General features: G+C 49.6%; 2 protein-coding genes, 1 long non-coding RNA gene and 1 pseudogene across 5 annotated transcripts; 2 read left to right on the top strand and 2 right to left on the bottom strand.

The window, feature by feature from the left end:
• The first annotated feature begins 11,104 nt into the window (after nucleotides 1-11,104).
• LOC113243706 (patr class I histocompatibility antigen, A-2 alpha chain) lies at nucleotides 11,105-32,983 on the top strand. 2 transcript variants are annotated; one of them, XR_008956653.1, is made up of 8 exons: nucleotides 12,058-12,195; nucleotides 12,448-12,717; nucleotides 12,916-13,191; nucleotides 18,902-19,177; nucleotides 19,302-19,409; nucleotides 19,838-19,870; nucleotides 20,998-23,406; nucleotides 23,747-32,983. XR_008956653.1 is itself a non-coding variant. In XM_048225645.2 (7 exons), the coding sequence occupies exons 1-5, from the start codon at nucleotides 12,123-12,125 to the stop codon at nucleotides 19,400-19,402; spliced, it is 996 nt and encodes a 331-aa protein (XP_048081602.1). In that variant the 5' UTR covers nucleotides 11,105-12,122; the 3' UTR covers nucleotides 19,403-19,409; nucleotides 19,838-19,870; nucleotides 20,206-20,647. The 2 variants fall into 2 exon arrangements, 1 of the variants encoding a protein (XP_048081602.1); XM_048225645.2 differs by lacking the exons at nucleotides 20,998-23,406; nucleotides 23,747-32,983 and adding an exon at nucleotides 20,206-20,647 and having other exon boundaries at nucleotides 11,105-12,195.
• On the bottom strand, nucleotides 27,407-28,605 carry LOC113243705 (twinfilin-1-like; annotated as a pseudogene).
• Nucleotides 32,984-38,582: 5,599 nt separating the features above from the next.
• Nucleotides 38,583-45,562, bottom strand: LOC123000236 (patr class I histocompatibility antigen, A-126 alpha chain). Its single transcript, XM_048225649.2, has 8 exons — nucleotides 41,930-45,562; nucleotides 41,379-41,648; nucleotides 40,905-41,180; nucleotides 40,028-40,303; nucleotides 39,793-39,906; nucleotides 39,319-39,351; nucleotides 39,134-39,181; nucleotides 38,583-39,006 (listed from the first exon to the last, which is right to left on the bottom strand). The coding sequence occupies exons 1-8, from the start codon at nucleotides 42,000-42,002 to the stop codon at nucleotides 39,002-39,004; spliced, it is 1,095 nt and encodes a 364-aa protein (XP_048081606.1). The 5' UTR covers nucleotides 42,003-45,562; the 3' UTR covers nucleotides 38,583-39,001.
• Nucleotides 42,014-49,438, top strand: LOC125283563 (uncharacterized). Of its 2 annotated transcripts, XR_007191464.2 has the most exons (3): nucleotides 42,014-42,361; nucleotides 48,055-48,251; nucleotides 48,367-49,438. It is a non-coding gene; the product is annotated as an uncharacterized LOC125283563 (long non-coding RNA). The 2 variants fall into 2 exon arrangements; XR_008956652.1 differs by having other exon boundaries at nucleotides 48,055-49,438.
• Nucleotides 49,439-57,487: the final 8,049 nt, after the last annotated feature.

The raw sequence follows: 57,487 nt of genomic DNA, 5'->3' as shown, positions 1-57,487 counted from the left end.
GCCAAAGGTAGATGCTTAACTGACTGAGCCACCCAGGTGCCCCATGAGAGAACCGTCTTGAATGTTCTGGACCAGATGGGCCTCCAGATGACTACAGCCCTGACCATGTCACATGGAGCAGAAGAGCTGCCTGCCGAGGCCAGTCAATGCATACAATGAGAGCTAATAAAAGGGTAGCTTTATTTGGGGATTGTTAACCAGCAATCGATAACAGGAACACATACTATATAATACCATAATAATGCTGTTGTTATGTTTTTATTTATTGTCTGTCTTTCCCATCAGACTGTAAGCATCAGGAGAGCAGGGTTTTGTCTGTTTTGATTAAATGATTACCAGGCCTAGAATCATGCCTGGCACAGAGGCATTCACTAAATATTTGTGAATAAATGAATACACGCTGTGACCAGATTCCTAAAAGTGGGTCTGAGCCTGAAAGAGCTTGGTGGTGTTTGGTTTTGGAGGTTGTCTCAGTCTGTTTGGGTGTTCATCGCAGAACACCACAGATTGGGGGGCTTACGCAACATACTCTCTGGAGTCTCTTTCCTAAGGACTTGAATCCCATTCATGAGGGCTCTACCCTCATGATCTAATCACCTCCGAGAGGCCCCAGCTTCTAATACCATCATACTGGGGACCAGATTTCAACATATGAATCTGGGGGGTGGTGCACGTCCAGTCTATAGCACCGCGGTAGCGGTGGGTCAGTGGTCAGGGTAGAAATGAGATTTGGGACTGGGGGTGCATCATGAGTGTCTATGTGCAGGGGTTAGGAGTAGCAGAGACCAGGGCCTGGGGGTGCAGTCTCAGGGTCCGGGTGCTTGGGGCAAGGAAAGATGCAGGACCAGACTCCTCGGCAGTGAGTTATGGAAGGGGTAGGACTGCTACTGGGAAATGGGCGGTCAGGACCCCGGGTCCCATTGCTGAGGTCCTTGTAGCCCACACTGGTGTCCGGCCTACACTGCATGTTCAGCACACAGTCCTCAGGGGCTCCTTAGCTTGTCATAGAGGAGGAAGGGACAGCTGAAGGCCATGACAACTGGCTGGCTCTGGTCTGGCCTCAGCCATGGTCATGAGGTACTAACACAGGGAGTGGGACCCTGAAACCCCAGGGTTGGTCCCTCCAGGGCTGGCACTGCATCTACCCTTCACTCCCTAGTACCCAGTCCAGTACCCAGAGAGCCCTCTCCGAAAACAAACAGGTGTTCCTTAAGCTAGCCCTTTCCATGCCACTCTTCTCCCTGACTCCTTCTTCCTTCCTTGGAACCTCTTCCCCTCTGATGTCCTTATGTACACCCCAGCCTCACTTCCCCAGGAGCATCCTCTCCTTTCTAGACCCAGTGCACTGTGGGCTTCTGCCCCTCATCCTTCATGCCATGTCTTGAGACTTACGAACTGAGTCCAGCCCCAGAGGCAGCAGCAGAAATAAGTGACAGGGACTTAGGAGTCCTGGGTCCTATCTTTGGAGACAGGGCACTCAGTTTCTTTGTGGGGTCCACCCCAGACCCGGGAACCAGCTGTTATTGCCTGGAGACCTTGCTGTATCCTAAGAGCAGAATCAAGGGTCACGCAAGGGAAACATCTATGGAAACATCGATATTATTTTGGATTTTGGGAAACATTTTGCACCCCAACCTGACAAAGACAAAAGCCTTGCTCTGGTGTTGGGAGTAGAGGGAGATCCTGGGAGGTCCTTGCTGAGCAAAAGAAAGGGGAGCTGGGTCTTCCAACCTCATCCCTGTGACCACACGAGGGCGCTGCTGCGCTGCTCCTGAATTCTGACTGAGCAGCCTGGGAAGGTCTGGGCTGTAAGTGGCTGGGGGAGGCTGACCTGGAGGCTGGCATCAATAGGGGTACGAAGAAGCTTCTGAGCAGCCCTGGACTCCACAGGTGTCAAGGTCAGGAATGGGGCAAGGACTGAAGGAGAGGAAAGCTCAGGTGAGCCATCTATGAGGTTTCTGCCTCTCCACTGTGACCTCTCTCTCCAGCAACTTGATGACAACACCCAGGAAAACCGTAAAGAAACATTTGCTTTTCCTATTTCTTTCCAGTACTGCTACTACTACTACTACGACTATTACTACTACTACTACGACTATTACTACTACTACTACGACTATTACTACTACTACTACGACTATTACTACTACTTCTTCTTCTCCTCCTCCCCCTCCTTCTTCCTCTTCCTCTTCCTCTCCTTCTTCTTCTTCATCAGGCTCCATGCCCAGCGTGGAGCCCAACTCAGGGCTTGAACTCACGATCCTGAGATCAAGACCTAAGCCGAGGTCAAGAGTTGGATACTTAACTCACTGAGCCACCCAGGCACCCCTCCAGTACTCCTTCTTGGTGTCAACAATAGCATCTGAATAAATTTTTCTCGGGAAGGATACATGAGGAGTTGGTAATGTGCATCTCTGGCAGGGTCCTGGGTGCCTGGGGTCTTGGAAGGGAGGAAAATTTCCTACAGCAAGCCCTTTGGAATGTCTTGAATGATCTCTTTAAAATATTTTACATTAAAAAAATCTTTCATCTGCATGACCTTTGCCAGTTAACATCCAGTTTACACAGCTGTGTCTGTGGGATGGGCCCAGATCTAGGCCCTCCACTGCCTGGTTCCTCCAGCACGCCCAGGGTGTTCACACCTCAGGGCCTTCAGTGCTGTTCCAGGCCGGAAAACCCATCGGAGGCAGCACTTCCTTCCCTGACATTCTCTTCCACTGTCCTCTTTGAGAGGCCCTCCCTGCACCACCCACTGCTTGTGGAATCTCGCCTCCCTCTCACCTCTGCCCTGCCCTGCTTTTGTTCAGACCCTGCTCACTGACACACATTAAAAAAAAATTATTTGAGAGAGAGTGAGAGTGAGCACGAGTGGGGGCAGAGAGAGAGAGAGGGACAAGCAGACTACCCGCTGAGCGGGGAGCCCCACACAGGGCTTGATCCCAGGACCCTGATATCATGACCCGAGTCAGAGGCAGATGCTTTACGGACTGAGCCACCCAGGTGCCCTGACGCACATTTTAAAGTATATTTAGTTGCTTATTGTCCGTCCCTCCTTGAGAATATAAGTTTATGAAGACAAGGATAGAGGTTTGATTGTTCACAGATGTATTTCCATGGTCTTGAAAGTGCCTGGTTGTTGATTTTAAAACATCCGTTGAGTGAATGAACTAGTGAATGCACGTTCAGACTGACACACTCACAGACATACACACTGCTACGTACCAACACACGTAAACCATCACCCACACCCACACTCACACACACAGCCGGTCTCAAGGGTTAGCACACACCTTATTTGCTGACCTAAGGCCCTTGATCTGTAACAGAATTAATTTACTCTCTTTGAGATTTGCAGACCACTGGCCTTGAGGAGTGAAGGACCAGAACTTTCCCAGGCTGCAGTGTGTTGGAAGCTGCCTTGGCTTTCTGATTAGCCTAGCAGTTCTTTTAGCAAAATGTTTTTCTTTCATTTAGGTCACACGGATGATTTTACTGACCTCCCTCCCAGAAAGAACAGAGTCCCCGGGACATCATGAGACAAGCACCAGCCCCCCTCACCCGACCTCCTCTCCTCACACGGAGACCATCTCAAGTCCGCACGTGATCAAGAAATGCTGCAGGCCACTGCACTCCCTTTGCTGACTAACCGTCCCAACCTCTTAGAAACCCCTGGGCCGGGCAGAAACCTCAGAGCTGGCTTTTGGACAAGAGCCCTTCTGCCAGGTGGCCGGCCTCCTGGATAAAGCTCAAATTCCTTTCCAGTCAGAACTCCCGTCTTGAGTAAAGATCTTTCAGTCTACGAGCAGCTGAACTTGGGTCCGGACGCATACATACACATAAGCATCCTGACAGCACTTTCTTACACACATGCACGTGAAGCCTAATTTTCATTCAGCATTATGTTGTGAACATGTCCCATGTCGTTACGCATTATTTTAAAAAGTTTCTCCAAATTGTTGTAAAAATTTCGAAGATACCTGAAGTTTGAAAGAATAGTACCCAGCACTCTAGATATATCAATTTAGTATTTCCCTTATATACGTAATAAATTATATTTCTGTAATTTTTGCAGAAATTTTTGAAAATTACTTGCTGACATCATGACCCTCATCCCTAAATACTTTGTTTTCATCTCTTAGAAACTTTTTTCCACACAATATTGTTATACTGAAGGGAATAAGTGTAATTCCCTAATATAAAATGTCAAAGTAATATAAAATTCTCTTAATTATCCGCTGAGAGTCTTCTACTTGGAGGAGAGGGGAGCTCAGGGTCACTAGGGCCCATGCTGAGGTTTCCGTTGCCTCCAGGCAGCCGTCTCTCTAGGCCCTTGCTGGTAACAGCAGGAAAACTGAAAAGTAGAAGCATTTTCTTCTATTCCCTACTTCTCAGTTTTTTGAAACTCAGTTTTTTAAAAAACAAAACCGTCTCTTTTTGGGAACAGATGCTCACCGTCTATACCTATTCCACAGTGTGGATGTGCAGGGTTACAGGACTAAGATCCCAGCTCCTCCAGGCCTCCTGACCCTGGGGAAGGCATTAGAGGGGTCCCTCTGCTGGGCTTACACCCGGCCCCAGAAGTTTCTCTCCCAAAGCCGGTGGCAGGCAGAGCCGACATCCTGTGTGAGTGCACTCCTGTCCCACAAGGGTCAAGAGTGGACCCATGGACTTCGCTTGACCCCAGGGATTGCCCCCAATAATCTGGGGGTGGAGAAAAGCTCCACATAATAGAACAAAGACCCAGCCACCCAAACCTCCTCGTCCCGTTGAACAGAGCCCAAGTGGGCACCCTAAGCCCCAGCTCCTCCCCATCACCTCTCACATACTCACCACCACCATCTGCCTGGAGACCACCAGGACTCATGTCATTATGTCCTTTCCTCACCTGTGTCAGTCACCCCTGGTCCCCCAGATATCCTGCACTCTCACTCCACAAGGCTCTGCACACTCCTGTCCTGCCTCCTCTCACGCCCCCTCCCCAGTTCCTGAAACTTCCATTGCGTCCTGTGGAATGCTCAGCCATGATCAGCAAATGTCCAGAGTCCTCTCAGGATGGTCCCTTTACCTCGCAGCTCTGACAGAACCCAGGTCCCCCCCAGGACCCGGCTTGCTGTGCAGTCCTCTCCCACGGGGTGTCCCCTCTCCCATGGACCTGGCACCCCTGGGCTGAGAGGTGGGTGTGCCCTCAGGACATCCAACCCCCTTCTCCATTCTTCGTTCTGCTAATGATCTTGTTTCTACGTCACCAAGCTCACTGACCATGTTAGAGGAGAAATGTACAGATTTCTCCCACCATCTACTCATGTCCCAGCATCTGTCCCTGTGTGATGAGCCTTCCAGTTCTTTAGCACAGGTGACCCATCCGTGCTGGCGCCAGTCAGAGCCTGTCCCTCCGCTGCTCCCCTAACCTCATGCCTTCTTGCCTACTTACAGGTACTGGTCCGTCAATTCTTCCCCTGTTCTCTTTTTCATCATCACTGTTTGTTCTCAACTAGATTATTGTGGGGGCCATGAGAAGACACATCCTGACCCTCAGCTTGAGGGAGTGTGACTGATCCGCGGCCCCAGCTGTGTGCTCTCAAATCTGATGCCATGTTTGCTCTGAGACGACCCTTCCTGTGGAATTCCTCCGGACAGTGCTTGAGAACAGAGGAAACTGAGGCAGGGCTCTTCCTCTTCTGCAGGCTGACTGAGGCTCCGGGGCTCCCTGACACCCTGACGAACTTGCCTCACTCTGCACTGGGTCTAGGACGCTTCCAGCCAACCTTCCCTCTCTGTCTCCTTCCCTCAGATTCAGACTTGCATCAAGATTTGCTGTTCTCCCAGCCTTTCTGGCTCCTTCCCCATGTCTTCTCACAAGGGTCTCTCCTAACAAATTCCTGGCATTATCATGCCGTAGTGGTGTGTGCTCCTCCCAGGACGCTGAAACACAAGTGGCACGAGGAATGACCCAAGAATGCAGGCACAAAGATGGGGATTGGGGACGAGCTCACTCACTGCCTGGAGGCCACCGTCCAGGCTCCAAAGGGAGGCTGAGCTGCTGCAGGGGTTGCTGGAGGTGAGCTGAGAAACTGTCCTGGTCTGGGGGAAAGCTGTGGCAGGTGGGATGCTAGAAGCCAGTGGAAAATAATGGGGTGGGGGGGGCTGTAGAATCAGTGGAGGGGTGATGCCTCATAGAAAGATCACGGGAATCTGAGGGCTCTTAACAAAGCTTTGCTGCTAGTGTGACAGCCTCTGGCTTTTTTTTTTCTGTGGCTTTTTAAATTTTTGATTTTTGATTTTTTTTTTTTTTAGCAGTGCAAGCAGCAAAGGTTATTAGAGTGCAAGAACGCTCTGGAGACGTGAGAGCCGGCTGGCTCAAGGGACAGCTGCCAGAGAGGCCTCTGTCTCCTGTGGAGGAAGGTCAGATAGAGTTGGGTGGGAGCCGAAGACAGAATGTGAGGACCAGAGCTCTAGAGATATTTAGACACCCAGCCAAGGCCAACCTACTGTGTGAAAGTCAGGGGAAAACCCAAGATTCTGTGAACTGGAACAAAGTTATCCTGGACGCTCTGGGCATACATAGAGGCTCCCCCTTCTCTAGTAATGGCCAGCTTTTTCACTATGCTGGAAGGTGGTGCAGAAGGGTTACCTCTGTGAGGCAATGTGTATCTTTGCAAGAACTAGCCAGCTGATACCTGTAAGAGCCTAAGAAGTACTCCTTGGACTGGATTTTGAGGTGTTGAACCAGGGAGAGAATGTCAGGCTGGACAAACAAAAATTCATCGGCTTGGAGGTACTTTCTCAGGACATGGGTTTATCAAGGACCCCAAGGCGTGGGGCAAACTTATGGCTGGGGCGGCTCTTCATAGCCCGGAAACAATGATGTCCAACTCTCAGTGAGGTAAACGTGATTTGGTTGCCCTGCAGAGGGTAGAGTGTGGGATAGAGTCTGAAGGACTGGAGGAATTGTGTGAAGCCAGAAGACCCACCAGAGGATATGTACCACAAGAGGACCCAGAGGCTCTCCTTTCACAGAAGCCAGCCATCGGGAAGGTGATCATACGAGGGCTTGCATCACTAGGGAGTTTGGGGTGTTGTGTCTTCTGCAGGCTGGGATGACAGTAGGAGAGGGGGGTCCTAAAGTTGACTCATTAATGTCCACGGGGAGGGTATGGCCCTGGAGAGAGAGAGGCTAAGCGGTGACAGTTAACCTGTGAAGCCAGAGGCCACAATGACTGTAATAACTCCAAGGGGGCAGAGACCTCCGTGTGGTGCTGTGCTCCCAACAGGAAGAGTAAGCGCGTCCAGGGCCAAGGGGTGTGGCTCCTGAATTCCCGTCACTGGGGGATCAGCCGCTGAAGGGTTTTGCACTTTCTGTCACCACAATTCTGGAGTCTGTAAAGTGAGAGGTCCGGGTTCCCAAAAGGGAGACGTTCTTACAAGGGGACATGACGAGGGTCCCATGGTCCTATACAGTACGGTTGTCTCCAGGCACTTCGGACTCCATGCGCCCGGACCAGCAGAGGAGAGGAGTCCCCTCCTGTTGAGGTCGGAGTTATTGACCCTCGTGTGCATGATGGGGAGGGGCTGTTGTCCCGCAATGGGGGCAGGAGGAATTTTTTTTTTTAAGATTTTATTTATTTATTGGACAGAGAGAGAGAGAGCACAAGCAGGGGGAGCAGGAGAGGGAGAAGCAGGCTCCCCGCTGAGCAACAGGCCCAATGCGGGACTCGCTCCTGGAACCCTGGGATCATGACCTGAGCCGAAGGCAGCCACTTCACCGACTGAGCCACCCAGGCGCCCATGGGGACAGGAGGAATATGTGTGGAATCCTGAAAGACTTGGGTGTCTCCTGGTTCCCCCTTGCTCCACTGCAACTGTGAACGGACACGCAGAACAACCAAACAGAGAAGGGTTTGATTTCTAGTGGCCCGGATTCCTTAGGCGTAAGGTTTAGGTCATATTCCCCAAGTCAGCCACAAGGACACTCCCTCCTGTGCCCGGAAATCTCCAAAGCATTTGTGCAGAGGCCCTGCATCCATGGGCTCTTTCCAGCCAGTGACTGGTCACAGAGGGAAACTAAGGCAGGCTTACTTCTGGGACACAGGGGCTGCTCTGATGGATGACTGTGCTTGAGGACTCCCGCTGCGTACCAGGAACAGGTTTATTTCTTAGGAATGCAACAGACAGAAATAGCCCAAAGTCCCTGTGCTCATGTGCCTTACATTCTAGAGGCTTCTCAAGAGTGAGATGGAGCCCTTGGAGCATTTTCAGTGAAGACATGACCTGACCTGACTCACATGAGCAGAATCACTGCCCCCTGTGGGGAGAAGGGCCCTGGGTGGCAGGTGATGGTAGGCACCAGGGCCCCAATTCAGGACTGAGAGGTGGTGGAGACTGAGGGGAGGAGAGGGCCTGAGGGATGAGAGAGACACAGAAAGGGCTGGAGATGCAGGATGAGGAAGCGAAGCAAAGGGAACGAATTCTAAGGTGTAATTCTCAGTTTTAAATATGCTGTTATATAGATTTTTTATTAAATCTATATCTACAGTTCTTAGCAAGATATTCTTTGCATTTAGTATTTACTATGTTCTGTGGGACTGCCTGAAAACCAATTGCCTCCCTATGTTAATCAGTTTAACACATGTCTAGATAAAATATAAAATCTATCTAGATAAAATATGTGTTTAGATAAAATATGCACACTTCTCAGGCATGAATAATACATACCAATGGCAATGCAGCAGCCCTGGTGAACATGGAACATGGCAACTTCGAGGTGCTTCCAGTTTGTACATACTCCCGGCTGAGATATATAGTACCGACCTGTGCTTCCCTGTGCCTCAATGTGTTGAGGATATGAGAGGAACTCACACAAATTTAGGGCTATGGAATGAAGATTGTTTTAAGAAACAAAACAGAGGATAATAGGGGGAGGGAAGGAAAAATAAAATAAGATGGAATCAGAGAGAAAAACCAACCATAAGAGGCTCTGAACTCTAGGAAACAAACTGAGGGCTGCTGGAGGGGAGGTGGGTGGGGGGATGGGGTAGCTGGGGTGATGGGCATTAAGGAGGGCACGAGATGTAATGAGCACTGGGTGTTACATAAGACTGATGAATCACTGAACTCTACCTCTGAAACTAGTAATACACTATATGTTAATTAACTGAATATAAATAAAACAATAATAATTAAAAAAAAGAAAAGAAAATAGCTTTACCTGCTGGTGCTTACCAGCACCTGTGAGGAGTCAGAGCTAAATTATCTCAGCTCTGTGAGACAAAAGCTCAGAGCTTTGTGGGAAATAGAAAACAAGTACCTACAAAGCTTTACTAGGCGGTGAGAAGGGGCCTGGGAGCTCGGAGGGATTCCTTCCAGCTGGAAGTACCATTGGGAGGTGAACCTTGAAGAAGGGTAGAACTGGGGTGTGTGGATGAGGGGACTGGGTTGGGGGATGAGCTGAGTGGAGAAGCAGACATACGGAACTCCCAAGAATATCCAATTATTAAGCCAGTGTGTGCAGACAGCTTGAGGAAGGTAAGATGTGAAAGGGAATTTGGGGTCTGTTTGTAGGGAGTTAGGAATATGAAACTAAAAAGTTTGGGCTTTAATTGGAGCCATGAGAGTTGTGCTGTTTTTTATTTTGTTTTGTTTTTTTTTTGCTAGTGTTTTATTTTTTAAAAGATTTTATTTATTTATTTGATAGAGAGCACAAGCAGGGGAGTGGCAGGCGGAGGGAGAAGCAGACTCTCTGCTGAACAAGAAGCCTGATGCAGGACTCGATCCCAGGACCCTGGGATCATGACCTGAGCCAAAGGCAGACGCCTAATGACTGAGCCATCCAGGTGCCCTGTAAGTGCTTTTTAAAATTAATGTTTTTTACTTTGAGCTAATTGAAGACTTCCATGCAATTATAAGAAATAATAGAGATCCTGAGTAACTTTTACTCAATGGTAATACCTTGCAAAACTGTCGTCAGTATTACAACCAGGATACTAACACTGGAACCATCCACTGCTCATATTCGGATTTCCCCAGTGTTACCTGTACTCATCTGGGTATGTGTTTGATTCTATGGAATCTTATCGTATATGTAGGTTTGTCTATCTATAACCGCTGTCAAGATATATCCCAAAGATTTGTCTTTTTTTCTAATAATTAAAAAAAATGTTTTATTTATTTGAGAGAGACAGAGAACAAACTGTGGGGAGGGGCAGAGGGAGAGAGAGAGAGAAAAGCAGACTCCCCGCTGAGCAGGATGCCCAACACTGGGCTCCATCCCAGGACCCAGAGATCACGACCTGAGCCGAAAGCAGACGCTTAACCAACTGACCCATCCAGACACCACTTTTCTAACAATTTTATACTTTTAAATGTTACATAAGTTCCATTATACATTTTAAATTAATTTTATAAAGTGAGAGATTTAGCCTTGATGGTTTTTTTTTTTTTGTTTGCTTATGTGTTTTTGTCTATGGATGTCCAATTGCTCTAGCACCATTTATTGAAAAGACTATCCTTTTGCATTGAATTGCCTTTGTGCCTTTGTCAAAAATCAGCTGAGCATATGTGTGGGCCTATTCCTGGGTTCTCTATTCTGTTCCATTGATTTATATGTCTATTTCTCTCCCAATATTACACTGTCTTAATTACTGTAGCTAAATCATAAGTCTTAATACCAAATAGAGTGATTCTTTTCACTTTATCTCTCCTTTTTGAGTGTGTTAGCTATTCTAGGTACTATGCCTTTCCATATAAAGTTTAGAATAAGCTTGTCTATGTCTACAAAAAACCTTACTGGGATTTTGGCAAGAATTGCATTAAACCTATAGATCAATTTGGAGGGAATGACATCTTTACCAAGTTGAATCTTTTTATACATGAACATATTATGGCTCTACTTAATTTGATTTCTTTTATTAGCATTTTGTAATTTTCAGCATTCAGATCCTTTATGTGTTTTGTTAAGTGTATACACAGTATTTCTTTGTAACAACTGTAAATAACATTGTGTTTTTAATTTTGGTTTCCATGTAACCTGTGTTACTATATAAAAACATCCATTTATTTTCATTTTTTTTTAAAGATTTTATTTATTTATTCAACAGAGATAGAGACAGCCAGCGAGAGAGGGAACACAAGCAGGGGGAGTGGGAGAGGAAGAAGCAGGCTCATAGCGAAGAGCCTGATGTGGGGCTCGATCCCAGAACGCCCAGAACGCCGGGATCACGCCCTGAGCCGAAGGCAGACGCTTAACCGCTGTGCCACCCAGGTGCCCCAACATCCATTTATTTTCAACCTACCTGTGTCATTAAATGTGAAGTGAGTTTCTTCTCACTTCAAACACCAAACCGAAACAAAACAAAACAGCAGTTTGGAGTCACAGTAATGCTGTCTGACAAAGTACAATTTAGGAGCTTTGTGAGTCTTGATTGCAATGTTGTTTAGACATTTCTGCACGAAGGGGCAAAACCACTTTACCAATTAGATTCTGATGTTCAGGGCTTATCAAGATTGTGCTACCACTGTCGTTAATTAACAAAAAGGAAACTGATCTCTATGAGAATCTCTACCTGGGGCTTTCAATCATCGTAACTTCAGGCTTAAAAGAGAAAATCCCTGTCCCTTCATCTCCATTCCCAAGGCAAGCTCACTCTCTGGCATCCAATTTCTTGGGGGTGACTTTTCTTTTAGAAGGGTCCGGAGGAGAATTAAGGAGGAGGAGTTCAGCTCAAGTGGAGGGATTCCAGGAACAAAAAGGAGCTGATCTCAGCCTGGTGTCTCTCCCAGAAAGACAATGGGTCAGGCCTCAGGGAGACGGTGAGACAAAAAGCACTCCGTGCAGGTGGAGAGGAATCAGGACAAAGTCCCGGGTCTCCTGGAAGTCCTGGCTCTGAAAGTCCCAGGCCTGAGAGCCTGGGGTGTTTGGGGGACGGAAGCCGAGTCCCTTACTCCGCGCATTTCGCTTCCCGCTCTCACAACCTGTGTCAGGTCCTTCTGCCTGGATACTCATGACGAAGCCTCAGCGCGCACTCCCATTGCGTGTCCGTTTCTAGAGAAGCCAATCAGCGTCACCGCGGTTCCCGGCCTGTCAGTACCACCGACCTGCCGGGACTTACATTCTCCAGACCCCAGGGATGCGAGTCGTAATGCCCCGAACCCTCCTCCTGCTGCTGTCAGGGGCCCTGGCGGTGACCGAGACCTGGGCGGGTGAGTGCGGGGGCGGGAGGAAAGTGTCTCTGGGGCGGGAACGAGGGGACTGCCGGGCGGGGATCCGGGACCCCCGGGGAGGTGCCTCTCCGCTGCCCCCGCCCCCGGCCCCGCCCCGTCCCTCCCCGCCTCCGCCCTGCTCTCCCCAACTCGGTGCCCCCTCCCCCTGCCCTCCAGTCCGCCTCCACCTGCGCCCCGGGCCCCGCCGCGGGAGGAGGGTCGGGCTGGGTCTCAGCCCCTCCGCGCCCGCAGGCTCCCACTCCCTGAGGTATTTCGGCACCTCAGTGTCCCGGCCCGGCCGCGGGGAGCCCCGGTACGTGGAAGTCGGCTACGTGGACGACACGCAGTTCGCGCGGTTCGACAGCGACTCTGCCAGTCGGAGGATGGAGCCGCGGGCGCCGTGGGTGGAGCAGGAGGGGCCGGAGTTTTGGGACCAGGAGACGCGGGGCGCCAAGGACACCGCACAGACTTTCCGAGGGGACCTGCAGACACTGCGGGGCTACTACAACCAGAGCGAGGCCGGTGAGCGACGCGGGCCCCAGTCCCCACGGACGGGGCTGCGGGACCAGCCCGTCTTCCCACCCATGAAGAGCCCGCGGGTACTTTTACCCGCCGTTCAGTTTTGGCTCTAAGCCCTGGGGTTCGAAGGCCCGGGCTTCGGGGCGGAGCTGGCCGCGGGGGCGGGGCATGGGGCGGAGCTGACCGCGGGGGCGGGGCCAGGGTCTCACACCATCCAGTGGACTTCTGCTTGCGACGTGGGGCCGGACTGGCGCCTCCTCCGCGGGTACTGGCAGTTGGCCTACGACGGCGCCGATTACATCGCCCTGAACGAGGACCTGCGCTCCTGGACCGCGGCGGACACGGCGGCGCAGATCACCCGGCGCAAGTGGGAGGTGGCCGGTGCAGCGGAGCAGCAGAGGGACGAGCTGGAGGTCACGTGCGTGGAATGGCTCCGGAGGTACCTGGAGATGGGGAATAAGACGCTGCTGCGCACAGGTACCAGGGGCCGCGGGGCCTCCCACCATTTCCCCTCAGGCTGAGGCCTCCTAAGAGGATAGGAAGAAGTGGGATCCACACCAGTATATAGCCCTCCCGTGGGTTGAGTCTGGAGACTAACTCTGCCTGTGTTTTCAGACCCCGTACCAGGGAGTGGCCCTAAGGGTCTGCCTTTCTCCTAAGGACCATTGAGGGTTACAGTCTCTCCAGGAATGGAGGAGGAGACCATTTCTGGAATAACTGATGAGCGATTCCCTTTGACTCACAGTGCCTTTGGGAACCTTGGGGGATTTTCTTAGGCTTTGTTCTCCACCCCATACCCCATGTGTTTGGGGTCCGGCTTTACCTATTCTGAATCACTTGGCCTCCAGCCAGGCCAGGACCAGAAATTCCTTTTCTCCTCACAGAATCCTGCCTTCTACACTGGGCCATCTCAACCTAATTCTAGAACTTAACAAGTAAGAAGAGATTATGTGTTCAGGCTGCTGTCTGGGTCATTGCTTTCTTTCCCCACCCCAGTTTTCCTGTTCGTTCTCAAGATGGCCACATGAAAGGTGCTTCAGTGGACCAAGACAGTTGTAAAGTTCCTGAATTTTCTTTCTTTAAAAAATTTTTTTTATTCAAATTCAATTTAGTTAACATATACTGTAGTATTAGTTTCAGAGATAGAATTTGGTGATTCACCAATTGCATATAACATCCAGTGCTCATTACATCACCTGCCCCCCTTAATGTCATCATCCAATTATCCCTCCCCCCCCACCTCCCCTCCAGCAACCCTGTTTGTTTCCTAGACTTAAGAGTCTCTTATGGCCTGTCTCCCTCTCTGATTTCATCTTATTTTTCCTTTCCTTTCCCTATGTTTATCTGTTTTGTTTCTTAAATTCCGCATATAAGTGAAATCATTTGGTGTTTGTCTTTCTCTGACTTATTTCATTTAGCATAATACCCTGTAGTACCATCTGCATTGTTGCAAATGGCAAGATTTCATTCTTTTTAGTGGCTGAGTAGTACTCCATTGTGTGTGTGTGTGTGTGTGTGTGTGTGTGTGTCTGTGTATCACATCTTCTTTATCCATTCATCTGTTTATAGACATCTGGGCTCTTTCTGTAGTTTGGCTGTTGTGGAAGTTGCTGCTATAAATATTGGGGTGCATTTGCCCCTTCGAATCACTATGTTGGTATCCTTTGGATAAATACCTAGTACTGCAATTGCTGGGTTGTAGAGTAGCTCTATTTCTACCTTTTTGAGGAACCTCCATACTGTTTTCCAGAGTGGCTGTACCAGTTTGTATTCACACCAACAGTACAAGAGGGTTCCCTTTTCTCTGCATCCTAGCCAACATCTGTTTTTTCCTGAATAGTTAATTTTGGCCATTCTAATCGGTGTGAGGTGGTTATCTCATTGTGGTTTTGATTTGTATTTCCCTGATGCCAGTGATGTTGAGCATTTTTTCATATGTCTTTTAGCCATCTGGATATATTTGGAAAAATGTCTATTCGTGTCTTCTGCCCATTTCTTAACTGGAGTTTTTTGTTTTTGGGTGTTGAGGTTGATAAATTCTTTATAGATTTTGGATACTAGCCCTTCATCTGATAAGACATTTGCAAATATCTTGTCCCATTCTGTAGGTTGCCTTTTAATTTGTTGATTGTTTCCTTTGCTTTTTATCTTGGCAAAGTCCCAGTGGTTCATTTTGCTTTTGTTTTCTTTGCTTTTGAAGATGTGTCTAGCAAGAAGTTCCTGCGGCCGAGGTCTGAGAGGTTACTGCCTGTGTTGTCCTCTAGGATTTTGATGGATTCTGGTCTCACATTTTGGTCTTTTGTCCATTTTGAGTTTATCTTTGTGTATGGTGTAAGAGAATCGTCCAGTTTCATTCTTCTGCATGTTGCTGTCCAGTTTTCCCAATACCATTTGTTGAAGAAATTGTCCTTTTTCTGTGATGGATATTCTTTCCTGCTTTGTTGAAGATTAGTTGACCATATTGTTGAGGGTCAATTTCTGGGTTCTGTGTTCTGTTCCATTGATCTATGTGTCTGTTTTTATGCCAGTACCATACTGTCTTGATGATCACAGCTTTGTAATATAGCTTGAAGTCCGGAATTGTGATGCCTCCAGCTTTGGTTTTCTTTTTCAACATTCCTCTGGCTATTCAGGGTCTTTTCTGGTTCCATAAAAAGTTTTAGGATTATTTGTTCCAGGTCTGTGAAAAATGCTGATGGTATTTTGATGGGGATTGCATTGAATGTATAGATTGCTCTAGGTAGCACAGACATTTTAACAATATTTATTCTTTCAGTCCATGAGCATGGAACGTTTTTCCATTTCTTTGTGTCTTCCTCAACTTCTTTCATAAACGTTCTATAGTTTTCAGAGTACAGACCCTTTACCTCTTTGGTTAGGTTTATTCCTAGATATTGCAGGGGTTTTGGTGCAGTTGTAAATGGGATCGAGCCTTGATTTCTCTTTCTTCTGTCTCATTGTTAGTGTATAGAAATACAACTGACTTCTGTGCATTGATTTTATATCCTGTCACTTTGCTGAATTCCTGTATCAGATCTAGCAATTTTTTTTGGGGGGGGGGTTCTACATAGAGTATCATGTCATCTGCGAGGAGTGAAGGTTTGACTTCTTTGCTAGTTTGAATGCCTTTTATATCTTTTTTTGTCTGACTGCTGAGACTAGGACTTCCAGTACTATGTTGAGCAACAGTGGTGACAGTGGACATCCCTGCCGTTTTCCTGACCTTAAGGAAACACTCTCGGGTTTTCCCCATTGAGGATGATATTCACAGTGGGTCTTTCATATATGATTTTTATGATATTGAGGTATCTCCTTCAATCCCTACATGGTGGAGAATTTTTATCAAGAAAGGACACTGTAGTTTGTCAAGTGGTTTTTCTGCATCTTTTGAGAGGATCCTATGGCTCTTGTCCTTTCTTTTATTAATGTGGTGTATCACACTGATTGATTTGCGGATGTTGAACTACCCCTGCAGTCCAGGAATAAATCCTTTTAATGTACGGTTGGATCCTATTAGGTAGTATCTTGGTGAGAATTTTTGCATCCATGTTCATCAGGGATATTGGTCTGTAATTCTCCTTTAAAATGTAATTTTCCTTTATAATTCTATATAGATAGAATATATACAGAATATATCTGTGAAGTCCATCTGGTCCAGTGTGTCATTCAAAGCCCTTGTTTCCTTGTTGATCTTCTGCTTAGATGATCTGTCCATTGCTGTGAGTGGGGTTTAAAGTCCCCTAGTATTATTATATTATTATCAATGAGTTTCTTTAATTTTGTTATTAATTGGTTTATATATTTGGCTGCTCCCAAGTTAGGGGCATAAATATTTACAATTATTAGATCTTTTTGTTGGATAGACACTTTTATTATGATATAGTGTCCTTCATCTCTCATTAGTTTTTGGTTTAAAACCTGGTTTGTTCGATATAAGGATGCCTACTCCAGCTTTCTTTGGATGTCCGTTGGCATGATAAATGGTTCTCTACCCCCTCACTTTCAATCTGGAGGTGTTTTTGGGTCTAAAATGAGTCTTTTGTAAACAGCATATCAATGGGTCTTGTTATTTTATCTGCTCTGATACCCTGTGTCTTTTGATTGGAGCATTTAGTTCATTTACATTCAGAGTAATTAGTGAAAGATAAGAATTTAGTGCCATTGTATTATCTATAAAGTCACTGTTCCTGTAGATTGTCTCTGTTCCTTTCTGGTCTTTGTTACTTTTCAGCTCTGTCTCTGCTCAAAGGATCCCCTTTAATATCTCTTGCAATGGCTGATTTAGTGTTCACAAATTCCTCTAGTTTTTGTCCTGGAAACTCTATCGCTGCTTCCATTCTGAATGACAGCCTTGCTGGATAAAGTATTCTTGGCTGCATATTTTTCCCATTTAGCACCTTGAATATATCATGTAGTCCTTTCTGGCCTGCCAGGTCTCTGTAGACAGGTCTGCTGCCAGCCTTATGTGTCTACCCTTGTAGGTTAAGGACCTCTAGTTCTGCGGTGCTTTCAGGATTTTCTCTTTATCTTTGAAATTTGCAGGCTTCACTATTATATGTCAAGGTGTTGAACTATTTTTATTGATTTTGAGGGGGATTCTCTGTGCCTCCTGGACTTGAATGCTATTTCCTTCCCCAGATTAGGGAAGTTATCAGGTGTAATTTGTTCAAATAAAACTTCTGCCCCTTTCTTCCACTCCTCATCTTCTGGGACTCTTATGATATGCATATTATTTCACTTTATGGAATCACTGTGTTCTCTAAGTCTCCCTTTGTGATCTAATCATTTCTTTTCTTTCTTCTTTTCAGCTTCCTTATTTTCCATCATTTTATCTTCTATATCACTGGCTCACTCTTCTGCCTTGTTCATTCTCATTTTTATTGCTTCCATTTGGGGCTGCATCTCAGTAATAGCATTTTTAATGCCTGGCTAGATTTTAGTTCTTTTATTTCTACAGTAAGGGTTTCTCTAGTGTCTTTTATGCTTTTTTCAAACCCAGCTAGAATCTTGATAATCGTTTTAAATTCTAGTTCAAATATCTTACTTATATCTGTATTGATAAACTCCCTGTCAGTGAGTACTGCCTCCTGTTCCTTCTTTTGGGGCAAATTTCTCTATCTCATCATTTTGTCCAGAAAAGAATAGAAGAATGAGAGAAAATAACAACAATAACGACAACAGAAAAAAACAAAACAAACCAGAAAAAAACAAAAACAAAACAAGAAATAAAAAAAGAAAATAAAACAAAAACTAGATCTTGATGTGTTTTGGTCTGCTTATTAAAAGATACTAGATCCCAAAATAAGAAAGAAAAACTTATATATATACAAAAATAAAATAAAATTCAACGAAAGGGAACGATTTAAAAAATATATAATGTATATATGAAAATTAAAAAAGAATAAAAAAGTATTGAAAAATAAGAAAATAACTGAAAAAATAATACTGAAAGACTAGAGAATAAAGAAACAATGCTATATACTGTTTTCCCCAAGGGCCGAAGCTTTGCAGCCCCCAAGGTCAGTAAACTTGGTGGCAGCAAGTTGTCTCTGCCGGTCTTCTATGGGAGGGGCCTGTTGCTGGGATTCTCAGGTGGACTTTGCCCTGGTGGAACTGGGCCTCCCTTGCACAGAGGCCGGGCTCAGTATAAGCAGCTCTGGGTCCACTAGGTGGTGCTGTTTTGCTGTCTGAAGGCTTTGAGCTCTGTTGACTGGGATGAATATGGCTACATCCCGCCCTCTAGCCTGGACCTGGAAATTCACAGCCCCCACTCTTCAGTGAGCTGGCACAGAAAAGCAATCACTCACTCGGGTCTCCCCGGTTTCCCTGGGAACTCTGTGTTCACCCAGCCTGTGATCAAGCGATTTTATGTCAGGCACGAGACTGAGTTTCAAAACTCCAAACTTGATGGACTCCTGCAGTGTGGACCTGTGCAGTTCCTCCTGGGGGAGGGGAGGAGGGGGCTCGCCCTCTGCCTCTGCCGCTTGCTGGGCCGCTGCTTGGAGAGCGGTTCACCTGACTGTGCAGTGGTTCCCAGTTTGCGGCAACACCCAGCAGAAAGCTGGGGCCTGGACTCGCTGATTGCAGCGGCTTCCCTGCTCCAATGCCTGGGAGCTCTGCTGCACTCGGGCAGCCCCACTCCTTCTGTAACCCCGGGGCTCCTGAGTTTTCTGACCCTTCTCTTTAGATCCCCCGAAGACACATGTCACCTACCAACTCCTCACTGACCATAAGGTCACCCTGAGGTGTTGGGCCCTGGGCTTCTACCCTGCGGAGATCACCCTGACCTGGCAGCAGGATGGGGAGGACCTGACCCAGGACACAGAGCTTGTGGAAACCAGGCCTGCAGGGGATGGGACCTTCCAGAAGTGGGTGGCTGTGGTGGTGCCTTCTGGAGAGGAGCAGAGATACACGTGCCATGTGCAGCATGGGGGACTGCCCGAGCCCCTCACACTGAGATGGGGTAAGGAGGGAAACCTGGGCACAGAGCCTCCTCTCAGGGACATGAGGAGCTGCTGGGGAGAACTTCAGGAGGGTTGGGGCTGAGACCTGGGGGTCAAGGCCCTCACCTTATCCTCTCTTCCCAGAGTCCCCTCCTCGGCCCCCCATTCCCATCGTGGGCATCGTGGCTGGTCTGGTTGTGGTCACTGGCACTGTGCTGGTTGGAGCTGTCATGTGGAGGAAGTAGAGCTCAGGTAGGGAAGGGGGGTGCTCTGAGTTTTCTTATCCTTCTGCAGTGTTTCAAGTCCAGGTGGAAGTCTGTCCTGCCTTGTTGATGGGCAGTGCCGTCTGCACACGTGTGCTTGTCCACCGTGCGGCTCGTTGCTACAGTCACTGTAGTCAAGCACAGGTGAGAGTGAAGGACAGATTAATCACCCCAGTGAATGTGGTGACGGCCCCGATTCCCAGCAGTCACAGGTCAGAGAGCAGGTCCTTGCTGAGGACAGACTCCAGGAGGACGTTTGGTCTCACCTTGCCATGTCTTTTGTTCCTGTCCCCAGTCCTGCCCTAGGTCTGTAGTGACAGCCCTGGAAACTTCCCTGTGGTCCAGGCTATCTGTTTCATCTAGGATCTCGGGCTGCGTCTCCTCCATGGCGTCTCATGGGATGTTTTCTTTCCCCAGGTGGAAGAGGAAGGAGTTACGCTCAGGCTGCAAGTAAGTATGGAGGGGGTGATCCCTGAGACCTTGAGACAGTGTAGAAGGACGTCGTGGGGAGCTCACCCACCCACAGCTGTCCTTTAGTTTCATCTCCTGTGGCTCTGACCACATTCTGTGTGTTGTGCCCCAGGCAGGGACAGTCCTCAGGGCTCTCTTTGCTTCTAAAGCTGAGACCCTGGAGGGCCTGACATGGGGAGAGGAGGGGGGAAAGGGGCCATGACTGGGTAGTGGGGATTCTTTGCGTAGGATACTTCGACCACAGGGAGGGCTCTTGGGAAATTCCACATGTATGTGACTGACCTGTATCTGTTCGTGATTATTTTCTGTCACAGTGTGAGCCAGCTGCCTTGTGGGGGACTGAGCGATGCAAGATGTGTTCACTTGCCCACCTTGTAACATCAACACCCCTGATTTCTCTTTCTGCAAAGGGCGTCGGAATGTGTCCGTGTTCCTATTAACATAATGTGAGGAGGTGGGGAGACTGGCCCCCCACCGCACACAACCCCCCCCCCCCACTCTCCCCGCCCTGACCGCCCTGTGTTCTCCTTCCTCATCTGCTTTCGTGTTCTGGCCGAGGGAGGGTGGGCCATCTCCATCCCTGTCTTTACTTTGTGTTACACTGAGCTATGACTTCTTACTTCCTGATGACAAGAGGACTCTGGTTGGGAACTGGTTTTTTTCCTGTTGTCATGAGGAGTGGATCAGTTAGTGAAAGGAGAGGATTCCTGAAGTTTGAGAGAGGAAATAAATGGAAGCACTGAGAACCTTCCGGAATCTGCGAGTTTGGTGTGCTGGGTCTCCTCTGGGTGGGGACAGGCGAAGGCTGTGAGGAGCGTCGGGAGGAGGAGCGTCATGCCCAGTGGGTGCTCAGTTCAGCGTGGGTGTGACATGGCCCCTGCTCAGCCGGGGAGTCTCTCTGCTCTTTCGTCCTTGTCCCTCCAGTAGCACCTGTCCTTCCAGGACCTGGGATCACAGAGACTCGGACATCACCCAGACCTCGTCCTGCCTCCGGGACCGACCGTGGGCAGCAACGTCGTGGGGCCGGGTCAGCCTGGGCTCAGACCTGGGTTGGGCCCTCAGCCCATCTTTGGGGGTTTACTTGTCATTTCTCTGTTTTTGTACAGGATTAGCCTGTTTTCATGTTCGGGGAGGAGTTCTGGTCTCATTCAGCTTCGAGTGCCTCCTGTCTGAAGGCGGCAGGAGGTAGTCGGCCCATCGGTGTCTCCACAAGGCCCACGAATCCGGAGCATCCAGAGGTTATTTTCAGACTCATGGAGGTCTTGCCCTCCTTCTGGGGCTCGGCTGTTCCCTCGTCTCTTCCGCCGTCTTCTCAGAGGAGCAGATTGTGGACTAGCAGACAGGAGGCTGGCCCTCATTTTTCATTCTGAATTAGTTCCCGTCAGTTTCCGTCCTCTGCTTGCCCACCCTCTGCCCTAGTGATCTTGTGCTGGCTCCAGTCCGAAGTCGAGGACTGGGGGGGCAGAGTCTCCTTCCATTGCTGCTCAGTTGGGAAATAGCATCTGTGCGTCAAGGATGGTGGTTTGTTGAAAATGGAATGTACTTGGCGTGCAGGGGAGGCGCTGTGAGCGCGGGGTGGGGGGGGCGGCGCGGTGAGGAAGGACAGGGCACTGGGGGCAGCGGGAGGGCCGTCTGTGCTGGAGCCCCACAGAGCAGCGGTGGTCTGAGGCTGCATTAGTAAAGGTGCTGCCTCCAGAACAGGGAGGTGCTCCGCACTGATCGCTCCTTCACGGCGCACGTCGCCGCCAGACCCGGGACACGCGGTTTGCATCTGGGAAATCCGGCTGGTGTGTCTGTGTTTACAAGGTGCAGCCCCGGCTGGTCGTCGCATCACCCGTTCAGCAGCAGGAGAGTAGCTTAGGGGGCGCCTGGGTGGCACAGCGGTTGAGCGTCTGCCTTCGGCTCAGGGCGTGATCCTGGCGTTATGGGATCGAGCCCCACATCAGGCTCCTCCGCTATGAGCCTGCTTCTTCCTCTCCCACTCCCCCTGCTTGTGTTCCCTCTCTCGCTGGCTGTCTCTGTCTCTGTCGAATAAATAAATAAAATCTTAAAAAAAAAAAAAAAAAAAGGAGAGTAGCTTAGGATTCCCCGTGGCCGTGCCGCAGCCCCGCTTCTAGGGCTTGTTAAACAGGAGAGTCCTTGACCCTGTGCCGGGTCCTCGGAGTCTGTGGGTCTGGGGACAGGCCGATCTGCAGCCGCTGAGCTCGGTGAGGAGCGGAGGCCGGGGTGGCAGGGGCATTAACATCGCATTCACGTCTGTTTCCTTCCCTGGTGAAGAGAAGGGAGGACGTCTGTTGTCCGTGGGCGGTGTGATGTGTGACACACACGTCATTGGTTCGTCGTGGGCGTCGTCGGGGAGGATCAGGGAGCAGTTCACGGCGGGGGGACGAACGTCTCTGAATGCGCGCTCTGCGCCGCGGTTCCTCTGAGCAAACACGGGAATTCGGCCCTGCTCCGACTTAGACGGAAGGTAGTGCGTGCGCGCGCACATGCACACACGCACACACTCACACAAATACACACTCACACGTGCGCACGCGCAGCTGCTGTGTCTGTAACGTGTGAGCGCGGGACGGTCACGGAGCAGCTTCGGCCGGGAAGCCAGGAGCACAGTGGCAGGTGCACGTCGGGCTGTGTGTCATACGGGAACCCCGGCCTCTGCCGCGTGCACGGATGTCGCTGCTCGCACTGCGGCCTCGGGTGAGGCGGGACACTGGATGCTGTGGCCAGCCCGGCCATTGCTGCTGCTCCTGGGGCTGGGGGACACACTGCTGCGGGCACCACCTGTCCCACGCATCCTGCACAGTGGCGGCCTCTCTCTCTCACCAGGTCGCCAGGCGGGTCCAGCCTGTGCTCCGGGGTCTGGTACAGCCTCAGGCCGGGGCCCCCTGGAAGGATGTGGGGAAAACAAGTGTTGCTCTTCTGTGGAGAGAGGCGGTCTCTGGCCAAGACCCTGAGGGTGGAATTGTCCTCAGGTAGGAAGGCCGCTGGGGTGCAGGGGGCCAGGGGTGGAGAAAGAACAGCTCATCGCCCTTCTTGGAGCACAGACCCGAGGCTGCAGCTTGATTGGGAGCTTGGCCCAGGTTTGGTGAAGGAACGAGTGGCTGATAGATGACAGCTCTCCTGTCGTTGCCCCGATGCTGTGAGACTAGACCCAGCTGTTGTTCGCAGCAGTTTCCACTCACAAGTTCCTGCGGAGGCCAGGTGGGCTGAAGGCATGACCACTCAGGCATATTAGCCCTGTCCTTGGCTCCTGCAAGGACGAGAACCCAGGTCTGTATGATGTGCGTGGGTCTGTGTGCCGTCGTGTCCTGTGAATGTTTCTATTTCCCTGTGCCTGGCAATATTTTGGGCAGGGAATCTCCAGCCTCTGCCGGCTCCTAGGGGACCGCTGCCAAGCATGAGAAACCAACCAGTGAACGCACCACGGCACCGGCCTGGTTTTCTAGGGTAGCTGGATTGTCCCGCAAAGTCGGCACGGTTCACGCACAGCAGCTCAACTGAGAACACGGAAGGTCAGTTTATCCAGCAGTCGTGACTCCGACAGCCGCCAGCCAGCAGAGAGCAAGGAGCCTCTTCCAGCTGCAGGAAGGGAAGGGTTTTCAAGGCAGAGGGGAGTGGGAACCAGGAAACTATGAGTAAACAGGGCCTTGTTGTGAGCGAGGGGGCCCTGCTAAGGGGGAAGGAAGTGATTCTCCGGGGGCTTCCGTCCAGCGGGGGGCAGGACCTCTTGGGGGCCGATGGCAGGTCACATTTCTGGGACAAGCTGAAGCTGCAGTAGGTTCAGTATGACGTTCTCGGTGGGGTGTAGCATCGGTGACTCCATTTGGGGCCTGCTGACTCCTTTTCCAACAGGACGGTGAACAGCAGGGGCAGATGGAGGGACGTGATAGACACACTTCAGCTCTGCTTATCCTTTGCTCCTGGACGAGACGAGGTGCGGGGTTACTTGCTTGCTCTTACTCTCAGTCTCTCTCTGCGGATCAGGGAGGGTTTCTCCCCCCCCCCCCCCCCCGCCCTGGCTCTCTGATTCTCTGTCACCACCTGGGAGTCCTCCAACTCCCGGATTTCACGTCTGACACTGTCGACCTGAGTGAGCCTGCGACGCACAAGGGGACGGACTCATCCTGCGAGATGGCCCTCTGCCCATGGGCGAATCTCAGCTCTCAGGCTCCCATGTGCCCTGCACCGTTGTTCAAGTTGGCTGTGAAGTCGGGATACCCTGGACCTTCAGTAATTTGCCAGCACAGCTCCTAGATCTCAGGAGAATTCCACGCTTACTCATGGTTTATCACAAGGATACCCACGAGCAGACACATGAGGCGAAGGAGCGTAGCCGCAGGAAGTTCCCCGGGCAGGAGCCTCTGTTGCTGTAGACTTGGAATGTGCTGCCCTCAGAGCACGTGGATGTGCTGGCCATTTCTGAAGCTCTCTGAACCCCACTGTTGAGAAGTCTTCACAAAAGCTTCAGGACACAGGCACCCTTGATCCAGTCCCTGGCTGTTGGGGATGCAGGTCTGGGGGCCAGAGGTCGGGGCGTGAGGCCAATGCCTCCAACTCTGTAGTCATGGCTTGGTCCTCCTGGTCGCCAGCCCCCAACCTGAAGCTGTCCAGGACCCACAGCCAGGTCGTCTCATGAGCATACCGGGGATGCTGTTATCACTCAGGAGATCCCAAGGCTTGGGGAGCTCGGTGCCAGGAACCGGGACAAAGACCAGATATTTGTATTATCCCACAGGCCACGCCCTGGTCTTTGAGCACAGATCCCTCGTAGCAGTAGGAGCAGAACCGCAGAGACGCGACATGGTACTAGAGTCCCCTCCGGTCATTAACAGTTCACGCATCTGCCTGCTGGAGGACGGGGCCTCCCAGGGTCACTGCGGTCTGCTGGCTCCATCCAGTGTTGCCTGGTTCCAGGAGCAGGAATGTTCTCGCAGCCTATGGCTGTCTCTCTCAGGCGTCTGGGTAACTGAGCTAAGAGACAGGGCCATCTCTTGCTCACACTTCGGAGGCGTTAACGTACTATTGGATTTCCCTCATTACACAGCGAATTTATCCATTCCTTTACCCTCAGCTGTTTCTACTTCCCTGGATTTATACCCAACTCTCTGCCTTTGGCAGGGACATTATGGGTGGCTGCTGAGTGGGTCTAGACTGTGGGCAGCAACACCGGTCTGGCAAGGCCCTCCCCGCTCAATCCATGCTCGGTCATAGAGGGGAGGGTCACACAGGGACAGGACTGGCGGGTAAGGCACCACCAGGCGATGTAGCTGTGCTGTGAGCCCCAGGTTTGCCGGCTGGGGTGCAGGTGGAGCCCTCCCCTTCGGGCCCATGGGAATTCCCACATCAGAGCTTAACGAAGTAGTTATGGTGTCTTGCGTGGGAATCCTTCCTGTTTCTGGCGCTCGCATCCGCGTCCTGAGCCTCTGCATCGGGTCGGAAGAGAGAACGTTGAGGGGAGCCAGAGTCATACCGATGTCCTCGCCCTTGGGAAGGACTGTGGAGTCACAGTGGCACCTGTCCCTACCCCTCCTCCTCAGATCCCCCAGGAAAAGTGTGTAGTGGGGACCGTCCTGTAGCCCCACTCATGCTGGGTGGGAGCGCACACTTGTGAGGGTGTGTAAACTAGTACCTCATGCCTCCATGGCCCCAACACCCCGTTTTCAGTGTTTCCGTCGCCAGTTCCCATTCTCCACGAAGCTGTTACTCTGTCAGCGTGTCTGTTTGCCCATCGTGGGACATTATGGTTTGTCACGTTTTTTGGTGTGACGAAATGTGACTGAGCATTTGAAACCGGTGCAGTATGTTTTATTCCCCACATGTGCCCCAAGAGGCATGTATCAGAATGTTCTAGGAGCAGAATGTTTGCCCCCAATGGGAAACAACATACCTGCATAGGACAGGAAATACATACATAAATTTAGCGCATCCGCACAACGGAGTAGCTGCAGCCCCGAAACAGCCTGGGCTGTGGCTGCGCCCCACCGCGTGCGTGAATCTCACGGACACGGCACCGAGTGAAAGGAGCCACACACGCAAGAGTGTGACTCTGTATGTGACGTGGACGATCAGGACTAACGTATAACGTCAGAAGTCAGAGCGGTTGCCTTCTGTGGTGACCTAACGACGGGGAGTCTCTGTGACGCTCAGCGCGCCCGCATCGTGCTCTGGGGCAGGACGTGGAGCTGCGCACGTGTCAGATGTCGCTGAGCTGTCCTCACAGGACCCGTCCTCTCGTGTGCTTTGGTTTTTAAAATTTCTTTTTTTTTTTTTTTAAAGATTTTATTTATTTATGTGACAGAGAGACAGCCAGCGAGAGAGGGAACACAGCAGGGGGAGTGGGAGAGGAAGAAGCAGGCTCCCAGCAGAGGAGCCCGATGTGGGACTCGATCCCGGTACGCCGGGATCACGCCCTGAGCCGAAGGCAGACGCTTTAACGACTGCGCTACCCAGGCGCCCCTGGTTTTTAAAATTTCTAATTGAAGTATAGCTGTGTGCTGTGTTCTGTTTTTGTTTTTTAATAGCATTCTGACCGTTCGCATCCACCACTGAGCGAGCAAAGCCCAATCCAGAACACGTGTTCCTGTCAAGGCCCATTTGTCACCCTCGGGGTCACCGGTACTGCTCTGACTTGCCAGGTGCGTTCGAGGCTTTCCTGCCAGGGAATCGGCCTCCTAGCTGTCTGTAGTGTCCGGTTGGCAGCCAGAACGGTTCTTTTTGGTATTTTGGGCCTCAGAGGATGCAAGTGGATATAGAGTTTCAGCCTTTCTCTGCGTTGCCACAGCCCCCACTGTCCCCTTGTTTCACTGCCCTGGGCGGCCACCTCAAGAGAGGACACCAGGATACCCACTCATCCGTTCCAATCGACTTCCAAACTCGGAGGTGGTTCTTGTGATGGGCATCAACATGTCCTCCTTTCATGCACCCCTCAAACTCCCATAGTGAGCGAGGGCCCAGCCCCCATGTGGTTATTCCTGTAATAGACCTTGTTTCCATAGCCCTGCCGTCCCACCATGTGGCCTGGCTGTCAGCCACTGCCCATGAGCTGGTAAGTTCAAAACACAGGAGCTTTTCTCGTTGTTCAATTTTTTCCCTACTATGTATCAACCTAAACATTAAAACTACCCTATGACTGAAAGACAAAATAATCCTGAGCCTGATGTAGGCTGTAATCTTGGATGATGTTGGAGAAACACTCTAATGGAGAGGACAATGCCCGGAAGAATTCCATTAAAAGGTGGTAACAGTTAGAAAATACTTTTACACACTTCTAAAAAACAGTATGACACAATTAATAATAGCACGTCGTACATAGTCTTCTATAACCTTGATTTTAAAAACACAGAAGTGACTAACATAATATAATAAAAAATCATTAAAAAAAAATAAAAAAAAAATAAAAACACAGAAGTGAAAAGCTCGGTGAGCTGACCTGCATGCAGTGATGGAACAGTTCTCCTGTACTAAAAGCTGGACTTTTAAAAAACTGGACTTGTAAGGCCTAATATAACGATTTCAATCAGCAGTGGCTTCCCTTTCAAGCCGGACCCCTAATTAGTCTTCGAATTCCTCTCTTTCCTGCAGGACCTTCCGGTTTTGCAAAACTTTGCTTCTGTGCATGCTGCTTTCGGCTACTTCTTCATAAGAGGGGGTCTGCTGTCAGCTCATCCCCGTTGTCTCTGTCGATCTTTCCAATGCCACCCATTTGTAGGGGCCTTTCTACAATGTCTAGCAGAGGGCTCCTGCAGCTGGAATGCGGCATCCGTTCTCTTTACTGCGTGTGTATCCAGGCGCTGAAGAAATAAAAACTATGGATTCCAAATCGTGTCCTTCACGGGAATGTTTATACAGTGTGTGTAGTGTGCTGAATCCTTGGGCATCCTCCTTGGCAAATCTTTTAGTTCTGTGTTTGTTGGGTTGTCCGAAATTGTAATTTCATTTTTCATATCTATTTCTAATTGCACAGAGTTGAGCTTCTGTTACTTAATTTTTCCAAAGCCTGAAAAGCCTCTCGAGGAGTAGGAAATGCTACTCCTTGTAGTGTTGATGCTTCGCGTCCACACCCACGTCAGTTTGTACCTCGTTAACTTCAATCTGCCGTGATTCTTCCTCAGCTGGAGTCAGCGGGGCAGGAGAAGATGTGACAGCACGTGTTTTCATGTCCATGTAATGACGCATCTTCCTTTACTGTCCAAACACTTCATCTTCAACGTGCCGCCTCCGAACTCCTTTTTCACAGTCGCTCTCGTTGCTGCACACAGCATTATTTGACGAACACGAGAGTGTTCCGGAGACCAGACAACGACTATGCATTCCTATCCCTGGGCATTCTGAGAGTCTAACCTGAGTACTATCCAGCTCGGTTGTCTGCCCTCCAGGAGGGGTAAACCAAGGGAATCGCAGTCCTTACCCAGCATCTGAAGGCTGACTACAGGATCCAGTCCTAAGGTTCTCATTTTCAATAGAGACTTGTAGAGGTCGGAATTTCCATTGCTTGCTCTGGCAAAGGCATCTTTAACACCCTCACTGCATGGACACGGGTCTGGGGGGACAGGCCGGCGGCCGCGGGCTCCCGGCTCCGGCGCTGAGTCTGTGCAGAGACGTTGTGGCCTGAGTGGCCTGAGTGGCAGTTGTGTCATCCAGGTGCCGGGAGCAGCAGAGACAGCAGCTCTGACCAAGGGCCAGGCGTCCAGCATCAGAGGCGTCAGTGCCATCTGCACCCTCCACTGGAAACGTCCCCAGTTTGTTGTTCAGGGAGACACTGCTTTGGGCAATAGGCCCGGTGTCCTCCTGCACTTGTAAGTAAAACCCTTCCTTCTCCTATTCTTCGGCTTGCCTTTGTCTGTTGCCTTGAACCCACCAAGAGGGGAGCCCAGTTTGGAGTAACACGACTGCCAACCTGACAACCTCACCTGGCATTTCTTTTTTTTTTTTTTTTTTAATATTTTATGTATTTATTTGAGAGAGAGCACAGGGAGGGGAGCGCAGGCAGAGGGAGAGGGAGAAGCAGACTCCCCATGGAGCAGGGAGCTGGATGCGGGCTCCATCCCAGGACCCCGGGGTCATGATGCTGGGATCAGGACCTGAGTCGCAGGCAGACGCTTCGCTGACTGAGCCACCAGGCGTCTCCAGCTCGATGTGTGACAGACGTGGTGAGAGCACACAGCCTTTTCATGTCGCTGATCTTAGGAGGAAAACAAGCAGTCGTTCACCAGTAAGATTTTATCTTAAGGGGTTTCATAAATGCCTTTTATCAGATTGAGGAAATTCCCTCTGTTAATAGTCTGTTGAGTTTTTATCATGAAGGGTGTCCGATTTTGTCAAATGATTCTTGTGCATCTGTTGAGATAAGCACGTGGCTGTTGTTTTCTAGAATATTAATATGGTGCTTTACATTGATTGGTATGGATGTTGAACCAACTGTGCATTCCCGGAATAAACTTCATCAGGCTTGCATTGAACTCTTTATATGTTGCTAGATTTGATTTGCTACAATTTATTGAAATCTTTTGTGTGTGTATCTACATTCATAAGAGATATTGGGCTGTAGTTTCCTTGTCTTGTGATATCTTTGTCTGATTTTGGTATCTGAATAATCCTAGCCTCGTAGAGTGAGTGGGATTCCCTCCTCTCCTTTTTGGAAGGGTTTGTATAGAATCGTTATTAATTCTTTCAGCATTTGGTATAATTCACAGGGGAAGCCATTTGGAACTGGGCTTATGTGGAATAGTTGTTGACAATTGACTATCTTCTACCTCGTTGTGGGTGTATGTAGATGGTTTATTTCTTCTTCAGTCAGCTTTAGTCGTTCTTGACTTTCTGTGTTTTTGTGTATTTTATGCAAGTAAGTTAATTTTTTGGCATATAATTGTTCATCATAATCTCATAGTTCTCTTTATTTTGTGTGGTCAGTCCTAACATCTCCTCTGTCATTGCTGATCTCAGTAATTTGGGTCATTTCTCTCTCTTTCTTTTTAGTGAGTTTAGTTGAAGATTCGTCTGTTTGGTTCATCTTTCGAAGGATCACATTTGATTTAATTTTCTACATTGTTATTTTTATTCTCTTTATTTCTTTAACTTCCACTCTAATCTTTACTTTTTCCTTCCTTTTGCTTGCTTTTGGTTTCGTTTGCTCCTCTTTCTTCTTCGACTTAATGTGGGAGTTTAGCTGATGGACTGGAGGTGTTGCTTTTCCATGTGGGCATTGACAGCTGTGTATTTCCCTCTCAGCACTGCTTTAGCAGGACCCCCTCGGTTTTGGTGTGCTCTGTCTTCATTCCTATAGATCTCAATGTATTTCCTGATTTCCATTTTGATATCTTTGACCCTTTGATTATGTAGAAGTGTGTTGTTTAATTCTGCATAGTTGGGAGTTCCCTGAATTTATTCCAGTTATTGATTTATTGATTTCTGGTGTCATGCGACTGTGAGAAGAGAACATATTTGTATTATTTTTGCCCCTTTAAATTCACTGAGTTTTTTTTTTTTATGGCCTCGCATATGACTTATCCTCAAGAAAGCTCCACTTGCATTTGAAATGGATGTATATTCTGTTCATGGCTGGAATGTTCTATAATTGTCAGGCTTACACTGTTGTTTTATAGTATGATTTAAGTCTTTATCTTTATTGATCTCTGCATAGTTGTTCTATCCATTATTGAAAGTGATATATTGAAGTTTAAGTATTATTGTCATATTGTCTATTTCTCTGTCAATTTCTGTCAGTTTTGCTTACATATATTTGGGTGTTCAGTTATTAGGTGAATATATGTTTAGAATCGTTTCATCTTTCTGATGACTTGACCATTTTATCATTCTAAAATGATCAAGTTTATCTTACTAGCATTTTTAATAATAATTTTCTATTATGTTATGTTAGTCACCATGCAGTACATCCTTAGTTTTTGATGTAGTGTTCCATGATTCATTATTTGCGTATAACACCCAGTGCTCCATGCAATATATGCCCTCCTTACTACCCATCAACGGCCTATCCCAGTTTCCCACCCCCTCCCCTCTGAAGCCCTCAGTTTGTTTCCCAGACTCCGTAGTCTCTAGTGGTTCATTCCCCCTTCTGTTTACCCCCGCTTCGTTCTTCCCTTCCTTCTCCTACTGATCTCTCTGCTATTTCTTATGTTCCATAAATCAGTGAAACCATATGATAATTGTCTTTCTCTGCTGGACTTATTTCACTTAGCATAATCTCCTCCAGTCCCGTCCACGTTGCTGCAAATGTGGAGTAATCGTTCTTTCTGACAGCTGAGTAATATTCCATTGTATATATGGACCACATCTTCTTTATCCATTCATCCATTGAAGGGCATCTTGGCTCCTTCCACAATTTAGCTATTGTGGACAATGCTGCTATAAACATTGGGGTGCATATGGCCCTTCTCTTCACTACGCCTGTATCTTTGGGGTAAATACCCAGTAGTGCAATTGCTGGGTCATAGGGTAACTCTATTTTTAACTTTTTAAGGGACCTCCACATTGTTTTCCAAAGTGGCTGTACCAACTTGCACTCCCACCAACAGTGTAAGAGGGATCCGCTTTCTCCACATCCTCTCCAACATTTGTTGTGTCTTGTCTTGTCAGTTTTCACCATTCTAACTGGCGTAAGGTGGTATCTCAATGTGGTTTTGATTTGAATTTCCCTGATGGCTAATGATTTTGAGCATTTTTTCATGTGTGTGTTAGCCATTTGTATGTCTTCATTGGAAAAGTGTCTGTTCATATCTTCTGCCCATTTTTTGATTTGATTATTTGTTTCTCGTGTATTGAGTTTGAGAAGTTCTTTGTAGATCTTGGATACCAGTCTTTTATCTGTAGTGTCATTTGCAAATATCTTCTCCCATTCCGTGGGCTGCCTCTTAGTTTTTTTGACTGTTTCCTTGGCTGTACAAAAGTTTTTTATCTTGATGAAGTCCCAGAAGTTCATTTTTTCTTTTGTTTCTCTTGCCTTTGGAGATGTGTCATGAAAAAAGTTGCTGTGGCCGATGTCGTAGAGGTTGCTGCCTATGTTCTCCTCTAGGATTTTGATGGATTCCTGTCTCACATCGAGGTCTTTTGTCCATTTGGAGTTTATCTTTGTGTGTGGTGTGAGAGAGTGGTCAAGTTTCATTCTTTTGCATATAGCGAACGTGATAACCACTACACTACAGCATTTTTAACAAACTCTTACTAGCATTTTTAAAGTCCCTCTTGGCCAATGAGTGTATCCACTCCAGCTTTCGTATGGTTGTTTGCCTGAGATAACTTTTCCATCCCTCTGATTTCAGTCTATCTGTAATTGATATCAAGTGCGTCTGCTGCAGACAGCACAGGTGGATCTTGTTTTGTGTTCAGTCTAACAATCTGCACTTCGACGGACTTGTTTGAGCCACTTACTTGTAATGTTAATATTGACACTGTTGGGTTTATGACGCCATTTTACTTTTTGCTTTTTGTTTTCCATGCCTCACCCATTTCTCTCTCTCTCTTTTTTAAAGATTTTATTTATTTAAGAGAGATGGGGAGAGAGAGAGAAAGAGAGAGCGCAAAGCAGGGGAGCAGCAGAGGGATGGGGGAGGGAGAAGCAGGCTCCCCTCTGAGCAGGGAGCCAGATGCAGGGCTTCATCCCAGGACCCTGAGACCGTGACCTGAACAGAAGGCAGACGCTTAACTGCTGAGCCATCCAGGCGCCGCTCCACTCATTCCTCTTTTACTGATAACTTCTTATTCAGTGAATAAACTGAAGTATTTTCATTATTTAATTAATAATCATTCTATTTTGTAGTTATTTTCTTAAGAGTTGCTTTTGCCATTTTTCCTACCTTTTAAATTTTGTGATTTTTTTCTTTATTCCATAATATATATTCAAGTAACGTATGTTTATATATTTATATCCTATCCTGGTCATGTTGTATGTTATCTTATGATTCCAATATGAAGTTTCATGAGCTTTTTACTACTCACTCTCTCTAAAGTTGCTTAATCACAGTCTTTTTTCCCATTTAAACTTTGCATTTCTTGCTAAGAGTTGCTTTTTTTCTCTGTGCAATTATGTGTGTAAATTTTTTGACATGTAGGTTAAATAGAGAATCTCTAGACAAATTTGTTTCTTTACAATTTTTGGGTCATCACCAATTCAGGACAATTATAAACTAATGATATGAGTTATTTTGGCCCAATGGCCGATGGTAAAGGAAATTGGACTACAAATCACAGACGGGTTAGTCCGTGTCTGCAAATTTTTGAAATAGTTGTTTGCTCAGTTTTCCCGACTCAAAGACAAACGTCCTTGGAATGTCCTTGTACTTGAAGATAGAACAGATTTGATTAGTGTCACCCTGTTCTGAGGATATGAATCTTAGGTTCCCAGGTGTTCAGGGAGGGGATGTTTCTCAGCTCCTCACATGTCGAAGCTCTGGGCATTACCTCCTCTCTGTGAAGCTCATGAGCCTGAGAAGCCAAGAACGATTTTCCAGATCTGAAAAATACTCTAAGGATCAGAACAACTATTCTCTCTGGCTTATGGCCCATATTCAAATTTTGGGCTAATTGATTATTCTCTTGTTTGTTCTACGATACTTTTGGATGATTTTATGTTTTTTCTACCATTTTTAGTTGTTTGGGAGAAGAGGCAGTCTTATTTTTTTTTTAATTTTATTTAAATTCAATTAGCCAACATATACACCATTAGTCCATCATTAGTTTCATCTGGAGAGTTCAATAATCCATCAGTTGCGTGTAACACCCAGTGCTCATCACCGGACGTGGAGAGGATACAGCCGTAAACCTCAGTCTACTGTGTTACTGGACATGGAATCCTCATTAACTATGTTTCATTTCTGCTGTTTATTAGGCACCAGAGTAAGTGCTAGAGTGTAAGTCACCTAAACCAATGGTGATTTGTGTCTTCTGTGAGCCAGCACTGCTCTGTGAACTGTTACTCAGCCCACAAAAAGATACACAGAGAAATTGAAAGTGAGCATAAGCCAGAAAGCTCTCCCTTCTCCTGTCTGAGGCTGGTCGTCGCCCAGACAAACTGAGCATGTATATATCACGTCACTAGATCTGCTAAAACACTGAGATTATCACCTGTTGGGGACCAGAGATGGAGTTGCACAGTGTCTACACTGGAATGGGTTTTCAGACATTCATGGAGGCCTATACATAAAGCCTGATAAAATTATGGCTACTCGCCCCAGAAATACGTGCGTGTACAGAGAAACATAAAATGTCAGTGTATGTATGCGGATGATCTGAAGTGATACAGATCTGGGTTTTTATTTTTTTTAATTTTCTTTTAAATATTTTATTTATTTATTCGACAGAGATAGAGACAGCCAGCGAGAGAGGGAACACAGGCAGAGGGAGTGGGAGAGGAAGAAGCAGGCTTCCAGCAGAGGAGCCTGACGTGAGGCTCAATCCCAGAACGCCGGAATCACGCTCTGAGCTGAAGGCAGACGCTTAACAACTGAGCCACCCAGGCGCCCCAGATCTGGGTTTTTAATCCTAGGAAGAAACAAAGGCCGGGAAGAGACATGTTGTTCGATCACTTCATCAGCCAACAATGCGACTCCACTCATGTGTGAGTAGGAAGTGGAGTCGACAAACCTGGACCCGTAACAACCACCAAGGGAATAAGTTGAAAGAGGCCATTTCTGAGTCACTCCTTCATCCAAGCAGACTTGAGTGCCTGCAGTGCCCAGATCCAGTTCTAGTCTCAGATCACGGCTCCAAATATGGAAATTTGTCATTCTTTTCCATTCCTGACCCCCAGTGTCCATTCCTAGAACTTGTACCTCTCTTCCCACGTACAGGAAGTCCACACATCCACACGTCTTGATGGAGACAGAGACATCTCCATCCATAGACAGGAGAACTCACTTTGCCAAACAGTCTCGCAGTTGGACATGACAGGAAGCATCAACAGTCACGTGACCATGTGCCACACTGACCCAGGACAGGTGACAGACACACTGGGACAGGTCCGTGCACTGGGCAGGGGTGGTCTGAGCGGTGTCACAGTAGCATCATGCAGCTCTCAGGGGCAGCAGTGATCGCAGTCCTACCTCAGGGTTCAGTGTCCTGCCTCAGGGGAGTCAGCGGCGTGCACAGGGGCGGAACCCAGTAGCAGGCGCTGACTGTATACAGGCCTCCATCTCGGGTCAGTGTGGATTCTCTTCCTGGCTGTGTAGCCTCAAGCCTGTTTTGTGATTTTCCTTGAAACAAAACAAGGCCCCACATACTCTCCCTCTTCCCTAAGTCTGTGACTGTAGGAACATATCACAAGGAGTCAGAAACCCATGTAGGAGGAGTTTCCAAGAGCAAGATTTCAGACATTTCCCCAGCTTTATAGAGATGTGATTGACATACACCATTGTGTAAGCTTGGGGGTACAACCGGCTGATCGATACATTTCTACACTGCAACAGGGTAACAACCATGGATTAGCTGACCCCCGCATCATGTCACACAGTTATCATTTCCTTTCGTGCGGTGCAGACATTCAAGATCTACACTCTCAGTAACTCAGAGATTTTAGGTTGAGCTGAAAACTTCCTCAGTCCGCCACCTGGCCGTGCCCATGGGAGAGAAAATGTGTGTCTCTCAGCATGTCTTACAGTTTTCTTCCTACAGAAAACCATTTAAAGATTTTATTTATTTGAGAGAAAGAGAAAGAGAGAGAGTAAGAGAGAGAGAGAGAAAGAGAGAGCATGCTTGAGAGGGGCAGGGAGGGGTAGAGGGAGAGGGAGGACATTTCAAGCAGACTGTGCACTGGGGGCAGAGCCTGAGTCGGGACTTGATCTCATGACACTGTGATCATGACCTGGGCTGAAACCAAGAGTGGGACACCCTGGGGCCCCCAAATACCAATAAATGTGTCTGTAAGAACCCTTCCCTCAATGAGGGTTCTCCTCAATGACTTCAGTGCTTCCCTGTCTGGAGGAGCCCAGGATTGTCTATGGCTTTGTTACCAAACACTCAGGTCTCTCCCCAGACCTACCATCTTAGAATGTAGGGTGTGAGCCCAGGAGTCACTTGTGTAACAAGCCCTACATGAGGGACTGACACACGGCCATGTGGGGATTCTGCTCTCTGTGCCTGAGACTCCGTGTGGGACCTGAGACCAGCAGCAGCACCAGCCTCGTTATCACCCCAGACTCTCAGGCTCTGCTCCAGCCTGTCTAGATCTTCACAGTCCAGGAAATTCCTGTGAGCACTGAAGGCCGGGCATCCCTGGTCTACGTGCCTTCTAGACGCAGAACCAGACTGCGGTATGCTCTGGTGTGCACTCTGATCAGCGTGCTGAGCCCTGAGGAGTCCAGGGTTCGCTCCTGTTCCTTTCCCTTCTATGGTCCTCGCCCCCTTGGTGACCTCATCTCTGCTGAAGGCTCTAAACATCATGTATATGGTGTCACCTCCCAAATCTATGTCTCCCACCCGGATATGTCTCCTACCCTGCAGTCTGTATCCAACTGCCAACCTCACTGCATTTCTAGTCGACATCGCAGACTCCACGTGCCTAACCCGGATGCCTGTGATGCTGCTTCCCCCAGTGTCCCACTTCCGGAGTCTTCCCTGTTTCGACAGAAGGCACCTCACATTTCTACCTGCAGTCTGAAATCCTGGATGCCCTCCTGGATTCCTCCTTCTCACCACCCAGAATGAATCCTTTAGCAAATGCTGCAAAGTCCATCTGTAAGTATCTCCAGCAGCCAATCACTTCCTCTATCTTCCCTCCTCTCACCCCAGACGGACAGCCCACGCCCCCTCCTGGGACACTGCGCTGGTTTCCTGCAGTTTCCCTACTGGTCACTGGCCCTGCACCTCTCGATTCTGCGCAGCGGAGAACAGGTGCTGCTAAAGAAAATCGATTCCATCGATCTGTCCATTCTTGTAACTCCACGCCTCACTCGCAGAAAACTCAAAAGCCTTCTCATATCCTCAGGCCTTCATGACATGTCTGACATCGGACCTCACCTCAGCTGCTCTCTGCTCCAGCCACAGTGGCCCCCGCACCCTTCCCTGAACACAGGACACGCTCCTGCCCTAGGGCGTGTGCACTGGAGCTTCCCCGCCTGCAAAGAGCTCCCCCCAGACCTCCTCTTACACAATTCCTTCGTGTCCTTCAGACCTCTCAGAGGTCACCTTCTCAGTGAGCCTCCCCTCATCCCTGGAGTAAAGCAGCCATCGTCCCCGTCCCGGCACAGGTGCCCTGGGTCACCTTCCTCACAGCTCCTGCCAACTTCCAATTTAAACACGTCCCTTATTTGCTGCGCTGACACAATACACAGGTCACCTCGGAATGACACTGGTTTGCACGGTGCGTGTGCACCTGTATGCGGACTTTTTGCAATAACTGCTGTCCATGCATTTTCTCTTCTTTGTGATTTCTTACTGAGTTTTTCAGCTTCATTCATTGTAAGAACATGGTAGATACTTCATACAACATACACATGTGTTAAGCGACTGTTCGTGTTACCAGTACGGCTTCCAGTCACCAGTAGGCTGTTAGCTGTTATGTTTTGAGGGGGTCAAAAGCTATCCTTGGATTTCTGACGGCACGAGGGGTCACTGCCCCAATCCCCGCTTTGTTCCAGGGTCAAGTGGAGTCTGCCCCTCACGGCTGAACATACTCTCCACAACCAGCACATTTTCCCTCTTCCTCGTCTCACTGAGGTGTCCCAGGTGTAAACATGGTGTGTTCTGCATGTGCACACGACCACTATCAGCTGAAGGAACGAGCAGCTAGAGGACCCCCTCTTCTAGAGGTGCCTCAGGCACAGCTGTTCCGTGGCAGCTCCAGCCCCCCGTGTGCCCCCCTCTTGCCACCCCTGTTGCCTCTCTCCTCGCACAGGGCTGCCCTCCCCTCCCTCTCTGCTCAGCCCTCCCCACATCATGTCTCGTGCACAGCGCAGCACACGGAGTTCTCTCTTCAGAAACACTGTACGTAGGCTTTCTGGGTCCTTGTCTCCAACCACATAGAAATCGACCTCAGACTCTGCTTCATAAATCCATGAACTCAGATCAGAGCAGCCCTGGGATCACTGGACTAAGGGCCGGAAGAGAGCACAGAGCAGCACGGAAGGCAGAAACTAACTGACGTTTAACAAGGACGAGAACCTGTCAGATTCCTCCTCTTTCTCTACCTCCAGAATCTAAAGGATAATCTAGAAAACAGCTCTAGAGGGAGGGGAACACATGGATGAATCTGGAAGTTCATCTCTCCATACCACAGAGACGCCTGTGTGCAGGAGCCGACCTAGGCCTGTGGGGTGTAGCCCAATGGACACCTGCTGCTGTAACCGACAGGTCACCCAGGGGAGACTGGATAAGAACTCATACAAAGAGCCAGAACAGTCCTGATGCTGTAGAGAAACAATGGGAAAAAGAACAACAACCCAAAATGGAGGCTATGACCTGATCCAGGCCTGAGATGAGGCTGACGCAGTCACAGGAAGCTGTTACTGCACAAGGTCCTGGTGACAGGTGACGTCCAAGTCACTGTGATCACAGGGCCTAGTGAGACAAGCTTCCACAGCAGAGACAGGGACACGGAGCAGAGAGATGACCCAGCTGAGGGGTGATCACGTCACCCCCAGATGTACTGAGCACTGACTGGGCACAGACCCCGTCCCTGCTCAGCTCCTCACTGCCTTCTCCTGCCCCACCCGCAACACACTCAGCACAGCAAACACAGGGATACTGGAAGGTTCTCAGTGCTTCCATTTATTTTGTGTCTCAACTTTACAAGTCTCCTCTTTTATTATTTCATCGGCCCCACATACCAACAATTAGGAAACAAAAACATTTATCTGGATTTCATTTTCAATAGAGAAATAAGTCAGCACTCAGCCCAACTTGAAATAAGGACAGGCATGGAGACGGTCCAGCCCTGCCTCTGCTGGAACAGAGGGGCACATCAGAGAAGAGAATGCAGATCAGCATAGCGAGGGATCACAGGGGGCAGGGCAGGCAAATCTCATGTTCTAACATTATGCTCACAGGAACACAGCCACATTCTGACACCTTTTTCAGAAAGAGAACTCAGGGGTTGTTGATGTCACCAAGTGGGAGTCTGAACATATCTTGCATCACTCAGTCCCCCCGAGGCAGCTGGTCTCACACTGTGAAAAAAAATCATGTACACATTTAGGTCAGTCACAGAAGTGCAGACATTCTCAGGAGCCCCATTCATGCTCAGTGTCCCTAGTGCCCTAACCCTTCCCCCCTTCAGGGTCTCCAGGGTCTCACCTTTAGGAAGCGTAAGAGACACATCAGAGCCCTGGGCACTGTCATCGCCTAGGGGAGAACAGACAGGACGTGGTCAGAGCCCACAGGAGAGGAGAGTAAAGGAGGAGCTATGGGGTGGGTGAGCTCCCCATGTGGTCTTGTCTACACTACCCCGGGGTCTCAGGGATTATCCCCTCCATACTTACGTGCAGCGTGAGAGTAACTCGGTCCTTTTCCTCCTGTGGGAAGAAAATATCATGTCAGAGGCTTGGGACAGTGCTGGGCCATGAGATCCTAGGGGAAGCTCCTAGTCCCTGCCCTAAGCAAGTTTGCAGAATTGTGACTGGGGACCAGGACAGGATCAGGAAACAGGAAGAAAGAGGTGTGGGGTCACTGGGCCACCTGACTTGCTGGAGGTCTGTCCTCAGCAGGGACCTTCCTCTCCGTCCTGTGTCCCGTGACTGCTGGGAATCAGGTCCCCATCACCAGAATTACCGGGATGAAAATGTGTCCTTCATTTTCACAAGTGTGTGGTACACACGGGGTGTTAGTGATCAGCTCCAGAGTGTGCAAGGCCATGTGTGAGGACGGTACCTCCCAGTAACAAGGCAGTACAATCTCTACCTAGGAAACCCACCAGAGGGACAAGAAAACTCAGATCCCCGCACTCTGTTTCCTACCTGAGTGCTTCCTCCTCCAGATCACAGCTCCAATCGCCACAGTGACCGTAAGGAGAACCAGACCAGCGATGATCCACGTGATGGGGACGGTGATGGTGGGCTGAGGAGGCGGCTCTGGAAACGGAACGCAAGGTGAGGGGCCCAGAGCTCTGGCAAGAGTCCCAACCCTGCTGAAATTCTCCAGAAGGCCTTCTGCTTTCCCTGAGAAGAGGCTCTACTCCAATCCCCTCCTTACCCCATCTCAGTGTGAGGGGCTCGGGCAGCCCCTCATGCTGCACATGGCATGTGTATCTCTGCTCCTCTCCAGAAGGCACCACCACAGCCGCCCACTTTTGGAAGGTCCCATCTCCTGCAGGCCTGGTTTCCACAAGCTCTGTGTCCTGGGTCAGGTCCTCTCCATCCTGCTGCCAGGTCAGGGTGATCTCCGCAGGGTAGAAGCCCAGGGCCCAGCACCTCAGGGTGACCCTTTGGTCAGAGATGGGGTGACGGGTCACGTGTGTGTCGGGGGTTTCTGAAGAAGAATCAGGATATCCACACTTTGGTTTACCTTTATGGGTCACTGAAATGGCTTCATGTGACCATCCTGACGTGGACAGGGCCCTTGGTTGGGATGGAATAAGCACAAAACTCAGTCACCAACCTAGCCTTTGGGATCTCCTAATGCTGGAAAATTCTAGAATCAGGGATCGACCCCACGGTAGGAGGCTGCAGGTCTAAGAGGGAGAGCACGCTAAGGGTCCTGACTGGGGTGGAAGGTGAAGGAGTCAGAAAACCCGGAGTCAGAACTCCAGTTATGTTCTCATTGGAGAACAAGGCCTTGAGAGGGACAGTCATGGTTCCCAAGGAGGCTGCCAGGATCAAAGGGAACCGCTGATGGGTTGTTTCAGGGATGGTCTCCACCTGCCTCCCGGGAGAGGCTGAATTCCTCAACTGCCCTTTAGAGAAAAGCGGCCTCTGGGTGAGTCCCTCTCTCGTAGGAACAGGAACACCCAGGAGGTTCACAGTCCCCACCCCTGGGAAGAGCGGTGTTGTGACACCGAGTCCATTTTCCCTTCCTGGTGGGAAGCCAGCCCCAGGGGAGGGGAGATCGGGAGGCCCGCGGCCCCTGGTACCTGCGCGCTGCAGCGTCTCCTTCCCGTTCTCCAGGTGCCTGCGGAGCCACTCCACGCACGTGCCCTCCAGGTAGTTCCTGAGGTGCTCTGCCTCACCGGCCGCCTCCCACTTGCGCCGGGTGATCTGCGCCGCCGTGTCCGCCGCGGTCCAGGAGCGCAGGTCCTCGTTCAGGGCGATGTAATCCGCGCCGTCGTAGGCGTCCTGACTGTACCCGCGGAGGAGGCGCCCGTCGGGCCCCACGTCGCAGCCGTACATCCACTGGATGGTGTGAGAGCCTGGCCCCGCCCGACAGGAGGCGATTAAGTCCAAACAGAAAGTAAAACCGCCCAAAAGTTCCCGCGGGTTCGTCGGGGTCAGGGGTCGGGGGTCGGGGGTTCCTCAGACTCGGGGTGTCGCTCAGACCCGGACACTCGGGGCACCCGGCCCGTCGGTGGGGTGGGGGTCGTGACCGGGACCCGGGCCGCGTCGCTCACCGGCCTCGCTCTGGTTGTAGTAGCCGCGCAGGGTCTGCAGGTCCACTCGGTCAGTCTGTGCGGCGTCCTTACAGATCCGCGTGTTCCGGTCCCAATACTCGGGCCCCTCCTGCTCCACCCACGGCGCCCGCGGCTCCATCCTCTGACTGGCAGAGTCGCTGTCGAACCGCACGAACTGCGTGTCGTCCACGTAGCCGACGGCGATGAAGCGGGGCTCCCCGCGGCCGGGCCGGGACACGGAGGTGTAGAAATACCTCATGGAGTGCGAGCCTGCGGGCGCGGAGGGGCTGAGACCCCGCCCGACCCTCCTCCCGCCGCGGGGCCCGGGGGCGCCGGTGGAGGCGGCTGGGAGGGCAGGGGGAGGGGCACCGAGTCGGGGAGAGCAGGGCGGAGGCGGGGAGGGACGGGGGAGCACAGGCCGGGGCGCGGCCGGGGGCGGCTGGGGGTCGGGGGCTGCGGAGAGGCGCCTTCCCCGGGGGTCGCGCGTCCCCGCCCGGCGGTCCCCTCGCTCCCGCCCCGCAGAGGCCCTTTCCTCCCGCCGCCGAACTCACCCGCCCAGGTCTCGGTCACGGCCAGGGCCCCCGACAGCAGCAGGACGAGGGTTCGGGTCATCACGACCTGCATCTTCAGGGTCTGGGGAGACTCTGAGTTGCCACTGGGCCCCTGGCCGGTGCGGAGACTTTATAACCCGAAACCGGGGAGCTGCTGATTGGCTTCCCCAGAAACCCGACACCAATGGGAGTGCGAAGTGGGGCCGCGTCAGGAGTCTCCAGGCAGGAGGACCTGACACAGGTTGTGAGAGGGAGAAGTGAAACCCAATAGATGGGGACTCCCCAACATTTGCCTCCCCGCCCCAGACACCGCCCTGGGTCTGAGACCCTGAGAGGCAGGTCCAAGGACCTGGGACTTTGCCCCGACCCCTCCCCTACCGCACAGCGTGCTCTTTGTCGCACTGTCTTCCTGAGTCGTGGACCAGGAGCTGGGTGAGTCACTGATTCTCAAACTTGGTCTCAGGGTATCTATACAGTCTCGCAGATACCGAGGATCCCAAGGATAATTTTGTGTCTGTGGGTTCTATCTCTCAGTATTTACCATAGTAGGAATAAAACAGGTTTAAAAATTCATTAGTTCATGTAGAATCATATTCATAACCCATGGCATGAAAAGAGAAATATTGTTTTTATGAAAAATAACTATTTCCGAAATAAACAGCACAGGGAGAAGAGTGATTTTGTTTCATTTTACATTTTGGCAAGTCTCTTTCTTGTCTGTCTCCTTAGAAGACCCCTGGATGTTCAGGTTTGCTTCTGCATTTACTGTGTTGTTTTGGTCGAAGTGTATGAAAAAATTTGCAACCTTGCAGAGACATGAGAGAATAGTATGTTTCACAACCTTCTCAGATAGTTGTGAATATTCATCTTAGGTGCTATATTCAGACTACAGAAGCTGTGCTTTCTCTAAGGTTATTGGCAAAGTGGAACCTGAAACAGTATCACTGTGTCCTTCTCTGTTACGTTAAAATCCATAGGCCCATCTTGCACACTGAATGGGTCTTGTACTAATGCGTGACTTTCTAAAAAGTAATATGTTGTTTCACTAAGTGATATACATGTTCCAGTGTTGATTAGACTGGAATTGAATTATTACCTCAGACCCCAACAGAAAAGTTTGTCAGTAGTAAGAAGCTGTCAAGTTTATTGGTGGATCACAAGTTCTCCAAAACTCTGATTTTCTCTTGAGAGCTGACATTTGATCAAGGCAACAAGTCCTCTCAGCTGTCATATGTGAGTTGATTTTCATGAAAGGGTAGGTTCCTGTTCATTTTCCAGAAACTGTCTGCCAAATCTCGTAGTCTAAATAAGCCAAGTTTCTGTGTCATTCATTCCTTCAGGTAAAAATAGCATTGTGTTAAAAAAAAAGAGGCCAGTTAATTTCACACACATTATTTTCTTTGGGGCTTATGCATGTAGCAGAAGTGCTGTACATCACATGACATCACATGTGACATGCTTAAATGTGGATTTGAGAATAATTAATAATGATTTTAATGCTTTGATAAGGATGTTTTAAGGTGGGACTAGTTCTGTTTTGTCCTGTTTTTATTTTTGAGGCATTTTATTTGCACAAAGGTAAAACATCCCTAGAAAAAGAATCTCAGGATTTTCCCTCGTGTGTGTTTTCATCTTGCTTCTTCATGGTCCATGATATCAGCTGAGGTTGTCAGGACAATGAAACCAAATGGGAGGGATGCGAGCAGATTCTTCTGCCATTTTTCTAGATCTTTGAGTTGTACATCAAATCTGGGGCTGCTCACTCCACGGGTGTTTAATCTGCCCCTGGGGTTCCCGACAATGTTTTGTGATCAGCAGTGACTTCACACCCGCCAATGTAACCGAGCTTCGTCCTCACAGTTAGAAACGGGACGATGACTTTGGAGCATGGCCTAATAAGACCTGCCTTTTGCCTCTCAGGCATTGTTACTGCTCTTGAGAGCATCTCCCAAGATATTCATGTGACCATATGGTGGCTTGGAAAGATGGTGGAAAGCGTGTTTTTGTTTTCTATGGGAGTAAGTAGTGGTGAAGAATAACAGCTATTGCAGTTTGCACCCATCACCTCCATTCTTGCTCAGTTTTAACTCCGTTGAGAATGTCAACATGGTGAAAAGGCAAATAATGTCCCCGTAATGTTATGAAAATAGATTTAACCTCATGGATTCTGTGAGAGGGCCTCAGGGACGATGGGTGTTCCACGGACCACACTTTGAGAATGGCTGCTCTGAATCACCCTGGGAGAGTCTCCCATCTGGTCCTGCCCTGGCGCCCTCTTCACTCAGCAGAATCCCCTTCCTGAGCTGCACCTGCTGTCTCTGAAAACTCAGCTCTGACTCTAGCCCCTGAGTGAGTCTAGAGGAGAACTCACCTGGAAATGTGATGGCAGAGAGGGTCCCCAGTCTGGGAAGGGAGATGGAGGGACAGGGATTTCCCTTTTGTAATTGGGAACAGTTTGTGCTGACGGCACCAGACCCATGCATAAGCGACTTTGATGTTGGGCACTCAAGTTGGATCTATGACTTGTTGCAGTGAGAGAGGACACGCCACTTTGGGGGCCGGGGGGCATCTTAATATGAAGGTGTTGGAACCTATAAGGGCATGGGCTTTGGATGGGTGCTTTGGAGAAGATCTGTGGAGCTGGGGCGCACTCCCAACTGCGTGTTGTCAGGACGCGTGGTGATTCCATGGTTGAATCCCCTCTCTAGGCGGGGCCAGACCAGAGCGAGGGTAGAGCAGTCACGGTAAAGAAGCAGCGACACTCACACTGGCTGACACAGGAGATGTGTGTTGTGCTGTGGGTTGCACGGTGCCTTGTTTTGTCTGTACTGACACAGAGTGATGTCATGGTTTCCGAGTGTCCTTGTCTGATGCTGATGTTCTGTGAGATGCCTGGCTCTTGTCCCACAGGAGAACAACATGGCCGAGGGGTGGGCATTAGCCAGCTTCTGACCACACTGAGCTCAGCTGTCAGTGTCAGACCAGCTCCCGATGTTAGGGGCTTGTTGTTTGTTCTCTGTTAAATTCCATATTTAAAAAAAGCTGCAACCAATTAAAAACAGAATTATAGAATTGGTGTTTCCCTTTCCCTGGGGTAAATACCCAAGCGTGGAGTTGTTGGATTATATGGCGAATCACTGTGTTGTACACCTGAAAGGAGAGTGACAATGTGTGCCAAATGCACTCAAACAATAAAGAAAAATAAAGAAGAAAAGAAAGTCAAGCAGAGGAAGACAATCATCATATGGTTTCACTCATTTATGGAACGTAAGAAATAGCAGGAAGATCGGTAGGAGAAGGAAGGGAAGAACGAAGGGGGGGTAAACAGAAGGGGGAATGAACCATGAGAGACTATGGAGTCTGGGAAACAAACTGCGGGCTTCAGAGGGGAGGGGGATGGGGGAATGGGATAGGCCGGTGATGGGTAGTAAGGAGGGCACATATTGCATGGAGCACTGGGTGTTATACACAAATAATGAATCATGGAACACTACATCAAAAACTAATGATTTACTGTATGGTGACTAACATAATAAAAATTATTATTTAAAAAAAGAAAATTAAAAATATTAGAAAGGAATTTGGAGCAGAGGAAATGAAATGTCAAACAAATGTATTTGTAATAAGTAAACAAACAAATATGAGAATATGGAAGAAGTATTGGGAATAAAACTTAGGATCTATGAACTTAGAAAAGTAAGGGATGAGAGTGTCTGTCAGAGGGTTGGGAAAACACACCGTCATAAGGGTTGATGGGAGTGAACACTGGGATACAATTTTTTTTTTAAAGATTTTATTTATTTTTATTTGACAGAGATAGAGACAGCCAGCGAGAGAGGGAACACAAGCAGGGGGAGTGGGAGAGGAAGAAGCAGGCTCCTAGCGGAGGAGCCTGATGTGGGGCTCGATCCCATAACACCGGGATCACGCCCTGAGCCGAAGGCAGTCGCCCAACCGCTGTGCCACCCAGGCGCCCTGGGATACAATTTTTAAAGGGCGCTTTAGAAAAATGTCTCCACAAATGAAATGTGCTTATATTGTGACACAGACATTTTCTCGGAGGAGTTTATCCAATGAAGATATCACACATGTTCTCAAGGATGTTTCTTGGCGTGTGGTTTATAAAAACAAAGAACAGAAGTTATCTGAGCAATATAATCAATATGACGATGGTAAGTCTAAATAGTAGAACACTTAACATGTCTCAGGGTTTATCACCATGATATTACACAGAAGGTCAAAGGTAATCATGAAAGCAAACCCATGAGGCACCCCATAGGGGATCCCTTTGTACAGACAGGAAAAGGAAGACTGAGAGAAGAGAAGGAGGTGATGGAACCAAGATTCAACCAGGTTTGGTCTAAGAGGCCTTGTTGACTTATCTATCATTGTTCCCTGTCCATCCCTGGGTATGACCGTGCACTCCATCTAAGTGAGCTTTTGAAATGTTCCAGAATGTTCTACAACGGGAGGCTTCGAGGCACAGAGCCTAGGAGGACATTAGGGTGCAATGTGACTCTCCTGCTCAAATCAGACTGAAGTCCATCATCCAGTGGACATCTCGAGGCCTCCAGGAGCTCAGGATCAGCAGGACCCCGGAGACACAACACAGAGCCAGGGTGATACCCTGGTGACAAGTCACTGCCAGGGTCATGTGGGAGATGGACATGGAGCAGAAATGACAGAGGGAAACGTAAATGACTCCTGAGATGAATGCTCTGTGGAGAAAGGTCCTGACATCATGAGAGCAGAGACCAGGAGGCCTAGCAGGTCCCCTACCCCTAGTACCAGTCATGTCTGCAGGACGCAATAGGTGTGTGGATATGAAACACAACTACACACATGCTGCACAATCATAGAACAGGAAGGAGCTCTGGGAAATTAACAACGTGACCATAGACATGAATAATTTAGTGGATACACTGGATGATTACAGTTGTCCTTCCCCGAAGTCATACAATCAGGAGGGTGAGGGCAGCAGGAGAGAAGACCTGCTTGTTTCTTTTCTTTTCTTTTCTTTTCTTTTCTTTTCTTTTCTTTTTTCTTTCCTTTCCTTTCCTTTCCTTTCCTTTCCTTTCCTTTCCTTTCCTTTCCTTTTCTTCTTTTCTCTTTTCTTTTCTCTTCTTTCATATTTTATTTTCTCTTCTTTCCTATTTTTTTTCTTTTCTCTTTTCTCTTGTCTTCTCTTGTCTTGTAAGATTTCATTTATTTATTTGACAGAGAGAGAGAGAGCGCACAAGCATGGGGAGCAGCAGGGAGAGGGAGAAGCAGGCTCCCCACTGAGCAGGTAGCCCGACTCAGCGCTCAGTCCCAGGACCCTGAGATCTTGACCTGAGTCGAAGGCAGCCACTTAACCGACTGAGCCACTAGGTGCCCCAGAGAGAGGGTAGAAGAGAAGAGCCCCTGAAATCTCCAAGAGGCAACCGCACAGGCCTGGTGGCTGGAATACATGAGGCAAGGACCCCAAATCCCGAGGACAACTCCGTCCAGCACAGAGTCTCTGTCTCGTCACTGCGTGGCTCAGGGCGAGGGCAGCCTAAAGTCTCCTAAGATGCTCGAGTTTCTGGTCTACTTTCCATGTCCCCTTCCGCAGGATACCAGTAGGCAAAGTGGGAAAATGACGGAGAAAACCAAACAAGGGGAGCACATGGGATCCGGCCACAGGGAACCAGGAGGAGAGAGGCCAAGGGCCCCCAGGAGGAGCAGCAGGGGATCTGGGTGTCAGCCCTGTCCCAATGGGGCAGGACTGAGGGCTGTGGGCCATCTTAGGGGATCCTGTGGGGGAAGGATGGGTTCTGTCTCGAAGAGGCACAGGGGCTTCTGCCTGGGGCCCTGGTAGAGGTCTCTGGTCTTCCCCTGAGGGTCGTCACACAGGGGTGAGCTCCGTCATTGGTCGGGGAAACTGTACTTACGTTCAGTCATTTTTCCACACTGACACTATGAACAGTTCAAACATTCCAGAAAGAAGGGGAAAGCAGAGAGAGGGGAGGTGATTAGGGGGTTTCCCCTCCTCCAGAGCAAGACCCCCTTATGCTGGGAGGCAGGTAATCAAGGGACTGAGAGGAGGGGGAGCAAGGCCCGCGCACCCTGAAAGGCCAGCCCTGGTTTCTGATTCTGGTTTCCAGATTCCCACTCCCTGGGCTACAGTTTCACAGCCGCCTGCCATCCACCCCTGTCTCACAGCCTCTACCACCTGGAAACCTTCTCTACTTGTGAAGACAGTGGAACCCCTGCTCCACAAAGAGCAGCCCCAGGGACTCTGACATGGAGGGCCCAGCAGCCTGAGCCACGGAGATGCGTTCCTGGAGCTCGGAGGCAGCAGGTGGGATGGAGGCTGGACTCTGCAGTGGTACACAGAGATCAGCCAGGAGTCAGGGCCCAGGCTTCTGCCTTGCATTTCCCCCAGGACCTCAATGTGTCCCCTCCCCTCTTCCCAGGGCTGCAAGACCCAGGCGTTGGAACACCATGCCCAAGATGGCCAAGGGGGGAGGCTCCTGTGCAGGGCCAGACCCCACCTTTTGGAACCTGGAGGGTGGCCTCCCTCCCCTGCCTGGAGAGCCCAGGACCCTGGCGTGCTGCCTCTTCTACCCCTTGCTGCCCCTGAGACACAGGGACCTGCTGTCTGCATCCCTCAGGCCTGGTTCCCGCCCCTGCAAACTGGGAAACGACAAACTCTGCTTCTGTTGCATCTACGGATCCCACATTCTCATTCTGTACATGGTCGTGCGGGGAAGAGAAAGCTGCCGTCCCTGTGATTGCTTCTCCAAGTGATGAGGACCCATGGCTTTGACGTGTGTGACTGATATCCAAATATTTGGGGATTTTCCAGAGATCTGCATGTGATGGATTTCTAATCGTGGTCGCACAGTACAGGCTATAATTTCACTGCCTTTACATTTATTGAGATGTGTTTTAGGGCCGGTTCCTGGTCTGTTTGGGCTCACGGTATGGTTATTGTCCTCTAATCCTTATTTGCTCTATTGATGAGAGAGGAGTGTTGATCTCTAAATATATTTAATTGGTCTGTTTCTTTACAGTTCTGTTTTATTTGCTTCTCTCCAATCTCTGTTCTCTGTGATTTTTGGATTGGGTAATTTCTATGGATTTAGACTCAACCTCGTTCATTCTTTATTCTGCCTTCCCAGGCCTTCAGTGGAGTTTACCTATTGAACTTTTATTACATTTTTCCCTTTCCGTTCCATAATTTCTATGTGGTCTTCTTTGTGCATTCCACTTCTTCATTCAGATTTCCTCTCTGTTCACCATTTAGTAACAAGATTTTCTTACGTTCCTTCAACCCATATTTATTCCGTTCTTTGAACATAGTTCCCGAAGCCGCGTGGGAGCCGTCGGTGCTGATTCCCGCTTCTGGGCGCACTGGGAATACTTTTCTGTTCATTCTCAGGATGTGTCTCTCAAATGTGTTTCTTTGCATGTCTGGCCATATGTCCTTTCAAAGTGGACCTCAGTTTTCTGTTTTAGCAAATCTGGAATCCATTTTATTTTTTTGATGACTGCTTGTTCCCTAGAAGTGTGTCACTTGCATGGACCCCACTATGACCTGAGCCCCTGCAGAGCTGACGGCTGTTGTCTGAGGCCTGTCTCAGCTGCTTGAGTGAGCGGCCCTCCATCCGGGTGACTTAGTGGTCAATCAGGGATATGCAGTTTGTACTCAGATCTCGGAGCTCATCTTCTCCGTGGTTGCCTTGTTCCTGGGATTTCCCCTAAACTTCCAATTGCCCTGCCAGCCACCAAGTCTGACCTTTGATACGTTCATCCGGTATGATCTCATTTTCTTAAGTAAGCTCTAAGCCGATTGTGGGGCTCGAACTTATAGCCCGGAGACCAAGAGTCTCATGCACTACGGACTGAGCCAGCCAGGCGCCCCTCAGCCAGGACAAGTGTGTCTTTAACGCTAGACCTCCCTCTGGTTCTTCTGCTTTTTCGGCCGTGTCTCCTGAGCATCCCCCAGCCATGCAGACAGTACTGGTCGTCCGGGGACGTTGACCGAGCTTGTATTCAGATTTTGGATCTCAACCGTCTCCTGCTCCCTCACTTTCAATTTTCCCTGTTGAATGTCCAGCTCCTTGGCACTGTGACTGCTGTCATCTGCCCCTTTGAGCCACTGGGGCTGCAGTTACGCTGGGGAAGGGGAGGGACCCACAGGGAAGAAGGCTACGAGCTTGGTCTTCTCGCCCAGTATAGTGGTAGTTATTCAAGACTAAAGTTCTCTCGTATTTCTGCCTGCCTTCGTTTACTTTTCCATGACTTCAAATATTTATTAAATTAGTTAGTTTTAAGTAGGCATCATGCCCAGTGTGAAGCCAAACCTGGGGTTTGAACTCATGACCCTGAGATCAAGACATGAGCTGAGATTGAGAGTCGGACACTTAACTGACTGAGCCATCCAGACATCCCTCAAATATTTATTTTGAATCTTTTCCTCCAGTTTTCATAATTGTCTTCTGGGGAAGAACTGACTCAACCCCTTCCTGCTGCCATTACCGGAAGTCTCACCTGAGACAGGATTTGGGGTGAAGAGGTCATAGCCCGTGATGTGATCTTGGGAGTCCAGTGAGGGTTCAGGCACCTGGGATTCTGGATTCAGATTTCTCCAACTGAAATACAAGGAGGCCTGGGGTCTGGGCTCACGATGACTTGATAGAACCCATGATGACAAGGAAGGACGCCCTTGTCCCACCTCCCATCAGACGGCTCCTTTAGTGTGGAGACAACATGTTCTTTAAAAAAAACATTTTTTTTAACTTTTTAAAAAAATAATCTCTACAACCAACATGAGGCTCGAACCCACAACCACATAGCAGTTGCATGTTCCACTGACTGAGCCTGTGAGGCACAGCAAATATTAAAAAAAAAATTTTTTTTAAATTTTAAATACAATCTACCCCCAAAGTGGGCCTTGAACACACAATCCCAAGAGTGAGAGTCACATGCTCTACCCCCTGAGCCAGCCAGGTCCCCCTAGAGACCATTCTATGTGTGAGAATTCTTACATTATCTGCACCAGGTCCCCAGAGAAGCAGGTCGTTTGAAGGGAGGCCTGGGAAGGGGTTGAGTTAAGTCTGCAACAAGCTCTGCCTTGTCCTCCATCCTCCCCAGAACCAGGCACAGACCGTGACTGTCCCCAGTCTGCCAGCTGCTTGCAGCCTTGCTCAGCGAGACGCCTTCTGACTCCGTGTGCTCCGGGCATCGGAACTGAAGGCTTCACCCCGAGACTGAGCAGCGCGAGTCCTCGGAGGTGCGCGTGGGTCGTACGGATCAGATCCTTCTGAGTAACACTTGTTGTCACGCGGAAGATCACGTTGGGATCTCTCATCTCGTCAGGGCTTCTCCCATCATCAGGGGATGAAAGTGCAGAGTGTCCTCCGTGGGGAGCGGAGACGGCGCGTCTTCCTGAGGGCCAAGCTTGCGTCCGAGGCCTTAGCAAAGTGCACGGATCGTGGGCGGGCAGAGGAGGTGCACGTGGGCGGCTGTCCCCAAACCACTGGCCACGGAGGGACTGGGCCACGGGTGTGCCACCTGAGAACGAGGCGTGGCTCAGTGCTGGAGCAGCTCCTGTCTCCCGCGTGGGAGAGGCAGGAAAGCCCCGCAGCCGTGCACCGCCAATGGGGAACTGCTCACAGCCCACAGCAGTGGACACTGTGGGTTATGGGGACATCGATGTCCAGAGGTCACCCAGAGCCACAGGGACTGAAGCACAGAGCTTCCTGGGCTTTCATGTATGGAACTGCTCTGCTGTCGGGCTATTTGGCTTGAATACTGGATTTAAAGGCATGTCACATGGTGAGACCACTTATAAAGAAGGTTGAGAATCCAGACTAACATTTCATCTTCTTGTTCCACATTCGCACCCCGGAGAGTGGATTTCAGGAACAGTAGCAGACTCCCAGGATCGGGTGCTGCATTTTGCACACGATGCTCACAGAATGGGGGAACATTCTAGAACTTCAGCAGCGGCTCCGGGACGATGTCCCTCACGGTGTGATCTCCAAGCACCTGCAGTGCCACTCAGAACGCAAATTCTCGAGCTCACCCCAGAGGTCCTGCAGCGGGGTCACTGTGCTTGGAACATGCATCTGTACTGTCAACACGCACCTAGGTTCCCGTGCCTCTGCCGTGTCAGGACAGCTGCTGGAGGGGGTGGGAATCTGGGTGTCAGGATGGCCACTGGAGGGGTTGGGAGATCTGGGTGTCGGGCTGATGCTGGAAGGGGTGGGGAATCTGGGTGTCAGGACGGCTGCTGGAGGGGGTGAGATATCTGGGTGTCGGGGAGGCTGCTGGAGGGGTTAGGAAATCTCGGGGGGGGGGCCGTAAATGGGATGACGACGCACAGCACCTGGAACAGTCTTCTACCAGGAACCAGGGGGTGGAGCTGTTTGATACGTGGAGACCACAGATGTCCTGCTGTCCTTGAGAATCCCCTGATGGGACGGCAGGGAGTCTGCCACACCGGTCTCTTCACAGATGCCCATTATGGGCCCAGCAGGGCTCTGGGGATGAGCACATTTCTGAGCAGGTGTCAGGAGAGGCCCTGGAGAAGCAGGTCCAGTTCAGGGATGCAGGCTCAGCCTACCCTTGCTCCACCCAACCTAAAGGATGAGACGAATTTCCCAGACAAGTAAATGCTGGCCTCTTTACCTTTTAGAGAGCTCACCTGCTCCTCCTTGCTACTCAAGGTCACTCCTTCCATCTTGGGATATTCATCTGGGGCAGTTTGGTGTCTGGGATGGTGAGTGCCCAGAACTGTTCCCTCACAGCCCAGATGCCCTCCTTCTGGCAGAGAAATCTTCCCCTGTCTCCTCACGGACCCCCAAGTCAGCTTCAGAAGGCAGTGTCCCCAGTATGAGCCCAGTATGACCTGCCACCGTCCAGCGGTGGGGCCCAGAGGAGTAGGCCTCCTGACCCAGCGCACAGGGGCTGGTGTTGAGTCTGTAGGGTGAGCAGATGGTCCCAGCAGAGAGCTTCTCAGGGTCCCACGTGTCCATCCTCGGGGACCAGGAGCTTGGCGTGAGCAGCGTTCCTGGGAGAGAACCACATCTCCTGCTAGAGAGAGACTGAAGGTCAGAGCTGCACTGGATGCAAATCAGAGCCCCAGATCCTACCCCTGTTTCCACTCGGGGCAGAGCAGCTCAGCAATGCTCCTCACTGTCCTCCTCCACAGCTGGGACATCATTAGTATTAACGAAACTATAAAAGCAGCTTGAATTCAGCAGCAGCTGACAATTCAGAAAGAGCACATTTTAGGCTCGGGACGACTGTGGGAGGCAAAGAGATTGAAAGTGTCACGTCTCCTTCATGGGAGAGAAGCTGAGTCTCAGAAAGGTGACCAGGTTTGTGTCCTGTTGCTTCGCCATCTCAGAGAGAAGAGCAGGTATAACGTGACCACTGGAGGCAATCTGATTTTTTCCTGCTTCCTGCATTCCCTGCATGAGGCTGGTGGACTTTTCCAGAGGTTTCTATCTTTGAACCTTTTCATGAGTCTGTAGCTCTTCTCCTGGGACCTTCAGCCTTGGTCCTCCCTCAGGGCACAATGGTAAGTATCCTGGACTAGGAGTCAGGAGTTCTGGGTTTGCACCCACAGTCTGCCACTTAACCATCAGAATGGCCTTTAAAATCATTCCCCTCGTGTGGACAATGAGAATGAGTTTTCAGGTCTTTGCTGGCTCTTGATCCTGGCGTTTTCTGGCCATCTGGACTTTCTGTCAGTTCACCAGCCTTATTTAGTGTGAATCTCTCCGGTCCAAGCACAGCAGGAAGGTGTCAGGGGTGCGGGGTACCCACCCTTCAGTGGAGGGGGGTCCCCACTTCCAATATCTAGTCATGTGGCTGCAATAACGTGACCCGTGCCCACAGTCTCCCCCAGACGGGGGACAGCCAAGCCGCTGGGTTGGGGGTTTGGCTCAGCCCCTGGGGGGGACACTGCTGAGCATCAGGCCACAGGGTGAGCGACGGGGCCGCCTCGACTCCTTCTCCTTCTGGTTCGCTTGGTCTGGGCTGCGTTGTCCTGCAGCCATTCTGCGGTGACCCTCGCTCTCCCCACCTCGCCCTCGGGCTGGTGTGCACTCCAGCCACTCTCTCTGATTTTCCATCAGCCCTGAGCGCGGCACAGAAGCCCGCCAGCAGGAATTCCGACCCATGCTCCCTGGCGTATGGACACCAGCTGCTGCCTGGTCCCTTCTGCAGAGTCCTCGGGAGTGGCTCTCGGCCCCTGTCCTGGAGCTCGTCCGTCTCACGTCTGTCACACAACACTGCCAGTGGACGCGGGGCCCTCAGGGAGGGAGAGCGTCGCCTGTCTGTACATGACATATCCGTGACTTTGATTCCCAGGACACAGCACGCTGTTTCCCTTCCCCTAAATGGCAGCGACCCAGCCTCACACTTCATATGAACCCCGCGCTGCATCAGGTGAAGGGAGAACAGGCGTCTACATCACATCCCCTTCTGAGCTCCGACCTGCTTCAGACTCTCGGCAGCACATCCGTCTTTCCCTGTGATTTCAGGAAGTCCCTTTCCAAGGGCTGGGGACGCAGCTGTGGGGGCTGGAATCGGCACCCACTTGCACCTGAGGGAAGGACGGGACGGTGGTCCCATGACCCCCAGGCCTCTCTCTGAGAGTGAGAGGACGCGCCAGCCCGGGAGACCAGCACTGTTGTCGTCTGTGAGGGGCCCCGGATAAACGGCCTCTCTCCTTGCTGACACGTGGAGAAAGCAGAATAAGGCAGCCGGACGTCCAGTGACCCTTGCAGCCCCGGTCGCATGGAGGTCGAAGGGCGTAGCGTGGTGGGAAAGCCACATGATTCCTCACACAGAAAGCCAGACTCGGTCACCCCCACCCCGTGGTGGCAGCACACGCCCAGGACAGCCCTTCCGGGACAGCCTGCTGCTCCCCTTCCAGGGGGGAGGGCCCGAGGCCAGCAGGCTGTGGGGGAGCCTCACTGCTTCCCTGCTTCCCTTCAGCTGTGCACTAACACAGGGAACCCCCATTTTGAGAAGCTTGAGTTACGTTTTCTATGTTCAACCAAAAAATACCTGATGACCATATGAAGGTTACGCTTTTTCTAGAAACAACATAATCCTTTTATTTGCCCAAATACTACAGCCACTCAGAGAAAAGTCAGGATTCACGCCATTGATTCAGAATTCCGTCCTGGAAATATTTCCTCTTGTGGACCAGAGAACACGTCTGTGTTTCTTTGTTCACAAGCTGAGATTGACGAACCTCGAAAGGGCTAAGACTGGAGCTCGTACAGGTGATTGGTCTGAAAATCATCCAGCACAGAGGAAGGAGGAAATAAGAGATGGGGAGGTTTTAGCTGCATTCTAGACCCTGGTTCCAGTCACACTGAGGACAGTTGCGTCCTTGCTGGTTTTGTTTGTTCACTAAGACAACACCCCCCGCCCCATTCTGACAGCCTGAGTTGCATTTCTGCCACTTTCAGTCAAAATCTTTAGAAATTACAGAGTTTGCTTCTCTAGAAATCATGTGCTGTTTTCCTTTGTCCAAACAGTACAGCCCACCTCAGATAAAATCCTATTTATCTAGAGCTTCTTTGCTTTACACGTTGTGTCCAATGAGGCCTCTTTCACACTCAGAAATCTCAAGGGCACTTTGGAGGGTGTGTGAAATCCTAGAGCAACACTGAAGTTCTCGTATTGGACAGGAAGACACATTGTATGCCTTTTGGTGCCTCAGACTTCTAGAAGTGAGGTACTATGCATTCACAAGTGGTTTTTAACAACAGAACTCAGGATTGAAAGAGAAGGTCTGTTGCAATACTGTTATGTGTAGAAAACAGCAGTTTGCTCTGCAATGGTTCTGTTGACGCAAACTGAACAAACCTTTCAGAATTTCTAAAACAAAGGCAAAGAGTTTCACTGGAGCCCCAGTGAGGACAGCTGCCCAGGACACAGAATCCCAATAAAGAAGAGTATGCTCTGGGGAAGGAACATTTGGGGCAGGGTTAAACATGTTTTTCTGTAAAGAGTTACAAACCATCATGACAAAGACATTCCAGAACATTACAAACTTTGACTTTGTTTTAATATTTTCAAGGTTGCAGGCTTTGGAGGTGTGGGCATAGAACTTGGGGAGATATTTATTTAATTTTCGTATTATGTTCAATTAGCCACCATATAGCATAACATTAGTGTTTGATGTAGTGTTCAATGATTCATTATTTGCTTATAACACCCAGCGCTCATCACCACATGTGCCCTACTTACCACCCATCACCCAGTTACCCTATCCGCCCACCCACCTCCCTTTCTGTAACCCTCAGTTTGTTTTCCTGGAGTCAAGAGTCTCATATGGTTTGTCTCCCTCTCTGATTTCTTCCCATTCAGTTTTCCTTCCCTTCCCCTATTATCCTCCTCACTACTCCTTATGTTCCACATATGAGTGAAACCATGTGATAATTGTCTTTCTCTGCTTGTCTTATTTCACTTAGCATAATCCCCTCCAGTTCCATCCATGTCGATGCAAATGGTGGGTATTCATCCTTTCTGATGGCTGAGTAATATTCCATTGTATATATGGACCACATCCTCTTTATCCACTCCTCTGTTATCTTCAGTTTGAAGTGTTTGTTTTAGGTTATTTGCTAACAAGGCAGACAGACAATGTGTGCTCTACAGAAATAGAGCCCCAGCTTTGAGGTTTGGCTAAATCATTCTGCCGTTGGCGAATGTAAAAACATACCTTCCCTGACTCAAGAGTTTCTCATGTATGAGCTATTTTTTGATTCCTGATAATGTTGATAGGTCTCTTGAATCTGGGGAACAAACTGAGGGTTGCAGAAAGGGAGGTGGGTAGGGGGGTGGGGCAAGCCAGTGATGGGCAGTAAGGAGAGCATGTGACATGATGAGCACGGGGTGTTGTACGCAGCCAATGAATCATTGAACATTACATCAAATATTAGTGATGGCTCATTGAATTTAAATAAAAATAAATAAAATAAAATAAAATAAAATAAAATAAAATAAAATAAAATAAAAGCAAAGCTTCCTGGCAGCTCAGGAGCAGAGCCCACAAACAGTAAAAGTTGCAAATTTCCCTTATCAGTAGTTCTGAATTCAGTCATAGTACCGGCCACCGAAGATCTGTCCCCAATTTAGACAAGACAGCATAGGGTTCCCTGCCTCCTAAGACCTGGCGACTTCCTCTGCAGCACCGAGTGGCATTTTGCTCTGAGAGATACTGCAAACCACACACAGGAATGCGGGTCCTCCTGGCAACAGCAAAAGGCCCTTTCCTTGGGCTGTTCTCAGAAGCGCATGGAAACCATGCCCCAGAGCGATCCTGAGGCTAAAACCAGCAGACAAGGTAAAGCTGGTTTTCCAGAGAAGTGTTTCCCCCCAGGGAACTATTGTTTCTTTGCAGACCGCACTCACACACACACCAGCTGTCCCTGCGGAAGCCTGGGCTCAAGGTCCATTGTTAGACTCCAGTCTATGAACAAGCCTGGCCCTGCGTTCCTCATGGGGAAAAGGAGCCCAAGACCCCATCCCGTCTATACGGGCTCTCACAGCACGCCCAGA

This window comes from Ursus arctos, unplaced genomic scaffold (assembly GCF_023065955.2).
Source record: "Ursus arctos isolate Adak ecotype North America unplaced genomic scaffold, UrsArc2.0 scaffold_31, whole genome shotgun sequence".
Lineage (NCBI taxonomy): Eukaryota > Metazoa > Chordata > Mammalia > Carnivora > Ursidae > Ursus > Ursus arctos.
Note: the sequence above shows the minus strand (reverse complement) of the source record. Positions and strands in the feature narration are given on the sequence as shown.

Coding starts and splice junctions, on each gene's coding strand:
- LOC123000236 (XM_048225649.2), bottom strand. CDS start 42,002: ATGCAGGTCGTGATGACCCGAACCCTCGTCCTGCTGCTGTCGGGGGCC. Junction 41,181..41,378: donor CTACAACCAGAGCGAGGCCG/GTGAGCGACGCG, acceptor GGGCGGGGCCAG/GCTCTCACACCATCCAGTGG. Junction 39,907..40,027: donor GCCCCTCACACTGAGATGGG/GTAAGGAGGGGA, acceptor TTCCGTTTCCAG/AGCCGCCTCCTCAGCCCACC.
- LOC113243706 (XM_048225645.2), top strand. CDS start 12,123: ATGCGAGTCGTAATGCCCCGAACCCTCCTCCTGCTGCTGTCAGGGGCC. Junction 12,718..12,915: donor CTACAACCAGAGCGAGGCCG/GTGAGCGACGCG, acceptor GGGCGGGGCCAG/GGTCTCACACCATCCAGTGG. Junction 19,178..19,301: donor GCCCCTCACACTGAGATGGG/GTAAGGAGGGAA, acceptor CTCTCTTCCCAG/AGTCCCCTCCTCGGCCCCCC.